Source organism: Fringilla coelebs, assembly GCF_963513975.1.
Source record: "Fringilla coelebs genome assembly, chromosome: 6".
Classification (NCBI taxonomy): Eukaryota; Metazoa; Chordata; class Aves; order Passeriformes; family Fringillidae; genus Fringilla; species Fringilla coelebs.
Genome location: NC_140034.1, coordinates 34,645,495 through 34,702,757, shown reverse-complemented (window position 1 = coordinate 34,702,757; position 57,263 = coordinate 34,645,495). Strand labels below are relative to the sequence as shown.

Below are 57,263 nucleotides of genomic sequence, written 5' to 3'. Positions count from 1 at the left end.
AAGTGTTTCGGTGTGTATACTCCGTATCACTGGGCAAAGAAGTGCCAGACCATGAAATCTGTGTGCTCTGCATCAGGGCAGCAGAAGCCAAGGACCAGTAACTGCCCTGGGACCAGTAACTCAGGGACTTTGATTTTCCTGAAACAGATTTTCCTATGTGCTGCTGAAAAATGGGTCAATGCTCACTGATGCCTAGAACATGTCCTGGTTTGGGGGTGTCAGTGGGGAGTGACTCTCCTGTTGCAGACCAACAGCAGAAAAACTGTGTGGAGCATGAGGCATTGTTTTGTTAGGCCTAACACCATGTCTGCATTGAACATTAGAACAGTTGGATGTATTTAGGTGTATTGTTGTGCCAAGATATTTTGTAGGTCTTACCACATGCTTAAAAACTAGAGGATGGATGAAAAAAAAACACAATGGATTTTTTTTTCTTAATTATATATTGGGATGCATCTTTCCATTACCCATGCAACTCTTACATAGTAAGGCTGCAACTGTAGTGCCATGTGTTCAAGTTTCTCTCTGCAACTATGAGAACATTTTAAAATGGAGACTTGAGTTTCTCTTTGGGATATGTACAGCCTGCTGTGGTGGCATATGGTGTTGCAGTGCTGGGCAAACTGGGATACCTGTGGCATAGCTCCATGTAAAGTTATTAACACAGGTCTGGGACTGGTGCCCGGATAACTCCTTGTTAGCAGGAATTAGTTCCTTGTTATTCCTTGTTAGTCCCTGCTACTAAGTCTCTGGGCCTTGTTGAGGTTGTGGTCACAGTGTGGGACAGACACTCACTTGAATCCAAAAGCCAGAGCCACAAGGAGAAGCAAATAGCATCACGCTGATTGTGATAGGGGGGAAAATGCTTTCACAAGCGAAATTAGAGCTAAGGCATTCAGCAGTGATTACATGATTTCAAGTGCTTTCATTTCCAGGTGCCCTACTAGCTACATCTTCAAGAAATCTTACTTTATGAAAATGGATGCTCAGCATTTTCAGGTACCTCAAGCCAAGAGTGAGATAAATTACTTACAAATCTTGCTCAAAGTACATGTGATCTAAAATCAGGAAATCCTGGGGGGCGGGTGTGGTGGTGGTGGATATTAGTCACAGTAGCTAGAGTGGAATTGATGTGTGGAACCTAAATATTAAGGAAGGAAAATTCCTGTTGGGACATTGTTTTAATCTGTCTGCTAGTCATATTACACAAAGTAAGTTTAAGTAATTTCAGAGGTTTCATTGTACCATTATTGATTGCTGCTTGGGAGAATTCACAAGGACATATATCTCTTGTGCTGGAATGCTGACTTTGCCAGAGGAAAGGAGATTGCCACAGAGGATTAATTGCTGAGATCTGAGCAGCTGCAGAAGCTATCGAAGAAGGAACTGTTTTCTTGGAGGGCGATGAAGCAAAGTGACATTGGGAGTAGTTGCTTCCCTTTTTCAGCATTTGCCTGAGCCCATGGAGTTACATGGCATAGGGGGCACTGAGACATAAGTGACTTTTTCTCCTCTTCCACCCCCTCTGCTTAAGGGATCTTTGCAATTTCTTCCTTTACTGATCAACAGTGGTAGTCTGAAACAAGCTATGAAAAATGTAAGTTTTCTTACAGAAGAGTTTGGCAGTGGCCACTGGCATTATGGGTGCAGATCTGGTCAGAAATGGTCACAAAACAGTGATAAAACTGGGTGGTCCTTGCTTATGAACTATACTGAATATACCAAACTGTGTCTTAGTCCCAAATTCTGCCTAAGCACCCAAATGAGTTTTCCACCTTGTAGTTCTTGCAGAAATGTCGAAACTCTCTTCCTGACATTGCTGGTGCCTATAAGGATGAATGCCACAACCTTGTAAATCCCAAAACAGGCCATAACAGAAATGTCTGAATGGTTGCTGTTTATTGGCCAACTTAGACCCTTTGTTGATAGCAAAGAGTATCCCTCTGCTGAGAGCTGGATCTCTCAGCCAGAGAATTCAAACGTGCCATAAGATGTGCAGGATGACTAGCAAAGGTCAGTTTGGTCCACCAGATCCTTCTTCCTGGAGAGCAGTTAAGTAGTGTTGGCTGTACTAAAATATTTAGGAAACATCAGACCAGACGTAGGGTCACCAAACTGACCACAGTATAAGGGACTATTTTTATTTGTTTGTTTGCTTTTCAAGAGGAATGTGTGCTTGGAGGAAAACATGAGAAGCTGTCACCTTTCCAAGTCAGACAAGATTTTGCTTGAGAGATACCTTACATTTCATTTAACATATGACGTGATGTTCAGGTCTAGATTTCAGCTGTCTCAGGCCCACTAGACTCCCCATACAGTCTTGCCCAGTGGTCAACACCTTTAGTGATATTCAGCTTGAAAACATGACAGGAGCCTGAAAGCATGAGAAAGAATAAGCTTATATATTATATTGATGCACTGAACTGTGAAATAAAGCATACATACTTTCAGATAAAATTAAGCTGGTTTGCAGTCATTATCTGTGTGCTATGAGATGAGGTCATGGTATTGGTCAGTGTTAGCTATTGTGCCAGTCTTTATCCCAATGGTGAGAGATTTTCTGACCATAGAAGCAGAACATGCTTATCTCTCCCATTCTGTAATAGATGGGGTGTACCTGTCTATCTGGATACCCCCAGGTGCTATGAGTATCCCAAACTGCCTGAGTGTGCCTGTCTCTCCTCCTCCACACTGAGCTTTCCTTAGCATGTTCCAAAAGCATACACTTGCATTGCTTAATTATTATTAATAGTAGTATTATGCAGAGGTCACATGCTTCATAGGATATTTTAGGATCTGTGACTCACTAAACCATAATTTCCTGTTCACAGGTTACCTGAAGAAAATTGTCATTTTGGAGTCCTATTCCTGGCTGGAGGATGTGGGGGAAACGGTAAATATTGTGAAAAATACTGGATCTTATATATCTGTGAGCTGTCCCAGCCTTCCTTCAGGTACAATTGTTTCTGCCTGCACATAAGACAATTAATTTATAGGCATATGGAACAGATTCTCTGCATTTCAGGATACTGCTGTAAGGAAATTGGAAAGGTTCCTGAGACAGCTGAGGAGGCTGGGCAGTTGGGCTCTGGTGGGGCACTGAAGGGCTGGAGAATCTTTCCTATGAAGACAGGCTGAGGGAGTTGGGGTTGTTCAGCCTGGAGAAAAGAAGGCTTGCAGAGGGGGACCTTATTGTAGCCTTTGAGTACCAAAAGGGGGCTGGAAGAGAGTTGGAGAGGGAGTTTTAACAAGGGCAGGGAGTGTTATGACATGGGGGGATGGCTTCAAACTGAAAGAGCGTAGATTTGGATATTGGATATTATTGGATATAAAGAAGACATTTCTCTTTGATGAGGGGGTGAGGCACAAGATCAGGTTGCCCAGAGAAGCTTCTAGAGAGAACACATTCCTGGGAGTGTTCAAGGCCAAGCTGCATGGAGCTTTGAGCAGCTTGGGCTAGTGGAAGTTTTCCATGCACATGGCAGGTAGATTGGAACACGGTCATCTTTAAGGTTCCTTCTAACCCAAACCATTCTATGATTCTTCTAGATGGATGGGAATCCACTGTAGCATTTATGCTATTAGGTGAGCTTTTTATAAATTGGAAGTATAAAGGTTGCAAGTTTATATATATTGAAAACCGGGTATTAATTTGGAAAGTAGTATAGCATGTAAGGCCTCAGTCCAATTCTTGTGCATTCATTCATGTTGATGGGACTGCTGACTCTGTGAGAGTTGTTTCATCAAATCCTTCCTGCGGGAGCACAAGCCTCACCTGTTTCCTATTGTGATGGAAATGGTGTCAATCCCTTGTGAACAGAAGAGATCCCTCATTGCCTTAATTCAACTGCAGAATTCCCAAACTGCAGCAAGCTTCCAGGATATGCAGCAGCTGCTGCTGCTGCTACAGTCTGTCACCAGCTTAGTCAATCATCCATTATTTATTTCCAAACTGTATGTAAAGCTCTGCAGCGCAGCCTTTTATGTCCACATACAGGGAAAAGAAGAGAAAGAACTTCTGAAAGGCCAGGAGAACAAAAACAGAGAAGCCTCTGAAATCCTTTGTTGGGGAAATTGTCTTATGGAGTTATAGCCAAGGAAAAGGGGAAAGGGAAATAAAATCACATTTAACAGAAGGTAACACCTTGGTACAAATTTGTTTGATCTCTCTATATCATTTGTTGCAGTCAAAAATTCCTTTTTAAAGATGAGATCCTTTATAGTATAAGTATCCATCAAATGCAACACACTTAGAGAATATTGTGCATATCTCCTTCTACAGTCTGCATTCTGTGTTGGGTCAGTTCATTCTGCAGGCTGTTTGATGCCTGCTGACCACCTGGTTGAGAATGGTTAATCAGCACTGCAATGAATCTCCCAGGAGTAGTATACAATCAAGGAAGAATAGCCCACAGAAATGTTTGCAAGCAAATAAGAGAGTCTCTGTGACAAGCCATTGCACGTGTGTGTATATGAACACCATCTTTGTCGCAAAAAATGCTTGCTGACAATACTAAGAAGTGGATGGTTAAACAGAACAGCTGTTCAGAATTAAAACTACTGTTCCAAATTCTGGTTTTAGCATTCTGGATTATTTTCTTCTTTTTCATAAATACAGTAACAAGTTGCTTACTAAGAGGTTTACCCATGAACCCAGGACAGGTCAAATCACAAAAATTTAACATCATTCTCAGTGTTTCTTTTTGTACTTTAATTAAAAGTGAGTACTCTGATTTGTAGAACAGTCATACTGGAAGGAAATGCTGCAACAAAGAAAAAGTTTGAAAAACACTTTTAGCCTCTTAAAATCAGCTGTTGACATCCCATCTACAGGCTACAGTTATAATCTCTCAAGTGAACTCCAGTGTTCTGGGTAGCTCTTGCACTTTACACAGGCTGGACAAAAAAAACAGCAGCAAGGTTGGTTCCTCTGTTGTATGTGAAAAAGAGTAGATCTGGAAAAAATCACATCCAGATCTTGCTTATCAGACAGATATTGAGAACCACAAAACAGGCACTCCTATATCTTTCAGCCCTCATTCTTCCTCTATCTTATCTTCCAGCATCCAAAGCTGTTCTGATTCTGGAGGCACATCTACACTGGGCAAAGGGGTGTGCTGTGAGGTTTTTGAGTTAGAAGTGACCTAGATCTGACTTGAGAACTATGCTTTTTCTGAGACCCTAAGGAAGCAGACCCTTGCTCCACTGTCAGTTGCTACTGCCCCAGAAAGACCTACAGAACTGCCTAATGCTACACCAGAGCATTATGGGCTCAAGTTACTGCACATCAGCTGTTCCACCAGCCTGGCAGGGTGCCTGTTCAAACCCTCCATGGAGGTGAAGGCACTCATTCCCGTAATGCTGAAAGACTGCATATTGAGCAGCATTAGTGGGGAGTAAGAGACTTCATAGAAGAAGTTACTGCAGGTCTGTTCATGTCTGGCATCCTCCTACTGCCCAGGTAAATGGCACATAGTTCAATGTTAGTAAAGATCACTTAACTCCAAGAGTGACCAGGTGACATTTGGTGTACAGATCTGTACAAAATAAGTCACTTGGGTTTCAGTCTAATGAGACAGTATGTGAGTGTAACTGGAAACTGAATTACTGATCAACACAAAAAAGAATCCTAAAATGTACTCACTGCCCATGAACTTTGAATTGCTGGTACTCTGAAGAGAAACACCGTCCAATGGTCACAAGTAGTAAAGCATGCTCAGTTTGTGTTTCCACATTAGGACTGTTGCCTAATCTTTACACCATGCTTACATCTTCAGGATCAAGGAGTGATTGCAACTGCATTCCAAGATAAGTGCATATTTATCATTACTTGGCCATTACCTGAAGAGCTCGCACCAGCACCCTTGGGTTTAACTTGCACATACAGCTGAATTCTTCCATGGTATCATAAAGGCACACATCAAAAGTGCATCTAACTACCTCTAAGCTGGAAAAACCATCTCTCTCTTAGTTTTGTGGCTTAGTCTTTTGTTACGAGATTAAAAATGACACAAGGGTGCAAATGGAAATGCCTGTGCTTCTAATTGCTTACTTGTGTGAGACGCAGCTATTCCCAACTTCAGCTGAACTGCAAGAGGAAAATTATGGGCAGTAATTTTACAGAGCAAGCAGACCTACTAGAGAAATGTCTGCTTTTTTAATATCTGGTCTGGCAGTGTGCAAAGGAGTTAAGATCTCACAACAATCAGAGTTGTCTGGAAAGTTCCTAGTTTGGCAATGTCTTTGAAAACCAGGGCTTACAAGAATCGTCTTGCATATCCCATCCATTTTCATTGTCTTATGTCATGACACAATCATCAGTAAGGTAATGGTTCAATGCCTACTAACTTTGTCATTCCTCAGGAGTACCAAACCCTGGCCTCTTGGAAGGCTCTTGCTGTGCTAGGCATACGTGATTGGGCTGATGTCAAAGAGAGAGTTTGTGCTGTTTTCCTGTCTGGTCTCAAAAGTTCCTGCAAGTTGTTGATGCTGATTATAGTGGCCTCTGAGGAGAAACAGGCTATTTCAGAAAGTGTGGCTGACGATACAGTAAATGGTACTGTCCCCTAAGAGAGCACTTAGCCACTCTATCGGCAGACTGGCAGGCCCTGCAGCTCAGATAGCTGTGCTATCCTTGGAAGAGAGGTGAGACAAAGGCGTTTTATGGTCCTGACCTTTAACATGCCTGTGCTGTTATTGAGTTTGAAGGGTAAACTGCAGGACCTGGGTCAAATTTCAGTGTAAATGCATTTGTACTTGTTTTCCAGTTGGATGTAGTTATTCTGCTTGCTTTTCTCTCTCTGTCTCCTAATATGCTGAGGGTTCTGCAATGCACAGCTCACTTCATCCTAGAGACACATCCATTTCTGAGCACAAGGATACTTCTATCTAAAGTGCTCAAATAAACCATTTGAGTTAAAGCTGTGCGGAGATGGTTAAGCTCATTTACCACATATATGGGCGATTTGCTTATGAGAAAAAGGAAGAGAAACTACGAAAGAGGAATGCTTCTTGCTGTATCTCCAACATTTTTCTGCAGCATATGGGGTTTTCCTGAGGATGTGCATTCCCAGATTTCCTACAAACAAATTTGTGAGGTCTGGTGAGCACAAAGCCTCAGGCAGTGTGGTCACAGACTTACCATCTGTGTGCGATCCCAGTAGCATCAGCCCTGCAGTTTACGTGAGGTTCTCATCTTTCAAATTTTGTTACAAAAATGGTTCTGTTCCCCATCCAGACAGCTTTCCAGGCCAGGCCTCATCCTCCAGGACACTGCAGTGATAGAAGGTGGCCAGCATTGTGTGGCATCAGTATAACTTTGTGTACACTGAGAGCTTAAATGAACGTTGAGTGAGGAAACATCATTGCTTCATCCTACAAAGAGAAGAGAAATTCTAATGGATCTTGATGTGTGAAAGATTTTCAAACTCATTTAGTTGGTCCACGTAATATTGCCAATGTAAGGTCTCAAGTGTGGACATGTAGAGATTAGTACTATCCCTATTTAATCGAAGCTCACTGAGGAGTTCATTGCAGAAAATTTATTTAGTGGTTCCTGCAACACACTGTCATTGCATTGGTAGGCTGTTTGAAAGGTATTTCTTTCCCCATAAGCTGTCATGCACAGCTTACATTAATGATATTGCCCTGAGGAGAGTGAGATGAGCAGTCCTTATGGACCCACTTGTCTATGCACACCTGTCACAATAATTTTTTAGCCCTGAGCAGGAGTGTCATGGCAGCTCAGGAAATAAAGATTTCCTTATGTTGAGGAGACTGAATAGGATCAAAATGGACTATTTTCCTCCAAAATGAAAATATCTGTATTAATATAAATTTTTTAGAATTACTCATTGAATGTGCCTCTACTTGATTTTCTGATTGCATGTCCTGTCAACTAACTACCCAATGATTGCAGTATCCACACTTCATTTAATTCTTAACCCATTGGTTTTTAAGTAAGTATGGATTGCTTATGAGGATCAGCCTAGGTTAATCTCTCATTGGGCTGTTGCTTTCCTTCATAAAGTTGTACAGTTATTTGACTGTTTTCATCATAGTTCTAGGCTTAAAAATACCAGTACTAAAAAATGCAGAGTAGTTAGAAGAATAAGCTATGCTTGACCTTATTAGCAAGATTGCTTATTCTGTACTGGGAGGCTTTAGAAATTTTGTAAATTGCGCTGAATAAATTTGATTAAAGAGAACTATGAAAGAGACAAACGTGCATTTAAAAAATAAAATTAATATAGAAAGAGAAATATGGGATTAATGCAGCATTCTATGTCTACTTTTATAAATGTTCAAAGACAGAAGAGACATTTGATCTGCCATAAAAGCCAGTATGGATGAGAAAGTAGAAAACCCAAGAGCAACAGAGAAATTCAGGCTACTGCTTCTGTGTCCTTGATATTCACCCAAGAATCAGTTTGAAGTGATCAATTATTCTGCCCAGAAGAGAGTCCAAGGTTTCATCTGAAAGGCTAGTAAGTCATTAGCCATATAATGTTCCTCTCCACTCAACTTCCCTTTTTAGGAAGGAAAAACAACAGTGAGTTGAATAGATGGATAATTTGGATTGAAAATATACTCCAGTAATCCTGGAGCTAAAATCTGGAAGATATTGATTTCACCACAGGTCTGATAGTAGATTTACAAAGGCAAGAAAACTCATTTAACCTACCCTTCCTGAAATCCAAATCTTGTTATGACTTGGAATAAAAAAAAACTAAATAGAGAGACACTTGGTAAAGTGTCAGACACTAAACAAGGATTATTTTGGGGCTGTACAGCTGTATAAGACTGCATAGTTTGGTAAGGCTTAAGCTGTCCTGTCTCAGTACAGAGCCCCAGCTGATTATGTAAGGACATTTCCTGCTGGGCAGAAATGCAATTTCCCACAGATGCAATTTTTTACAGATGCAGCACTCTATATGTGAACAAAACACTTTGCTGCTGATTTGTCCCATACTGGGGAAGCCCATCCTGGAGAAACAGCCCTATTGATGAAGGGTGATCATTGCCCTGCCTTCTGTTTTTTTCCCTTGGACAATAGTATATGCTTCATGGCACTGAATCAAGCTGTGAAGGGCAGTCATGTGGTGTATGCTGATGGCAAATGTAAATTTTTGACAGATTTGTAGGTCATACAGTTTGTCTGTATTCATCTCCTGATGTTCCTATTACCATTATTTATCACTGCATTATGATAGCTTCTGAGTCTCAGTGCAGCCCCACTGTGCTAAGTACTATAGAAACACATTCCTGGCTTTGCTGGTTTGGCTTCACTCCAGTAGATCAGCTGTATTAATGTATCTCCTGCCTTGCTACTCTAATTTTTTCCTGTTCAACAAAAGGAATGTTTAAAACACTGGAGAAGAGACTGGGAGGAATGAGCAAATAAGATAATTTGATTTTTAATCCATAAGTGTCCTTGGTCTACTCTCTATTGCACTGATAGAAAAATATGACTAGTTCTTTGCTGGATGTGCAAATACCATGTTCTGTAAGTTGCCACATACCTGCTGACTTCAGTATGATCTGCAAAGTAAAGGGGTGCTATGGCTCTTTCCATTATACAGATGACACTCTGGTATCAGTGTGGGTTCATCACTTGTTTGGAGCAGATGCTGAATTTCTGTGATGTGAGCTTAATTAATTTAACTTACTCTTTCCTACCAAAGCCTGGTGTAAAGTATTTACAGCTGGCTCACTCTTGGCTGATGTGGTTGAGAGAATATCCCAGATGGAGGATTCTCACATGTGCAAAAATTTACTGGACAGTGCCCTCCTGCTAAGCTACTTTGTCCCAGCTTTGTACATCCTGAGCTCAGGGTCTCAGATACAGGCTCTGTAAGTTTCTGTGAAGTGGCATAGCAGCTCTGATCTCAGTCTCTGATGATGGACAGTGCAGCACCATCATGATGGGCTGATATTGTTCTGATACCCAAGGGATCTACCTTGCTTCTTTGGGACCTACTGATGCAAAGTATAAGATAACCTATTTGGGTAGGGAAATCTGTAATTTTTAAATGTAGCCTGTGATAGGAATTTTGCTATCCTCCTGCAGAAGGAGGGATAGATCCTCCTGAGAGTGGGATTTCTCTATAAATTGTAGATATCAGAGCCCATGCTGATCACCAATTCACTAGTCATTTCCTACCCCATAGAGGACCATGCACGTTAGAGGCTATAGGGCAACAAAGTGAAGCCTATAATGATGCTCTCTGCAGCCACTTCTGAAGGCAAGGGAAAAGGAACACAGACCTTCTCAGCCACATTTGCAGTGACCAAGGAAATCCCCTCTCTGGAAGCACCTTGATCAAACTAAGCAGTCAAAAGGCCATGTAGCTGTTGAGATGAAACGCCCCCATAAACTCATGCCACCTCTACCAAACTGGGTATGTTGCCTTTCCTCTCTCCAAAACAGTGTCCAATTACCTTTGATATATGCAGTATTATCCAGCAGGGAAGGAATACTTTGTTATAGATCATTTTTCACAGGCCCAGCAAATAGGTCAGGTTGCCCAACCTAGACATTAGTGTAAAATTCCCGCTCACTCTGGACCCAGGGATGAGCAGCCCTGGCTGTGCAGCCATTTCCTGGACTCAGCACTTGGGCCACTTGCCTGTGTTCAACTTTGGATAGTGTGGAAGCACAGGTGAAGTAGAACAATGCAGCCAGGATAGAAATAATATGGTTTTTTCAGTACCTGTTGAGGTGGAAGGAAGAAAAGGTATTAGAGTTAACAGGCAACCAACAGCAGTAAAAAATAATGCAAAATAAGAGCAGGGAAAAAGAGCTCAAATTAAGGACCTGTCCGGCCCATTGGGTACCTGAGACAAGTGATGAAGTGTGCACACTAAGATTTAATGGTAGGTGAGGATATATGTTTTAGATAGATGGAAGGTGCAGAGAAAAAGCATTTGTGACTCATTGGACAGAGCAGAAATGAAAATTCTTCACTCAAGTGAAACAGACCCCTTTTAGCATCACGAGGCCTGCAGTTGTTGAAGCAGAGATATTGCTAGACAGTTTCATTAATGTTCTGCCACCATTGCTGCTTGCTGGATTTTATAGCTCTCTCCAATCTTGAAATATAGAAATTAAATGCTTCTTTTCACTTCCTGATCTGGTCAGCCTGTCCATGCTTTGCATCCTCCCACTGGGAAGCACAGGGCTCACTGCCAAACTGAAGCCCTATGTTTTTCAATAGAAATACAGTAAATCAGGAAAATAAATCTTGATTTCTTCATCAGGCTAGAGAGACTTTGTTTTATTAAGGAACTCATTCAGATCAGCCAAGTGCCTGACTTAAAGGCATAAAAATCAAGGACTTTGCAGTTTGGCCATATTTGGGGTTACAATGCACAGTAAAATGATGGCATTCAAAGCTTACTGAGAGGTATTTACCAAATGCCAAGGCTGTGGTGCAGTCCAGAGATTGGTAATATTAGATTGCTAGACATGTGCAATAAACAGAATGTATGGTGAGAAGATTGTTTTGCCTTTTTTCCCTTCCCTGTCCTGGGCCTTCATTGTCAGCAGACACTGTTTGGCAGTGACTGGACCACAGCTGTACTCCAGGGCCCTGCTCTGCCCTTTGGAAACTGGGGGAAACTAAAACATTGGCGGGTTGCTAATCCAGCTAACATGCACACAAGTAGAGCTGTATGGGATGGAGGCCATGCTCCAGAATTGCCTGACAGCTTCATCTGCCTCTTGCTGGATATTGCCCTGTACGTGACCTGTGAAGCTCTGGGGACATGGGGCAGTTTCTGCTTCTCCCACCGGTCCCCTCTGGGTGATCCAGCACCTGTAGATTGTAGTTGCTGCATCCATCTTTGTCATGGGCTTTTACGTTGGCAAAGTCAATGCAGCAGCAGAGAGGCTAAGGTCAGAGATGTCTGCAGAGACACAAAAGTCAGCATCTGCAGTTGCTGGTTTTAATACATGATCATATGCAAGATGACATAGTTTGTGCTCCTTTGCTTGGAAGCTCATTTCCCCTCCTGCCTGCAGTTGTTAGCAGCCATGTGGCATCCTGACATTTCATCTTTATTAACTTCTTGACAGATAGCCTTTTGGGGCTTACTGGGAGATTAATTGTTTTCAGGAAGCTTTTAGACTGTTAGCAGGGTTTCATCTTTTCTTTCCCCATTCTTTCAAACAGGAGACTCTAAAAAAGCACTATGAGATGTAGTTAAATGCTCTGAGGATGCCAGGAACATGACTCCTAGTCCCAATTCCTCTGCTCTTTGCAGCCCAGAGCTGAGAGCAACAAGGGATCGGGGGGAACACGGTTTTGAGAAGGGCACTGGCTGCAGCCATCATTGCAGCCACTTTAGTTAGATTTTCCCAGTGGCATTTTTCCAGGGAAAAAAAAAAGCCCTTGCAAGCCTGGCTATTTTTTTTATAGTCAATGCATGTGATTAGCCGTATTTATAAAAATGGTGCAGAAAACAGCATCTCAGGAAAAGGAAAAGAACATGCAGATGCACTGAGCGAAAGGAGAAATTAACAGACTCTGAAGTCAGCAAAAGTGCCTGATTAAGGATTTAAAAATCAGAATTTTGCAATTTGGCTGTGCTGTGGGTTTCTAAAGCATAATTCAGAGATGGCTTTTGAGGCCTATGGAAGCTATTTTGTAAATGACTGCATGTGTAATGCCATCTGAAGATACCAGCAACATAAGTGTTTTCAGGGTGGAAAGAGAGAAACTTCACAAGCAAAAATGTTAAAACAGAATATGGGTGATGAACTCATGACAGCCCCCCTCAAACATTTCCTTTCCCTCCTTACACATTTTGTGATTTCAGCATTTTATTTGCATTGCCCATACATTTCTCTCTTTGGTTTGTTTGCATGTCTTTCCCTCAAACCATGAGAAAAGGATTTAAAAGAATATTTTCCCATTCCTATTTATTATAAACCAGTAGCAAATTGCTCATTTCATAAGTAATTCAAGGCCAGCAATTTTTCATTAGCATAAGAATTTAAATTTTCCTTGTGCTTCATTGCAGAACTAAATTTAACAGAACATAGAATGGGACTTGGAGATATTTCCTATTAATCTGTGAGTTCAAATGCAGGTGGGCAGAATCTGAAGTGCTGTGATGATAGCCTTGTTCAGGAGCCTCTACTGTGTTTTGGAAACCACACAGTTTAATGATAAGGCTTCATAAACAATACTTTTCACCTGATGGCGTATAGCTAGCTTATTTGTTCAGTCTCTGCAGACGGTTAGAAATGTGCACAGAGATGGTTTTCCATCCTATTTTAGATGTAGTCCTCAGTTTAGCTGTGCTTATTTGTAACTATAAAGGGACTCCTTGGTAGTCTCCCTGCTGTACCCATCATGTGGTTTGGAGCACTCAGTGCTAACGATCCTGCATCCACTGGAGATAGCAAGCATTGTAAATTAGGGACAGTCTCTTCTGTTATGCATAGGGGAGCATAGTAGCATTAGAGTCCTCATTAGCTCTGACCATACAGAAATACAGAAAAATAATTCCACTGCAGGGAGAGTGGCACTAAATGACACCTGAACACCAGGACTTGAAAAGGTGTCAATTTTTATCCAAATGTTTTATGCATTTTTAAAGCACACAAATGAAATTTATATGTCTAAATATTCATTGCTTAAGGTGCCTTTCTCTGACATCAAAAGCTGTGTACATAAATTCCTCATTTTATGTGATAGCTTTCATTATCTCTCCATCTGTAATCCACACCTCCTGCTAAGAGGGACAGAACTCCAATGCTCATTAGGACTCTCCCTTTAGAGGAAGACAGATGAAAAAGCCCTCATCTTTTATGCTATAGCAGAAGGTGAAAATGTTACCAGATTAACAATTCTTTCCAGCAGTGCTTTGGCTAGTCTCACCATGTAATTGAAAATTGATTGTAAGCAATCAAGCCCCATTATTTCCCACCCATGAATCTTTGCTTTTCAGCCCCTTGCTCATCTGAAGACATACTTGCTAAGGAGAGGTGCAGAGTCAGCAGGAAAGATGGGCAACATGAATAATTAAAATAGAGGTCGAGTTTACATTTGCTACTGAAAAGAAATGGTTTGCACAAAAATAGAATGAAACAGGGCATCAAAGATGCTCCAGAAGGATGGCTGTTATGTCTGGTGGCATTTTTCCCTCCAGGAGGATTGTTCATGACAGGATCATAGAGATATTTGGTTTAGAATGGCGACCTATCATAGTATTATTTTGAAACATTCTGGTGTGGATAATGCTAGAGAAATGTGTTTGGCAAAGGCAGAAACTGCTAACCAGTAGCAGCTAACGAATGAATGGGGATCTGCAGTTTGCACACATGAGAATTACCCCATGGAAAAGCACATATTACACAAAATATTATCTCAGTGACAAAGACAAGGACCCAGGAATCATGAAATTGAAAAATTAAGGTCAGATGTGATTTTTAATCTAGTTGTGCTATTAAATGATACCAAGTACTGTGTTTTCATGGCTTTCTTCTGAATTCAGTACTATGGGTAGACAGCGCACTTCTGTTCAATACTTTTTCTTCCATTGTTCAATCTTTTTTATTTATTTTTACTTATTTTGCCAATTAAGCAAATCTTCTTTTGAAGAAAAGATTAATTTTCTCAGAACACTTACCATCCCAGCCTCATATTTTTGCAGACATTATTAAATTTATTTTCATGAACCACTCAGAGCCAAGGGGCCTGTTATCACCTCCCTTGTAGAGATGTAGCTGTGAGACACTGAGATTACAAAAATCTTATTTTGAATAATAAACTGTGAGAGATTTTGGAGACTGTAACTTCTCAGTGTGCAGAGAATTACAAAATACACAAAGCATGACCAGCATTACTTTATTTGCTTTGAGGGTTCCCGAGTCTGAAAAAACTTCATTAATCTAATGCATGACTATATTACTGGCAACACTAGAGTCCAGTTTTCCAAACCAACATTTTTCTGTCTGATCTTGTCACTTTCTGTAACCTTTGCTTGGTAACTTCAAATCTTTCAACACCTGAAACATGTAAAGCCAGTATTGCAGGCACCCCTTCTTCACAGAAAACAAGCCCAAAATATTCACAAATGATACAGTGACTTTAACATATTGAATGAGATAGGAATCATGGGAAGAAAAAAATAGAAGAGTATGTGGTTTTGCAATTACAGTCTGTCTCCTAGTGCATTAGTATGAGAGGACTGAATAGAGAGCAAATAAGCAGCATGATCTCTCTTTTGCTCTGACTTCTTGATTGCTCTCATACAATAATAATATTCCTTTCCTGTACTTCATACACAGTAAGGTACTGTGTACTTTTACATACACAGTAAAGAACTTCCTATACTTTTTTCACACAGGCCTCTAATGGAAGGGCAAGAGATTCCATCACCCATTACGATCATCTGCCATCAGCAAGGTGAGAACTCCAGGCTCTCTTAGACTCTGCTACTGCCAGCAAGGGGATGCCTGATCTTGGCAGCAAAGGCTCAGGCACGGTGAGTCCCTGGAGGTACAGCTAGCTTGGCATAGGAGTATTGGACACTCTGTACAGCAGATTGTAGTCTGTAGTTGTCAATCTAAATAAGGACCTTATTAATCTTCAGTTTTTTTGTATATTTCTCCACCCCACTGAGTGTTGTTCTTCACTCTATAAATGACCGATGACTGATGATTTCACTTTAGAGACAAAATGCCAATGGCCATACCTCAGGACTGGAACCATAACATCTATTATTCCCACATGGCTAACTAAATTAGGGCTACCCCAGCCAGCTCAAGCTGGATAGATGTGATGCTGAGCAGCAACCTGCGGCGCATGTCTCTTTCACTTTGAAAGTGATCAGCAAATACCGGCGGGCCAAGATCAGGTGAAAACGACTGCAAAACCCTGGTATCTCCCCTTTTGAGCAAACAGCTTCGAACGAGCATGTCAATTTTCGGCACTGGCGCCGTCGTTCTGGTTATGCACCACGCAGGCGAAGCTTTTTACTCTCACTTTTACTTGTGCTGGGACGCTGGGGCACCACAACCCTTCGCTTCAGGAAGGTGTTTCCCTGGCCAGCGACCGAGTGTCGGGACGAGGGGCGTTCTCCGGGCACATGGCAACCGCCCCGCCCCGCCGTCCCGCCTCCCTGCCCCGCCCTGCCCCGCCCCGCCCCGCCTCCCCGCTCCAAGGCCGCTTCCTGCGCCCCGCCCCGCCCCGTTCCGGACGTGCGCGGCGCGGCCATGGCGGCTGTGGACATCCGAGGTAGGCCCGGCGCTCGGGCGGCGCTTGGGGCTCCCTCCCCGCGGCTCGCTCCCCGCGGCTTCGGGGCTCTGCCCGCTGGCCGCGGCTGCAGGGGTGGGGCGGTGTGGTGGTGTGACGGTCCTCGGAAGCTGGAACGGCCGGGCGGAAAAGCTGCCCGAAAAGCAGCTTTCTTGGATGTGCGGCAGGCTGCGAGCGTGTGCTCGGGGCCGCCTGGGGAAAGCAAGCTTCCTTCTGGTAGTCTCTGCCTTTTCAGGGGGAATAAAGAGGGCCTGCAATGAGATGGGGACGTAAGGGAGCAGCTAAAGAAGAGAGTTCCAGCTCTGAAGTGTGGGGGAAAGTGGGAAGCCCTGGCGCGTGTGTGGGACTTGAACAAGACCAGAGCAGCGACTGGGGCCGGTAATCTTAAGAACACTTCAGGTGGATGTGGTGAGGCAGGCCAGGTGTTAGGAAAGCCGGAAAGAAAGCTGAAGTAACAAAAAAGATTTGAGTGTGGAGTCAGGGATATGGGTAAAAAGAAATTACGTTTTGAAGAAGTGATATTTGACTGAAGTTTTAAAGAATATTTATGTTGTAAACAAAGTAGAAGTTAAATTGTCGTGAAGAATTTGAGCTTTGAGAGAAGTGGGGGTTCAGAGGCCATAGGAAAAGAAGTTATTTTTCTCCATAAGTCTGGATGGAATAACATCAGAAGCCTGTGTGGTAGAGTCTCAGAGAATGAACAAGAGCAGGTATTTAGGGAAATCTCATGAAGGGTCAGTTTTGATAATGCCCCAGATATTTTCTCCTTTTTTGTCTTCAAATTCTTAATGGTTATGTGTAGTTCTGTGTGTTTTTCTGACTGCCTTGTTTGAGATTACACGAAGGAACTATGTAGACAATTAATGGAGGAGCGCTGTATTAAGTTATGAGCCAATGTGAGAACATTCTGTCTTACTCCAGCTAACTCAAGCTCCCTCGAAGTCTTTTATCTAATGTAGTTCAATATATGAAGTAGATTTTGAGGCATACTTTTATTTTTAATCTATCTGCAGTGGATTAACCCTGGCTGGGTTAAAGCCACTGTGTCACCCCCTTTCTTGACCAAACAGGGGAGAGAGACTATAATGAAAGGCTTGTGGATTGAGATCTGGGCAGGGAGAGATCGCTCATCAGTTACTGTCCTGGGCAAAACAGTCTCACTTTGGGGAAATTATTTGAATTTATTACCAATTAGATCAGAGGAAGATAATGAGAAATAAACCCAAATCTTGCAAACACCTCCACCACTCCCTTTTTCCTGGGCTTAACTTCACTCTGAAGTTTTCTAACTTCTCTCCCCCAAGCAGCAAAGGTGAACAGGGAATGGGGTTGTGATCAGTTCACGCATGCTGACGCTGCCACTCTGTCCTCCTCACCAGGAGGACTCTTGACAGTCTTCACTGCACCATGGTGGGATCCCTCCCACAGGAGACAGTCCTTCATGAATTTCTTCAATATTGTTGTTCTGAAATGGGCTTCTTCTACCAGGTGAAAAAGCCCATCTACACAACAGAGTTGAGGTATCTGATTTACTGCTCTTAAATCCTGTACCAGCCTATATGTCTGGAACAAGGCTTCTTTACAGGTAAAGTTCATATTGCTGCTCTGAGCAGCAATCAGTACTGCATCCAAGATGTCCTTTTCAGGTTCCTTTGAGGTCTGGTTCATTGGTAAGCAGATTTGAGCTTTCCATGCCTTTTTCTTTGAGTTGGATACCTATACACAATTCTCAGAAAAAGTTACTTGAGCACTCAGCTTGCATGGTAAGTCTTGTCCTGACAATGGAAGGGGACATTCTGGCATATAGAAGCTCATGAGTCAGTTTAGTATGTCCAATTGGGGCGGTCCATGAGCTGTAAGAATGGCCATAAAACCCTTTTTCCCATTGCCCCAGCAATCTATATTGTAACTTTACAAAGCAGGACCTTGCCTCTGTTTATTACTGAATGTGTGGCTCTGCTGTTGATCAGAAGTCTGTTGTTCCATTTTCTGGCTGTAGTGGAACTATGAGGTCTGCCAGGAATGCCTTGATATTTTCCACCAGTCCCCTCCTCTCATAGTCAGAAATAATGTTTACATCTAATTGTCCCTTCCTGCCTGCCAAGAGTACATTGTTTCAGGCCAAAGGGTGGGAGCCCTTTCTGACCCCAGTGCCCCCTGCCTATTGCTCTCCTTTCACCTTCTTTAGTATCATTCTTCTCTTCTTCACTGTAAACAGGTATTGAATGTAGCCTGCATAACTCCCCCAGTTGGGGTTATTAATCAACACGATAGTTTCCAAAAGCTGATACATTCCAGTAAAACAGATTTAAGCCTAGCCACTTTGATTAAGTATTTAAAAAATGAATGGGACTTGGGTAAGGGTGAAGCTGATAATAATATTCCCTGAATTTGGGGAACAGAAAGGTTAGAAATTAAGGTAGAGTGTTGGATCATCAATGGGTCTACCTAGAAAAACCATCCCAGAGTTCTCTGCATGACACATCAAAACTAGTAATGAAAAATCCAAAATTTTGCAGCTCTGAAAAATGGGGTAATTTCACTGTGTATCCCTTTGAGCCTACTATCATGTGGGGCTATAATTTAGATTCAAAATAGATATTAGTGAAACTACAACAACTGCATTTTCACCAATCCAAGAGTATTAGAATATTTTATCTCCACAAATTTTTGAAATCAGGTCATGTGTGGTGTGAAATACAGGTCATCAAGAAATTTTGTTTAATCCATCTTGTTCTCTGAAATTGGCAGAAGTAATAATGCCGATCAATATTCGGCGCTTAAACCAGCCTGCTCACAATTTTTAAGTACCTTCTGTGCAGAATGGTTATCTTGGTTACACGGGCAATCCCTCACTTTTCCAAAATTACCAAGATTTCTGCAGCACCCAGAGCTGAGTCAGGATGGACAAGTGCCCATGGTCACAGTGACCATGGCCTCTGACCTGCCTTACCCTCTGGGCCAGCTTTGAGGCTACTTTGCCCAGGTGAACATGACCTGGCAGCTCTGCAGGGCCTGGCAACTTGTGGGGGCTGCTCAGCGTGGCTGGTATTGCACTCAGCATTGGGAGAAATGTGAACAAAGTGCTCCAGCATGGGTCCCCCAGAGGGTCGCAAGTCCTCTCAGCACACCTGCTCCAGCTTGGTCTCCTCTGTCCAAGGGACCAGAGGTCCTGTCAGGAGCCTGCACCAGCATGGATTCCCATGGGGTCACATCCTCCCTTGGGCATCTACCTGCTCCACAGCTGGATCTCTGCTCCACTGATGGGGACAGCCAGCTTATGGTCTGTGCTTGTCTCTGTAGGACATGAGGGAGCTTGCAGCAGCTTCTCACTGAAGCCATCCCTGTAACTCCCCCTACCAAACCTGGTCAGGCAAACCCAATATCCTGTCAGGCTACTTTACTGTTCCTCTTGCTTTGTCAAAGTGTAGTGCTGGGCTACCTGGCCAATAAGGCCAGGTCCAGCACATTGTGTGAATTACTCTTTTTTTTTGCCATGGATTACTGGCTTGTCTTCCAAATTGTCTTGAAAATCATGACAGATTGGCAGTATTGTCACAAGCATTTTACTTTTGTATCTGTGATGCAAATTCCACAAGAAGTGCTTTGCACAAGATGTCCTATTTTTGAAAGGAACAGGGAAGCAGGAACACCATCCTTTCTTATACTCAAAATAAACAGTACACCCTTCAGTATGACAGCTATGTCAGGTTCATGGTTTGTTTTATTCTTCCCAAGAATAGTTAAGCGAACAATCTTGCTAGTTACAAAGGCAATTATAAATACTGGCACTAAGCAGCTGTGGATAATTGAGTCTTAGAGTCCAACTTTATATTCCGTTTTATGATACATTTATCAGTCTATATACAGCATGATAGCTATATATATATATATCTCTCTCTAAAGCTCACCTGACGATCCTCTGAGGATTGCAGGTATTGTTAATCATACAAACAAAGAAAGTTTGTATTTGAAGTATAATGTGAGAGCTTATTATAAGAAGAATGCAAGTGCTTAAGAATTTTGAAAGGAGAGCTCTTTTGGGTTTGAATGGCATTTGGAATAAACAGCGTTACCATGACTCGGGTGCTTAATAATGGATCTTAGTGCCATGTTTCTGAGATTTCCTTTTCTGTAGTGAGGAGAGAGAATAGTCTTTGTGAAATAACTTGAATGCCTCTAGACTTCTCCATCCCTTTCCCTGCCCAACATGAAACAGTTGGGCTAAAAATTCTGATATTAGCAAAGGAAAATGCTTTGCATGTAGCTATTTCTGTTCCATTTTCCCTGGTTTGCTAAGCCGGTAGTGTTGCTTTATAACTCTTCCTCAGAAAAGCTGCTAGTAGTGTATGTGCTGACAATTTTGGAAGTGATCTGATGATCCGTGAGCATGCTGAATTGTCACAGAAGTAAATTATTCTCACTGGAATGATAACTGGGAGTTCAGGGTAGGTATATAATGTGTGAACTTTAGGGAGTGGCTCCCTTGAGGAGGAATTTGAGAACTTCAATCAGTCTTCAGTGACTTCTCATCACTTAGGTTTTTTTAAATCTAAACAATGCATGTCTCTTCCTGCTTTCTTGTGTCTAGGAAATTTTGTTTGCTGCTGCTGTGATTTAAAATCAGTGAATTTCAGGGCTTTTTTCCAAGGTTCCTCCTGGATCTCCAGTGTTAGCGAGTTTGTTGCCTGTGAACTGGTTGTTGACACTGGTTTCTTTGATGTGCCTGAAGAACATTTTGCTGCAGCTTGATAACAAAATGCAGGGACTTTAATTCATATTTCCCTAAATCTGTAAGAATTTAACTGGCCTATTATGACTTGTAGCTTACAAAGTATGTTCATTTAAAGAGCTTGCTTTTTTATGTAATTGTTTGTGTTCAGTAGTTTGATACCTGTAATATCCACTGAGTTATGGAACAAGTAATTTGCTGCAGGCAATTTGGCAGATTAATTTTATAGTCAGGAGTAGAATCTCTTGTTCAAGATTACTGTGAAGCATCTTCCCAAAGATAGCATCTTTGTGTTTACTGTTGTTTTTTGGGTTGGGTTGGGGTTCTTTTTGTTTTGTTTGCTTGTTTTTTGTGTACTGCTAAGAAACCTGAAGAAGGTTAAAGGTTATCAATTATTATTTGAACTCTATGAAATACTTCCTTGTTAACTGGTGTGTTTGTGTTCCATCTCCTTTCTCTGCTGTAATTGTTAACTGCTGTCAGTTTACTCGTGGATGTATTTGTAGTGGTTTTGACTGCTTTGATATTCAATGTAGATTTATTTTCCCAGATAATCTGTTGGGGATTTCCTGGGTTGACAGCTCCTGGATTCCAATATTAAACAATGGGAGTGTGTTGGACTATTTCTCAGAGCGAAGTAACCCTTTCTATGACCGAACATGTAACAATGAAGTCGTCAAAATGCAGCGGATGACCCTGGACCATTTGAAGTAAGTTGTAATTTGCATCTGGTTGGTGTGCAGCATCCCTTGTCCCTCCATTCAGAGGCTTTGCTGACTGAATGGAACTATGCTGGAAAGCTCATTCTGTTCTGTGCTTTTTAGTCCCACCACTTTCCAGCAAGGCCAGCTTTTTCTGTATTTGGATGCTTTCTACTTCTTCTTATGCCATCTCAAGGAGGTGTTAAGCTTTAAGGATTCTGTGTATCTTTTGAGAGTCCAGTAAATCACCCTTTAGATATTTCTCTGACATAGAAAAGCTGTCTTCTCTCATCCTCCCTGCTCAACATCACCTGAGTACTGTAATGTAGTTGAATGTTTTTTCTATGGTGAATAGAGTTTATGGTAGGGGATACTTTGAGTTCATAAATAGTTTGTGTTTCCATATACTGCTGGCTGTGTGCCATAATTAGTACATAATTCCTCCAAAGAGCTGGCTTTTTAGTATGGATAATAAGAGTAGTGAGTGTTGTAAATAAACTGATCGCATATGGTTGTGTATTGAGATTGCATGTGCAAGTTAACTTTCTTTTCAGTTCCCCATCTGCTATGCTGATCACAAGCGAGTTGTTCAAGAACTATTTAAAGACTCCACAATATGATAGGGATTTTGCAAGCAGAGCTAGAAGTCCATTGGTTCAGTCACTTGTGCTCAGTGTGGTTGCAGAGAGGCCTTTACATCAGACACACAGATGGTCACATCATACACCAGTTCTTTGTTGCTGTATTTAAATGACATCTCCATGACAGATTATCTTTCTTGCTATTTATCTGTTGCTAATATATTGTACCTGTTTTGTGTCAGATTGTTATAACTCCCTTTGTCTATGCACCTAGGGTGTGATAGCTCAGGAAAATGCTTTGCCTTTATTTACTGCACATTACAAAGAGCTATCAAAGCATCAGAACTTTGTTGCTTTATTGTGGGGCCCTTTGGTCGCTCTTCACATCCTACAGATTTTACTTGGAGGAAGATACTTACTCTGGTTGTTTCTTTCTCAGCCAGATGGTTGGAGTGGAGTACATTCTTCTCCATGCTCAAGAGCCCATTCTCTTCATTATCCGAAAGCAGCAAAGGCAATCTCCAACACAAGGTACTGTCACTCACTTCTTGCCCCTGTTGAGAAGCCCAATCAGTCAGTTGTTTTTAGCAGTTCCGAAATTGTGTTTAAGCATTTCTGCTTCCCCTTTTCTGTCTTATCTCCAGTCTAACTGGGAGGGTATGAGGCTTTGTGGTGGGGGGATCCTTTCTGCAGCAGTTCCCTGCAGTGTGCCAGCAGCAGGGAGTGCCATCTTGTGGGGAAATGGGAACAACGAATGAGAGAGTGCTGCCCTGTGTTACATTTTTCTACAGGAAATTGCTGATAGCATTCATTCTATTTATCTGTTAGGCCATGCAAGAGTGGCCATAAATTATTGTGATGGAGTCTTGTGGTAACAGCCCCATTCCTTCCTACAGTGTCATTTTCCAGTTTTTAAATCAAACACCTTAGCTTTTTTTTCCCATCTGCATGCAACTCGCTTTGTTATTCCTTTTTAACCTTGAATTTGTTTGTGTATGTGTGATTAATCAAACATGTAGCCACATTTCAATAGTTATTGGATTGTCTTTTCTGTTTACTACATGTTCATATAACATAATTTAGGTTATTTCAGAGTAAGCTTTGTAGGAAAGAAAGGCAGAGTTAGTGCTAATTATTTCTTCTTTTTGTTAGGGGTTTAGGTTCTGTATATGAATTTTGGCCTTTACAGGGCTTTGCCTTGTCTTGTAATGTTTCTTATTTGCTTATATCAGATAATAGTCTGTTTACATTGCAGTTCCAAATTGAGAAAACATGTATGATTGATTCTTCAGTATGTTGTTTTATTTCTTTATTAGAGATTTTCAACATAGCTTCTAAAAGTGAGTATAGAATTATCATACAGCCCTTAATTTCTGGCTTTGACACCTTTCGGATTGAGACTGGAGCTGGAGCTACCACAGTATGTGTGTTTAGACTTATGCTAGATGTATGTTTGGTGGAACTTAACTGTGACTTTTTACCCGACTGTGACTGTAAAGTTTGTGCTGGGTACCTTAACTGAGTTGCATAGTCCCCTAGCTGAGATGTTACCATGTGTTTTATTTCATCAGGGTACAAAAACTAGTGTATTTGAGACATGGGAATGGGGATGTAAAACTGAGATTTAATGAGTTCATAGCTAGTGTAGAATACTCAAATACAACTGATGCAGGCCTGTCTTATGACTTCTGTGTGTTTTTAAAACAGATGTATTTATATTTTAAATTCTTAAAGACTGTTTGAAATGATATTAGAAAAATCTTTAGATCAATGATTAGGGAGAGTTGTCTGTCTAGGAGAGTAGGCCCTGGCATAGAGCTGTGAGACAATAAAACTGCAGTTCTGTGTCTTGCTCCATTTGTAAAGAAGTGCTAAGCACCCCTCTTCTTTCGAGGAGAGGTGGGTACTGGCTGTAATATGCATTCAACTGTCTGGGACTTCTAATTTAAGTTGGTGTCCATGCTTCACAAAATGCAAGTACTGGATGAATTGTTAGCAGAGATGGAGGAACTGGAACACACGTGTGCACAGGTAATGTCTTTAGGAATGTGAAGCCGGGAGCATTGCCATGGTTTCTCAATAGAACAACGTATGGCAGAGTTACAGAGGCAACTGTAATGTTCCTCTGCACTGCAGCTCTAATGAACAAGAATTTTTGATTGGTCAGTAGAGGTTCCAAATCTGATTTAGCAAACGCCTTTGGAAGGTAGTCTTTTATTGGCAGAATGTCACTAATTTAGAAAAGAATGCTCTGTGTGTGCTTCACTCCATTGGGAAATCTCGCTGAGAGGACTGTAGAAATTAGAGAAAACTGATTCCAGAACAATGATATCTTACATTGTAGTGGGCTTCTATTGGTAGCCAAGGCTAGTGGAATTACTTCCAGAGCAGTTCACTTGACTAGTAGTAGCTCTAGTGTACTCTGAAAATCCCAGTTCTGTGAAGCAAATCATTTGCTTGCAGTAGGACAGGACTTTACAACGCACGCTTTTCTATCTGTAAAGCAGACATTGGTTTTTCTCTCCTTATCAGTCTGTGCCTAAGGTGCAAATAAAGCACCTTGAAGGAAAAGGTTAACAAGAGAAAATTTTGTGATAAGAGAAATATTACAATTTCTCAGTTGCTGCTATGACTGAAATTCAACAACAAATACACAGTCTTCAGGCAGAGCTTTAAATTGATTCCACATTTTTCTTCTTTCCCTTCCCACAGTTTTGCCATTGGCTGACTACTACATTATTGCTGGAGTGATTTATCAAGCACCTGACTTAGGATCTGTCATTAACTCCAGAGTTGTAAGTGCTCTGTGCATTTGATGCATACTGGTTTATATCAGTTTTTACCTTTGGCTGTCCCACAGGTTGTTTAAATATCTCCTTCACTATTCTGAGGAAAGATCTTGTGTAGTAAGGGTGCAGTAACTTAAAACAAACCCCACTGGTTAACATTGTGTGTATCCCACATGAAAATGCAAGTTCTTGTGAGAGTGCAGTATTGCCCAGAAACTAGGATACATTGTTTAAGGATGAGAGATCTGAATAAGCGAAGCTACGCAATTGGCAGAACAGCACGAAGCTTGAATGATCAAAATTGTAAAATTACTTGACATACGTATGTAATAGTAATTAAATACATAATCAGTGAAGCTTGCTTTGAAAGTTAATGTTAAGCGAATATTATATTTATTTTTAAATGAGGCTTGTGTTTTTAATTGATGTGGTATTTCTTCTTAAATTGGATGGTCAAGTTTATTTTGATTCCTTCTGTTCTTGTAAACTCTTGGTTTTTTGCAAGTTTTTCTCTGTCAGTTTAAAAAAGCACTCCAGAAGAGCCTTGTGAGAACCTGTTAAAGAAATTACATTCTCAGTCCAAAACTGGATATTCCAAGTTCCCTCCCCAGAACAAAAATGAATATAGAATATTAATTTTAAAATACCTGCCTTCAAAAATTTACGTTGTGTTTTCTCCTTGAGTTGTGAACTGAACGCCTTACATTCTTGTTCTGAAAGCTCACTGCAGTGCATGGAATTCAGTCTGCTTTTGAAGAAGCTATGTCCTACTGTCGCTATCACCCATCCAAGGGCTACTGGTGGCATTTCAAAGACGAAGAAGAGCGAGGTATGATTGCTAGCTTCTCCTGCATACTTTGGGAGAGGAAAGGAATGTGGGGAAGAGCTTGAGGCAATGCACAGTGATGGTGGAGAAGTGAGATGAAGTTTCTGTAGGGTAAGTTAGGGCTCTCTACCAGGTGAAAGGAATTTTGCCCTTCTGTGCTGGTGGGAATTAACATTGAGGCATGGATGGGAGATGAAAATAATGAACTGTGTGTCAACAAAGTGGGCAACTCTTCAACCCACTGGAGACCAAAACTCATTTTCAGAAGCCAAACCAGTTTGTCAGGAGGTAAGAATCATCCTAAATCTGTCTTCCACCAAAAAAAAAACAAACCTATGTCACTAAGAACATGGAGGAAAAGTTCAGAGGAGAGACAAATACCAACTTGTCATAAAACAAAGAGCTGCTAAGAGAAAATAAATTTTAATACATCTTTCTCTAATATTTCTGTGACTTGCAGAGAAAACTAAACCAAAAGCCAAGAAGAAGGAAGAACCAAGCTCTATTTTCCAAAGACAACGAGTAGATGCTTTGCTTTTAGACCTAAGACAAAAGTTTCCACCCAGATTTGTCCAGGTATGACACTCAAAAACCACAGTTTTACTGTAACTTAGAACTTAAAAGACAGTCATAGGTATTTAAAGAGGAGAAACTGAATGGGAATTTTGTGTATTTTTGCAATAGTAACATGGATTGGATCACAACTTGACATGGAAGGTTCATAACAGTGTGTAGGATCTTCGTTTGTAATCACTGGAGTCATTAAGACCTTGGCAAACTATGGGAGTGAATTTTATTATACACCTTCCTTATCTGATCACAAAGGTTGTCAGCTATCTGATGTTGCTGATGCTTCCAGTTTCCTCCTTTGTGAACTCAATCAAGCCCCATCACAATATTTTTAGTTACTCCATTGTTCTAGAGAATCATTTGTTAGCAGGGAAATTCGTGGCATTCTGTGAAGTTGTTGTGGTTACCTCTGATTGTCTTCAGTAGCCATTTGTTCCACCAAGTCTTCTGCTTGGGAGCAAAGGAAATTATGTTTACAGCATCTCACAAAAGTGCTCCTCAGCCAGTCCTGGGAAAGACTGGCTAACTGCATATTTTTGTCTTAAATGTTTTTCAGTTGTCAGAGGAAAAACTGGATGTTATAAAATATTAACTGGATTTTGTTTAAAGTGTATTTAGGGACCCATTCTACCCTCACCTTTTAAATATAAGAGTGCATTGCTTGCATTTAATTCCTAAATGAATGGCAGGAAGGGTTGAGGATTACAACTTTGGTTCCACTGATGTGTTGGTTTTTTTTTTTCTTCCCTCACAGCAAAAGCCAGGAGAAAAGCCCGTCCCAGGTAAAACTGTAATATTTTCACCAGACTTAAAAAATAGACTCTGTATGCAGTATCTTTCAGTTGCCATGTAAGCTCTTGCTGCTGCTGCTGTGAGGTGGCTTGGAATTCTGGCATTACCAAATTGTGCAAAGTAATGGATAAGAGTAGAGACTTTGAGTTGATCATATGCAACCTCCAGACAGGAAATGCATGAACTGTATCATTCCAATCTCTTCCACCTTTTAACTGATATAAGTATGAATTTATTCTCTGCTTATTATTCTTACACCTTTGAAATTATTTTTGCCCTTGTGGCATTAACAATATTTTCTAAATACTTTGAGAAGTGTTTTAGGAATGAAAATCAGAGGTTTAACTTTCTTTTGCTGTTACATCTTTAGTGGATCAAATCAAGAAGGAACCAGAACCAGTCCCTGAAGCTGTCAAGACAGAGGAAAAAGAGACTGTAAAGAATGCTCAGAGTGCTGGTGCTAAAGGACCACCTGAAAAACGAATGAGACTCCAGTGAGGGGAGAAGCTATTGCACATCTGGATTAGTCAGAACCTGGAAAACAGAGGATTCTTGCTCTCTTTATATTTAAGCTCTTACACTGAGACTGATAATTCAGGGACTAAGATCCCTGTAACAGCTTTTTCTGTAGAAACCTCTCATGCAAATGTTAATGTCAGGATGTGAGCCGCCTCAAATGAGACGGTCTTCATCTTATTTTGAATGCTGACTTCTGAGAATGGTTTTTACATGGACATGTTCAGCAGCCTCCTGAAGTCTTTACAAACTCCTGCATCCTTTGTGTCTAGGTTTCCTATGTAAAAAGAAGAAAACCTTTTGTATATAAAAAGGAATTGGAATTCTTGGCAAATAAAATTCCTGGCTGGTGGAATGCCTTTCTTAAAGGTATACCTTTTTAGTAGCAAATATGTCATATATGCTGGCAGTGTGGTTTTTTTTTTTGCTTGGACATTGGAAGATATTGTCTTCTGTTTTGAGGAAGAAAAGTTAGGTTACCCACTATAAATTGCTGTGCCTGTAGTGTGCTTGGGATAAAAATAGAAGATTTGTTAACTGGACCCTCAAGTCCATGTAGTTAGATGTCAGAATGCTCTCAGTTTCTAAATATTCTTGGACAAGGGTTTTACTTAATGGTTAAGCTGATAGTTTATTATAGAAGTTAGTGTTTTGGGAGAGAGATTTATGGTGTAAAACAGGCTAAGATTTCTTGATGTTGCACACTCAGTGAAGCTGTTTATATTTCTAATTTTCCACTGTAACTCAAATATATCAATCACATCTCTTCCTCTGTGCTCCTGGCACTACCTTGTTCCTTCATTAGGCACGTGCCTTTCAGACTTGCAGAAATGGGACAGTGGAAGAGAAACATCACTGACACCTATACATTTATTTAAGCACACTGCTTACATAACCTTTTTTTTTCTTCAGAAAAATTAGAAATCATCTGTTGAAAATAAACTACTATTAGTTTGGTTTTGGTTTTTCACTGAAGTAATGGAGTGAACCTTGAAATAGTTTGCTTTCTTTCCACAACTGTTACCCGTTTTCATGCAGCAAACTGTAGTTAGCAAGAAAAAGATTTGTACACAGCAACCAAAATGTAGATAGGCAGAAAGACTAAAGTATGCTTAGATAGCTGTGTCAAATTTATCTTCAGGTTACAAGACACTCTTTTTCAGTAACTTAGCTATCCAGTCAGATCTGTTTATTACTGAATGATAGAAAGACCTGTCAGGGCTATTTGTTACTGAATGATAGAAAGATCTATGCCAGTTTTGTCATATAATCCAAAGCTGAAATATTGAAAGATGCAGATATGTCAATAGCTGTTCTCAGTTAATGCAGATACAGATCTGAAATTCATATATTCATGTACTTGAGTGTGTTTTAGGTTTATTTCATACCAGGATCAGGTTTAAACAGCCATTTCTCAAAATGTTGATAAAAGTAGATAAGAAAACAGTGTGAACTATCAGATCAAGTGAAAATATAGAAAGCAGTTACTCTGGGATGCTCAAAACCAGACAAGGTGATGTGAATATACTTAGAACAAAAGGGGTTTTGTTCTTTTTTGTATTATATAAATTCCTCTGAAAGTAAGTAGTCGGAAGAAGCACAAAAGCCATTCCCTCATCCACCCCCATGAAGGAAATGCAGGATTTCCAGAAATAAGGCATGAATGGTGAGGCACCTCAGCAGTCCTTTCTGTTGATGGCCAGAATAAAGTCCTTGGAGATGGCCATTAAATGAGCTGAGAACCTTTATGTAATTTGGGAAAAGTTACTAAGACAGACAAACTGCACTTAATGAAGATCTTGGGCTTCAGTTTTGTGGGGGGTTTTTTGGTGTTTTGTTTTTGTGGTGTTTTTTTTTTTTGTTTTGTTTTGTTTTGTTTTGTTTTTTTAATGGAGAAAATTATCTGTTCATGCACCAAGGAAATACTTAACACTACTAGCAGAAGAAAGTCTTGCTTATAGCTGAAGGCACACACAGCTGTGGCAAAAAATGCTTGCTGCAATATAGTATGAGCAAAATATTCTATCAGTCGTTGGACTTCAGCGTTGTGCAAGTCAATGTCCGAAAAGGAATTTCCGTAAAGTAGAAGGGTTTGATTAAGGGCAGTAAAGTGAGTAGGACAGAGTTTCTCCTATGATGGCACTGGGAAGACAAATATTAAGTATTTATAAAACTGAGTAGTGAAACAAATAGGAAAGTGGACTCTTCCATCTTGTAGGACAAGAAGAGAGGGACATGTCAGTGAATGTGAATTGGAGTTACATTTAGACTGAACCATTATACTCCATGCTCAGAATTTGAGCTTCCAGAGATAAGGGTGGAACATGAAGAGGCAGTCTGTCCTCATATTTATATCTCTCAGCAGCCTTTCTGTCTTCTGCAGAAATGCCTGGTGTCGGCTGGTGTCAAAGGGCATTAAAAGGGCTGGATTCCTGGTCTGATCCCATCTGAATGGAAGTGCCAGCATCTAAGCTATTGAGAGGACAGCAAATGGCTTCCATTCATGAAAAAAGCATTTGAACGTGATAAACCTTTTCCAGGGGAACGATCTTTCCCTGAGCAAATTACATTTTAAAACAGTAAGGGATGTTATCAGTGTGTTGATTTCCTAGTAGCTGTCCAGTGCTGAAGGTTTGCTGTATGGGGAACTGAAAGATCTTCTGATCCAGTTACTTGCTGACCAGATATTCTACAATAATTTCATCACTTAAGTGAGCTGAGATATTAATTTACTGAAGTGACATTATGTCAGATATTACTGTTGAAATGTTAACATATCTTGTAGTCAGTAATGTTTTTCAGTGCATGAGAATCTAAACCTTTTCTCTCTTGGTATAGAGTCTGACTGTGAAGTCCAAAATCCTTCCAAAGGATGTTCAGTATTTCTAGCTTGTAGATGAAAGGGAAAGCAAGCACTTCTGAAATCGGTTTGTGCATCACTTTCTTCTTACGCATCCTGTCACATCCTGTCTTACCGCAACCCAGATCACTGTCTTATGGTTGTGTCTTGCCAGAGCTGTACCCAAAATGGGGATGGTAGCCAGTGACAAATGTACCTGTAAGTGTTCTCTTTCCAGTGCTATGAAATCACAAGTCTTTAGAGAGGACATGATGTCCTCTGCTGCGTAAGGAAAATGGCTGCCGCATAAGTGCTGTCTGTAATTAAGGTGCATTGTTGTAGGTATATAGCAGCTGTGGTGTAGATAGGGTTGAGGATTTTGTACTTGGTACTATTAGTTTACATCTATATTCTAGAACATAGTGGAAGTGAATTCTCCCCTGGTTCTACCTTTTTTCTTGGAGGGTGTGTATGCTGTAGTAGGGATGTGCTAAGGTCACCACAGGGAGTATTTCTGTAGTTACTCATTTCTGACTCTAAGCCTTGGCCTGTTCCTGATGTCCACTCACAAATTATCCTGTTATAAAAACAGCAAAAAAAAGCAAAAACCAACCTTTTGAGATTTTAAAACAGATTTTCCTGCTTGTGGCCTACCCAAATGATCCCTTTCCTCAACACAAACATCTGTGACAAGGAGTGTGAAGCTGAACTGGGGGTTGTCCTCTCTATGTCTGCTCAGGAGGAGAAATACCCATTAATTTGAAATGAAGATTATTAAAAGCTGGGAACGTGTTTGTGAGAGGCAAATTTACTGATTCCTTCTCACAAGAGTCTCTGTTCTGGCTCAAAGAGCAGGGTCGGCAGCGCTCGGCGATGCCGCAAGTGCCGTTTCCCGGGGAGTGGGCCCGGCCCGGCCGGCACGGCGGCAGTTGGAGCCTCGGGGCGGTTTCGCCCGGGCTGGGCCCTTCCAGGTTCCATCCCCGCTCGGGCGGGGGCGGCCGGTGCCGGCGGCCGCGATGGGGCCGCTGCCGGGGCTCCTGCTGCTGCTGCTGGGCGTGGCGGGGTGCCCCGGGGCCCGGGGGGCCCGGCCCGCGGAGCCGCGCGCCGCCTGGGTGACGGTGCCGCGGCAGCTGAGCCCCCGCAGCGGCGACGACGCCCCGGCCCTTTCCTACTGGCTGAACGTGGCCGGGCGGCCGCGGGTGCTGCGCCTGCAGCCCAGGAGGGGCCTGGTCTCCCGCCCCTTCACCCTAGTCACCTACGGCCGGGACGGGGCCCGCCGGGAGGAGCACCCCGTCGTGCGGGACAACTGCTTCTACCAGGGCGATGTGGTGGGGAGCCCCGGCTCCCTTGTGGCCCTCAGCACCTGCGGCTGGGGCCTCCACGGCGTGCTCTGGGTGGAGGATGATACCTACCAGATCGAGCCCGTCCCCAATGACCCGGCCTTTCGGCACATTCTCTACCGCATGGAGGAAGACACCAGCCCTGAGGGAACCAGCTGCGGACTGACGCCGGAGGTGCTGCAGCAACAAAAGGCTGTGCTGCCGTGGTTCAAGGCTCCCAAGGCAGCGGGGGAGAACGAAAAGCTGAAGGACTGGTGGACGCACATCAGGTATCTGAAGATGGTAGCGGTCGTGGACCGCGTGCGGTTTGTAAAGTCAGGGCGGAGCAAATCTCAAGTCTTGAAGGACATCATGCAAATCATCAATACTGCGGACATTTTGTACAAACAGCTTTCTGTCCGGCTGTTTCTTATAGGACTGGAGATCTGGACTGAAAAGAACTTTATAAATATTACTAACTCTATTGCCAAGGTACTTAGTGAGTTTAACGCCTGGAGAAAGTCAAACCTGTCACCTCGTATGTACCATGATGTTGCTCACTTATTTGCATATCAGTGGTTTGGAAGCAGCCTGGGATTGGCATATATAGGGACCGTGTGTGATACCCACTGGGGAGCAGCTGTTATTTCCTTCACTGAGAAAAAGTTGTCTTCAATTGTTATCACATTTGCCCATGAGCTGGGCCATAATCTTGGGATGGTCCATGATAAACCGACATGTAATTGCAAACGCAAGACGTGCATTATGTATGAAAACAATGCTGAAACGGATTCATTCAGTGACTGTAGTTACAAAGAGTACTTTGAGCTGGTTGTAAATGGTGCTACGTGCCTTCGTCAGCCACCAGCACCTGGCACTTTCTATACCGGGATAAGTGAATACTGTGGGAATAAGATAGTAGAAAAGGGAGAGCAATGTGACTGTGGTTCAGCAGCAAGCTGCCGAAGGGACCCTTGTTGCCGCACAAACTGTACATTATCTGCTGGTTCAAACTGTGCGTCTGGAAAATGCTGCAAGAACTGTAAGTTCCTTCCAGCAGGAACACTCTGCAGAGCAAGTACTGGCAGCTGTGACCTGCCAGAGTATTGCAATGGGATTTCCTCTCAGTGCCCAGTGGATGTATACCTACAAGATGGAACTCCTTGCAATGATGGTGTTTATTGCTATCAAGGAAAATGTTCTTCCCACAATGAAAAGTGCAAGCGTCTCTTTGGCAGACATGCCAAGGTTGCCCCTTTAGATTGCTTCAAAGCAGTGAATACTCGAGGTGACCGGTTTGGGAATTGTGGTATCCGTGACAATATCCATTTTACAAAATGCAGTACTGAGAATGTCTTATGTGGTAGGATTCAGTGTGAAAACATATTCATAATACCTTTCTTGCAGAACCATGTAACGCTAGTCCAAACTCCTGTTCGAGGTAAACATTGTTGGGGATTCGACTATCACATAGGGATGCCAACGGCAGATGTAGGAGCTGTGGAAGATGGCACACCATGTGGTAGTGATATGCTTTGTATCAACAGGACTTGTATGAGTGTATCAGTGCTGAACTACGACTGCAACATGACAAAGTGTCATGGCAGAGGAGTGTGTAACAATCGCAAGAACTGTCACTGTGAGTTTGGCTGGGCTCCTCCATATTGTGAATCTGAAGGATTTGGAGGTAGTGTTGATAGTGGACCCCCTCCACCCAAGAAGACTGAGAGAGCAATAGTAAGACTTGTACTATTTGGTTTGGTTTCTATGCTTGTCACTGGAGTAGCCCTTTCCATCCGTTATAGGCAGAAAGTAGAAGGATGTCTTGCAAAGATAAAAGCCCAATTCCATAGAATATTGCAGTTGTTTCAAAGACGGAAAAAAAAAGAAGTTCCTAAAGAAAACTCACCTGCTGGTGAGTAAAAATCCACCAAAGATAAAAAAGCAGTACCTTTGGATTCCATTGAGGAAATATCCCTTTAGCAGAGCCATCTGATAACTCATCACAATAATTTAGCAGGTTCTGAACAGCTCTAATCTCATGTGATATCATTAAATGCAGAGTAAATCTTATCTCTGTATATTTTCTTTTAAGTTAATAAATGCAGGCAGTAAGGCATGCTGTTCTTTGTACCTTGAGCTCTTAAACTGATGTACTTAAGTAAACTGCAGGTATTGTGTTTACACTTCATATCAACAGTATAAAAATGCAAACTTCTTAAAACAGGAGTAGATAGATGACTTATGTGGTAGGATTCAGTATGAAAACATAGTCAAAATACCTTGCTGGCAGAACCATGTAATGCTAGTCCAAACTCCTGTTCGAGATAAAAATTGTTGGGGTCTCGACTATCACGTAGGGATGCCAAGACCAGATGTCAAACTACTTGCTACTCTACTTGCTACTCTACTTGCTTCAATTTCCTTCTTCACCTAATGTTTTCTTCAATTCAGCGAGAAAGATGTTTATGAACATCTTTTGTCATTGGTTAACAGCCAAAGAGAAAAAATTTCAGTTACAGCCTCCACTGGGTCCTTCCAGGCAAACCTGGAAGGTTCTGTGTCTCTGTGATTTAATTCACATCTGTGACATACAAACAGGTAAGGAACAGGTATTGCAGTGAGATACAGGTGTCTGTTTCCCAAGTGCTTACAGCTGTTTACAGGGATCAGCCCTTCAGGAGGGAGGTAGACCATAGGGAACAGGGTCTTCCTTTTGTGGAAGAGTAGAGAAGGATTATCCAGATCGCAACCAGTAAGCATTGCATTTCTGAACCGTAAAATATATGTCAGCAGTGTAGTGACACCAAATCTGGCATTTCACACGAACAAATTGTTTTTATTTCCTGGAAATTTTCCAGTGTCTTGACTGCTGACTGCTTCTGAGAAGTGCTGTGTATTTTATTGTCTCTAAGAGGAGCTGTCTGTGGGGCTCCCCAAGTTAATTGAATTTCTAAAGTATTTGGAAATATTCTGCAAGTGTCCCCTACCTAGAATACCTGCAGTATTTGATAGATACTTTATCTGACTATCTTGGGGGTTTCTTTTGGCTTATTCTCTGATTCTTTCTTCAGCTATAACAGAATGTGTCCTTGCAGCTCTATGGAGTGCTACACAGAAGCATTGTCATTTTAATTATTTTAACACAACATAAAATATGTCTAACTTCTGAAAAATATTAGGAACATGGAAATACCACTCAGTTAGTTTTATTGATATTATTTTTATTACAGTAGTAACTAGACCATTCTATCAGATCAGCATGGAGAGGAGACTGTAGTCCAGATCACAGTTAAAACTTCTTTTAAAGGTTTCATGATAAAGAGCTATAATGCACTTGTCTGCTAACAAAAGAATTATTTGTATTTAGAAAATAAAGAGCACACTTTTAGCAAACATTCTGTTAAGGCAGGATAAGTACCCCAACACTTGGGAACATTTGGGAAGAAAGATATTGGTGACTCTACAAATTATTATGGTCAACTCTTGCTGCGTCCCTAATATATATGTTTTTAGAATATGCATTTACCTGTAATTTTTTATGTGTATTTTTTTGGTGTCCTGTATCCAAAAAGGGCCAATTACATTATGATGGGATGTGAAATACAAAGCATGTCATTCACAGTTTTTCCCAGTTTTTTGTCTAGAGCAAATGGGTCCTTAAATATTTATCTATGCTGTCTGCAGAAATGTGGTAACACATTGTTTAGGCTGTGCTTATTGTCATGATAGAACATGGATGGTTTTGATTAGATGATGAAAACTTGATCCTGCATTTATGTCAAAAAGCAAGATAACTCCCCTTGACTAACACCACATCTATTCCTCATAACCAGAGACCTCCTTTGGGGGGTTTGGTGACTGGGAGGTGTGTCCTCTGAGAAATAACAATTGTAATTCAGGTGTTGCAAACAAGGGCTAGAAGACGGACAAGAGAGATGTGAATTAATTGAAAGATGGAGATAAAAAGTAACAAAAGCACTACACCCAGCACCTTCCAACTATCTATGCACGTCTAGTACCTACTAAAACTTTTTTTTATTTTGCTTTTTAAATACAAAAAGAGTGGCAGAAGTTTCAGGTTGCCACCTTGATGGCCTGCCATTGTTGATCAATAGTATACTATAAATTGCCAAGTATAGATCTATGTTGAGAGAGAGAAACACCGGAGTCAGGGAGTTCTTGTTTAGAGAGCTGCACACTGAAGAGACAGAGGTGTAAATGAAAGCACAATTTAGCCCAGAAAGCTTACTTGCAAATGCAGTTTTGGAAAAGATAAAGTAATAAAATGCTGTAATAAAGTAGTAAAATGCTGTTTTTCTCTATGCTTGAAGATTGTTCTGCAAAACCAGGACTTAATTGGGAGGAGGCTTTCAGTGAGCTTTGGATAAGAGACTTTCTGTATACTTCTCTCCCATTTCTTCTTGGGCCATATGAGCAAGACAAACATGTATCTCAAGAAACCTAGTTTATGTTTCATAAAATGTGTAAGCTCCCTTTCTGAGATTTTCTCCTTGAAAATATTGTTGTTTCTGATTTCAACACAGCAATGAAAAACTTGATGTTGCTGGTGGTTTGTTAGAAATGTCCCACTACTCTGAAGATGCTATGAAGGTGCAGGTCTAAGTTCAGTCCTAATCTTTCTGGTTTCCCTTTTTTCCCCCTCCTGGTTCTAACTGCATTTTAAAATGCTTTAAATGGATGCGAGAACTTGGTTAATATGTAAGTCACTTGTACATGAAGAGGCAATTTGCAAATGTTGCTGCACTGTCTGCCAAGAAATGTGGGTCACTGTAGTACATGAAATGGTGCTGCAGGAAATAAGAAGACACAACCCGGACTAGTGGAACCCCATTGCAGGGGTTGGAACTAGATGATCTTAAATGTCCCTTCCAAACCAAGGCATTCTCTGATTCTGTGAAATGGTCTGTGCCAGTGCAGTAAGGGTAGTAAGGCTTAGGTAGCTGTTAATATGTGGCAGGCCAGTGATAGGTGATGCCTGGAGCTGCTTAGGACTAAGTTACAATATACCCATGTTTCCTGTTTGAAATTTCTTCCTGTCTAAAGAAAACTTTTAAAAACACAACATCGCAGTTATCTCAGATCAAGATAAAATTGTTTTTGTTCTAAGCCAAGGCTGTCATCTCTAAAATACATTAAATTGCTGCTAAGGAACACTGTGTATCTTGGAGGAGTTTGCAAAGTATCTTGCAGCTGCTTGCTCATTCTCCTCCCACCCCTCCCAGTGGGAAGGAGATTCAGAAAGAAAAGGTAAACCTTGTGGGTTGAGATAAAAGCAGTTAAATAACTGAAATAATAATAATAATAATAATAATAATAATAATAATAATAATAATAACAACAACAACAACAACAACAATAATAATAGTAGTAGTAGTAGTTGAGAGTAACAGAACTCAAGAGAAACAAGTGAAGCACAGTACAGTTGCTCACCACATGCTGCCTGATACCCAGCCTGTCCCAGAATGTGTTGGGCCCCCTTACAAATAACTTCCCTAGCTTATATATGGGACATTCTGTGGTATGAAATATCCCTTTGTCCGTTTGTCCTGGCTGTGTTCCCTCACACCTTTTCTGCACCTCCTCACTGGCAGAGTATGAGACACTGGGAAGTTCTCAACTTAGGGTGAATGCTACTTAGCAACAACAAAGTCTATCACACGAGTCATGGTTTTGCTCATCATTGCAAGTGTAATTGGACCTTGAATGCCTGTCTCTCACCTCTGAGGTGGGTGTTCTAACACTCAGTTTAGCACTAAGCTTGTAGCAGTCAGAGATCCAGTGCCCAGGCTGTTTCTCCCTATTAAATTCAGGAATCCAGAAGTGCAGATAATCTTGGAACAAATGCATGCAAAAACATCTGTTATTTTTACTGCAATACCAAATAAATAAAATGGTAGTGTAGCATTGAGGGCCAGATAAGCTGGTCCTCATTTTCATCAGAGAGGTTCCTTCAGCATGTAGATGTGGCTGTCCTCATAGTGCCTAGCAGTCAAGTGGTTCAACTGACATTGTTCCTGGTTGTCATTGTCTCTATTGACACACTTGTAGCATGTGCTGAAATAGATAAGGATAAATTTTTCCTTGCTATTTCCCGATAATCTATTGGTTCAATAAACCCTGAGGTGCAGAGTCCCAGGCTCAAGTGGCTCCTCTGTTACACAGCAAGTTAAACTACTTTGCCCTTTATTGCTGGGTAATTATCTAGAGTTCTGTAGAGTTCTGAGGAAATTTCTCAAATCCTCAAATCAAACACTTTCTACAGGATCTAGTTAAGTATTTCTTGCCCCAGTGGCAGCACGCTGTTTCTATGCACCGTTTGTGTTTCTGAATCTAGATCACGTTATTGCACCGCAGGGTAACTCGGCGTTGGCATGGATGCTCTCTGTGCTGCTTGCCTGTATTGGGCTTTTGTTCCTGCCCAGGACGGTCTGATCTGCTTTTCAGTTTGCTGTGAGGACAGTTAAAAGGGCTGGGAACAGGTCATATATCGCTCTTCTTCTCTCCTACGCCTACCCCAGACAACTATGGCCTACTCCTTAACCTTCCTAAGGAAACCAGCTCCAGCCTGGGGAGCAAGGCAGGGCCAGGCACGGATGCCGCGCAGCGGCCTGGGAAGGTGCGGGGGCAGCAGCTGTGGCGCGCTGTGCTGGGCTCCCCTGGGCCCGCTGCTCTTCCGCCTCTGCGGTGAGCACCGGTGGCGGTCCCGGGCGCCGGTGGGAGCAGCCCCGTCCCGCGGGGACTACAACTCCCAGCGCTCCGCGGCGCGGCCCGGCGGCAGCCCAGGACGTGAGAGCGGCTGCCCCGGGAGTCGAGTTCTCCTTCAGGCCGCAGCATGAACGGCAGCGTGGCGGGCGGCGGCTACGCCGAGGAGATCATCAGCCTCACCCGCAGACCCTCAGGTAAGGTAGGGGCGGCCTCTCCGCGCTGGGTCCGCGGCCCCTCCCGGGCCGGGGCAGCCGCGCCGAGGCCTGCGCAGCCCCCGCCGAGGCCGGAGCGGAAGCCCGGGGTGGCGGCGGCCGGCGGGACGGCCGTGGCGGGCACCGGAGCGGCGGAGGAAGGGTCCCGGCGGCCAGGATAGAAGCGCAGCGCTCAGAGGTGCGGGGCTCAGGGGTCTTCCCTGGAAATAGCCGTGGCGGATACGCTGCTGCGGGAAAAACTCGTGCCGTGCGTGAGGGAGAGCTGGCTGGGTCAGAGTCCGTCCTCTGCGGCAGCTCCGGTGGAGGCTGGTGTCCCTGCGGGCAACTCGCCTCCGGTTTTCCCTGGAAGTTGCCATCTCCGGTGGAGATGTTGCTTCCAAGCGAGGCGGCAGCCGCTGAGCGCTCAGCCGCGTCGGATGCCCTGAGTCAGGGGCCATTTGAAAATCATGTGCCCAAGTGGCCGAAGTGGCCGTCCCCTGTGTAGTCAGCTTGGCGTTCATTGTGCAGCGTACCTTGAGATGCTTTGGGGTGTCTAGAGAGAGGAGCATAGGCTGGAAGAAATAGGGAATAGGGCAGTTCGTGGGGCGTTTTTTGGCTTTGCTTTTCATGTCTCAGCAGCAGGTGCGCTCATGGAAACCGTACATTTTTATAGGATTTATGGTGCCATTCAAATGACCTCACTTTCAGAAGTGAGGCAAGTAAGCATGAAATATACTGCTCTGGAGCAAAATCCTGGCTATAGAGAATGGCAGGCTCCAGGAAGGCTTTTGGAGCTAGAGTTGTACTTCGGCATTTGAGGCCTTCTCTTTAATTTAAACGAGTAGGAATGAAAACGTGGCAACCCTTCTGTTTCGCACAGCTGCTGGGTGCGGCTGCTGGCCAGCCTTGGCTCCAGGGGCTCCCCAGAGACCCCAGCACCCACGTTGTTGGTGTGTGTGTTTCCTTTCTCTGGGATGGAGGTAGGTCCTGTGCAGGGCTGGGGTTGGTCCTGCCCTCGCCCTCATGCTGGTGATCAGAACCCAGAGGGTGTGAGTGTAGCCTTTTGCCTCCCCTGCTTGCCAGATTGGCCTCTGGTCTGAAAGATGTGTAGCCCTACCTGCATAGCCATGAGCTTCAGCTAATGAAGCTGTGCTTGTCAGGGAAAACTATCCTAAATGAAGCTGGTTCCGATGGGAATGCTGTTTCCATACATCTGGGGAGCTAAAATTTTTAGGAAGGTGTAAGGGACTGTTAAAGGGCAGAGTTGAGAATGGTCTTGAATATGACCACTGTGATTGCAGTCTCGATTACCATGAGCAGCATTTGTCCAGTCATTGAGATGGGCTGTGCATCTTTAGATTTAGGTTTCTAACTATGTTATTTGATTTGAAGGTCCTACATCTCCTTCTGGCCTTGGTGCACTTGCCATGTGAATTATTACTCATTTCTGTGGAAGGAACAAAACACCTGTGAAGTACAATTGGGTACTGTAATATCTTGAATTGGAGTTTTGACTGCAACTTTTAAAATAGGTCTGATGCTAAACATGTCTGGCAAAAGTTTGCATTGGTTGTGAATGTATTGGACAGTGTATATTTGTCTTTTTCAAATTTTCTTGTATTCAGTCTCTCATTTCCTAATCCTTCAGTCCTTGTTTTTTTTTAAGTGACTTAATTTTCGAGGGACTTTTTTAGTTCAGAGAGGGTAAGTGAGGCATAGGGAGGTCTGCAGCCTCAGGGAGGGTCAGTAGTTTAGCCCAGAGCCTGCTTTTAAAGCTCTGTCATTCTGCTTCTGATCCCTTATAGACAAGAAATTTAGTGCTATGTGCTCTCTCCCCTTGCTCCTTTTCTTCCATCTGTGCTGTGTCTCTTTCTGTGGCTGCATGAACTGGAAGGAAGAGAATAGCAAAGAGCTTGAGGATTGATAGAGAAGGTATTTTTAGGCAGAGTGCAAGTCTGAGTGCTGGAAAGGAAAGAGCCCTGTGAATACTTAACTTGGTCTAGCACAAACTGCTGCCTCTTTGTCATGAAGATCTGCCTCTGCTGATGAAAGCTGTGATCTTGATTATTTTTCCAGTTGTGGGTAAAATTTTGCAAAATGTATACTTTTTTCATACATATATATTATATATACACACACACACCTATTTTAGAGGTTTTATATATGAGAGAAAATCAGTGTGTTCTGAGATGTTGATTCCTTTTTTCTGGCTTTTTAATAAATGTTGATTAAACCTTATACTTTCTGTAGTATTGATTTTCCCCTTTCCTAAGTTATTGGCTTTATGGCAAATAATTTTTAGGAGTGTGGATTTAAAAAATTTTTTCTTTTCATTTTCTGTTGAATGGTGTATTACTGTGCACAACTGGCCCTTCTTGGAATAGATATTGTTCTAGTTGAAATGTCAGTATTTCTTCAGTTTTCTCTCACTTTCATTTTTCCCCTCACTTGTCTGAACCTGCCAGGAAAGGTGTAGCAAAATTGCTGCTAATATTTCTTTACTTCCCAGCTGTAGATGCACACTTAATATACCATGACTCATTTTGTAAATGCTTTGATCTTCTGTGACTAATTTAAAATGCTGCTTCCCAGCAGGCATAAGGTGGTTTTACTTTCATTTGAAACTCTGCTTCCCAAGGTTTCCAGTTCCAAGTTCGAGAGAAAATAAGAAAGAAAACGAAAACAAATAAATCAGTCTGGCTGAACGTGGGCAGAACTTGCCCTTAGCTGTTCTTGACAATAGCTTTTGGATGACTGGTTCATGTCAGGAAAAAAAGTTGGGTTTTTTTTCATTTACTTTGAATGCATGTTTGATTTTTATTTTTTTTCCTTGGCTTTTCTCTTTTTTCATTGCATGCCTCTTAGGGAGTCTTTCCTAACCCTTTTTAGAGAGAAACTTAGCTGCATGTACAGTGGGGAATCTTGTAATCTTTGGGTTTCCAGATTTTCAATTCAATTTGTCCTTCTGGGTTTCAATGAAACAAGAAGTCTTAACTTTAATCCAGAAGGTGGATCCAGCTAGATATCTGTAACTGAGGCTTTCTTTCAAGAATAATACAAAATGGCAAAAATGTATATGGGCATCAGTTTTAATAAACGTATGTGTATTCCTTTTTTGTTTGCATTAAATCTGCAGTTTTGTCTTTATTTCCTATGATGTTTGAATTCATGAAACAGAACAAAGTCATTGTGTACAACTTGAAGTAGCTTCATGGAGCCTAATCTTCTTGGAGGCAAAGCACACCATTTCCAGCTCCTGGGATGTGGAAGGGGAGTCTTCTGAGCTCTAGGCGCCCTCAAGCTGGTAGCACAGTTCTCCTTGCCTGTTTCCTCATCTGTAGACAGGGTCTAATGCTCCTTGCCTTTCCTTACCCTGTTTTCCAGCTCACAAAACGCTTGTCAGAGATGACTTCTTGTAGCTCAGAGGTAGTGATTTACTATAATCTCATGTGAAATGCAGAATACTTTCATTTTCTTTCATTTTGGGCTGAAGAAGTTTATTCCTGCTGAGGGCTGAATCAGCATCTCAGAAATTATGGCAGGCCCCTCGCTATTCCCCAGCACCCACCTGAAACAGCTCACAGGTGTTTTGTGTAATGAAGTATTACACAAATGGGGTCCTCAGGCATTTAATGTCTCTCCTCTGCTTTCAAGAGCAGTTTTATGAGAATAACTTTTCTAGACAATGGAAAGATAGTTGGAAAGGATAATGGAGATTTGTGTGCTATGTGTTTTTGTATGGTGGAAAAAGCAAGACAATGTGGGAGGGTGCAGTCCCCAACAAGCAAAACATCAAGAACATTTGAAGCTTTGAGCTTTTTCTCATCAGCTTTCTTTTTGGCTTGCCTTAGGGTTGGGCTTCAACATTGTTGGTGGGACAGATCAGCAGTACATTGCCAATGACAGCAGCATCTATGTCAGCTGGATCAAAAAGGATGGGGCAGCTTACCTTGATGGCCGATTACAAGAAGGAGATAAAATTTTAGCGGTAAGCCCTTTCTTCTGTTGTCCCCTGTGTTCTTGATCAGTGATGTGATGTGAGAGGCAGGTTTTCCTTCACAGTGCATAGAGAGGAGGAATGTGGTGAATGAATTAGATGATCCCAAGCAAACTCCATGGAGGAGTCACCTTGGGGGTCTTGGGAGAGCTCTGAGCGCAGGGGAGGTGAGTGCCTCTACACATGGGCTTATCTCCTCTGCCTTCTTGATTTGCCACAGAACTGCTCTGTGGTGCTGTGCTTGTGTTTCCTCTGTGACTTGCCTAAGATTTTAGAATCCATCAAATGCTCTCTTGCACACAATGGAGTATCGTTTACACACATGTAAATAAAGGTTTTCCACCTCTTAAATTTCCATTTTTTGACTGGTAATCCATGATTTCTAATCCTTTTGCACAGGGGGTTTTTAGACGATAAAATTTCTAGGCCATAATATTCTTCTCTTCATTTAAGCTCCTCAAGAATAATACATAGGCTGCTTCTCCTTTTAGATTGTTTTCAAGTGTCTGATGTTCACACCCGCTGGTTCTTCAGATAGCTGGCAATCATGCAAGAAAGCTTTACAAAGTGATGGGTGAAGAACTAGCCTATCCTAGTATGATACACAACCTTTTTGTACTCCCTAATTTTATTTTACACTTGCATGTTTTGTTCCACATGTCATCTTTTTAGACTTTTTATCCTCTATAGACTACCTTGCACTAATTGGAGCCTATTATTGATCCAGAAAGTGGTATTAAGTTAAACAGAGAATATTCTATTTTTCCCGACAGTTTAATATTTATGTACTTCTGTTTTGGATGTCTGCATATGAAGAGAAGGGTGGCACTGGATATGATCAGTGGGGATACAGTTAGGGATAATGGGGGTGAAAATGAAAAGGTAGGATGAATTCAACTCACTGAATGAAATCAGGTGGGTTATAAAACTCTGTGCCATGATACATTACTTTAAATTAAGGAAAATCTTAACACACAAGTGCATCAAGTGGATGCCAAGAAGTATGTATGTAATTTTTTTTTTGTTTTGGTTGGTTTTGCTACATCAGTGTGCTTTTAAAAGTGTGTTTACAACACTCTCTCAAACAGAGGGATTTCAAAGGTATAGCAGTAGATGAAACAAGGGAAGAGACTTAAAATAATAATTTTGCTGTAGCTGCTCTTTTATGTTCATTAGCTGTCAGAATCACACCTTTGATTTGTTTCCAGTAAAGCAACAGCATCAGAAGCTGCTATTGACAAAACTGTGGTCTTTTATTCTTATTTTGCTTCTAGGTAGTTTTTTTCAGTACCTCTATGTTTTCACTTGGAGTTTCTCATGTTCTGTCTCAACGTATAAAAATACATCATAATATTAATTAATTAATTAGGATCTTTATGAGTGTAGTATTATGCCTCAAATGCAGAATTTTGTGAAACATGAAGATTTTTTATGTCTTATCCTTCATATGTTAGCTTGCATCATTAAAATTTTGCTTCTTTACCTTCAGCATCTGGCTCTCCTTTTCCCTTTTTGCTAGATCAATGGCAAAGACTTGAAGGATTTGCGGCACAAGGATGCTGTGGAACTGTTCAGGAATGCAGGCTATTACGTGTCTCTGAAAATTCAGCGCAGGGTATGTTTTACCTCTTCCTTAGGGTTATTTCTGGCTCAGTTTAGACTGGTTTCTATGATTGGTGGCTGTTTCATGAGGAAGAAGAGTACGGTGTCGAGGTGCTCAGTATGATATGTGCATATAAAAATTTTGTTTGATCTATGACCTTCTCTCATTGCCTCAGCTGTAATTGTCTCTGTAAAACTTTGTAACCTTTGTATCAGTGAAAAGGTGAGTTTGGAGATGTCCCCAGGTCTTGTTTTGCTGGAATGTGTTAGGTTTGCTCACTGTTCTCCTTTCGCAGAGGTAAAGCTTTGTGCATGAAGACAGAACCTCAAGTTGCCCAGTTTTGTTTCAGTGGCCACAATCTTACTGGAGACAGAACTCCTTTTGTTTCAGAGGCCACCAGTCAAGTTGGTGTTGAACTGTGTGTACAGCCCAACACTACAAGACAGACATTTAGGTTCTGGAGCATGTCCAGAGAAGGGTGATAAAGCAGGTGAAGGATCTGGAGCACAGGTCTGATGAGGAGCAGCTGGGGGTGTTTAGCCTGGTGTTTAGCTCAGGAAGACCCTATTGCTCTCCACAACTGCCTGGAAGGAAGCTGTATGCAGGTGGGGGATTGGTCTCTTCTCTCAGACAGCAAGTGACATGACAAATGGAGACATCCTCAAGTTGCATCAGCCCAAGTTTAGATTGGGTATTAGGAATTTCTTCACTGAAAAAAGGTTGTCAAGCAGTGGAACAGGCTGCCGAAGGAAATGGTTGAGTCACCATCCCTGAAGGCATTTAAAAAACATGCAGATGTGGTGCTTAGTTTAATGGTAAACTTGGCAATGCTGGGTTAATGGTTGGACTTAGAGGTCTTTCCAACATAAATGATTTTAAAATAATAGGAGATATGGACTGCTATGCTTTAATAGCATACTGGCACCATTTTAGATGTAAAAAGAGATAAACCCTTAATCCTCAGATATTATGGAAGTTGACAAAAGAAATACTGATCTACCCAAAGCATGCTGGGGAGAGGTGGCTTGAGATCCCTTTTCTACTCCCTTAACAAAGGAATAAGTCTGCTGGATAAGGCAGGTAAGAAAACCAGAGATGTCTCTTTCCTGGTAAAGAGAGCAGGAAATGGTGTGGTGGCAAGTGCATCAAGGGGTGACTGGGTATGTATGTGTCATTTTTCTGCTGTATGAGGTGTGTCCTGCTCCACTTGAGTCCTAGTTTAGAAAGTGGCAGAGAAACATGAAGGTGCCTGGTAGTGACTGGGTACCCTGCATTTAAGTTCAGTCCATCCTAAGCTGTTTTAATCCTCCATGTGTGGAGTCTGCAGGTACCTGGGGAAACTATTTTGACCATTCTTACAGAACCACCTGGTCCAGACACAGAACTGGGGGCTCTCTTGTTATGAGTTCTGACATAAATAATTTTTTTTTCCTTGTAGTTGCAGCCACAGAATGGCCCTGTGGGTCATGGAGGAGATGGAGAATCAGGTGGGCTTCCTCTGGCAGCCATTCTTGTGCCAGGCCTGGCGCTTGCTGCGACAGCGGTCTGGATCTTGCTGAGGTATCGACAGCGGATGTGAAGAGTTCACGGCTGGGATATCACTGCGTATTTTACACAGCTATGATGCAATTTAAAGATAGAGAATCAACAATCTTGTCACAGACTGATGCCAAAAAGGATCATTGCCTATCATCAAAGTTGCTGCTGATGTTTGTATACATTGATTTTGTTGCAGGGTGGATAGAAGCAGAGAGAAAAAAGGGAAGGGAGAGGACTGTGTTTATGTAAAGAGTGGGATAGCTGTATTTTTTGACAAATCGAGGAGGCTTTGCCATCCTCCTCTATTTTGCACCATGAACTTTCAAACACACTCATCTATTCCACATTTTAAGGTTTATCTTTTGGTTAAAGGGAGTGGGAGTGGTTTTAAATCAAAAACATTTTCTAGAGGCTTTGCCTTGTTTCCACAGAATTTTTTCTTGAATCTAATGAATTCTGTCCAAACCGTGAATAAAGAGAAGCAATGCAAAGGGTATATTATTTTTCCCATTGAAATTTTGTTGGTTGTTGCTAAATAAATGCCTTAAATGTGTAAAATCTGATCTGTGGTTTCACAGGTAAAATCTTCAGTGTAGCTGCTGATTTAACAGCAATATGCACTATTGGTGAGACATTTTGCCAGTTGTGGAAAGATAGAAGATAGCTTGCTGCTAGGAGAAGATTTTAATTGTCAAAATGATTGCTCATTTTTGGGTCAGAGTTACAAGAGAAAGTTTTCCACAAAATGCTAGCATACTGGAGAGAGACAGACAACTGAATCACAAGGATAGGTGGTGGCAAGAGATTCAGGCATGCTGAAGCTGCAGAAGAGTCTTTAATTAGTAGTGAAGCAATAGTTCTTCCATTCATCAGGTGGGTTGAAGTCTGCATCTCTCAGGTTAGAGGTCTGTTTTGGGTGTTATTTTTTGCACAGGGAATATTTCAGATAAAGTTTTCTGTAGCAGCTAACTTGCTCTCTGCAGTCAGGAGACTCTTATGATGATTGAAAGGGAGAAGCTGAGAGCAGGCTGGGATTGTCCTGGCATTTGCTTGTTTGTGAAGAGTTATGTGATGTTCAGGAGATGGGCAGTCAGCTTTAAGCCAGGGTAAAGCCTAGCAGGTAAAACCAGAAGGAAGAGACCCTCCTGTGGAAAGTATATGGCTGAATTTACCTCCAGGGTCTCATCTCCTCACTGTGATTTGAATAGATTTAAATGCCCCAGCTTGATAGGAGCTCTGTGGGTAAGACCTGTTTCTCTTGTCTCCAAGAAATCAATGTGTTTTGTTGTTTTTGTAAAAGAAAAGTAAAATGCATGGTCTGGTCTGCATGATGCCAAAGAAAAGATCACATATGCAATATATGTTTTCAAAGAAAAACTGGTGTCTTGGTGCTTTACTTATCTCTATTCTCTGTGTATTTGAAATTGTTGTGTTTGCTCAGGGCTGTGTTCCTGCTGTCTGCTGGAGATAGAAGTGGTTATGCTGTTGTTGAACATGGCATTCCTAAATCACCTTGGAGTTTCAGAGCGCTTGGATCACATGAAATGTTGCTTTGGCCGATAGACTGCTCTAGTGTAAGGGGAAGAGGAACCAGGAGGAATTTTGCTCCGTGTTCTTAGGGGACTTTAGGAACAATATTGATGTTGACTGGCCTGGGCTAAGGCATGCAGTGACTTGCCTTGGCCTGCAAACCAGTTGTGCCTGATAGCAGAAGGGCTGTTGTGTAGACAGATCTTTGCAGCTACAGCATGAACCGGCTTGTTTGTGACCTGCTCTGAATATTTGGCTGTGGTGTCCGTGTGCACCACATGTGTGTATTAAGATAGGTGATTAGAAATTGATGCTGTTTTATCACAGCCTTCAGAATAAAGAGGCAGACATTAAGAAAATGGCCTGTCTTGTTAGCTTTTGCTTGAGTTGAGTTTATATGATGAGAAGTAGTATGTGGAGCAGGCTAGGAGGATGAGAATTTTTGGAAGGTAATGGTTAGTTTTAGTCATTTCCCATTGCAGTAAGAGAAAGCAAAACCTTTGGGATTTTTTGTTTAACCTTTCAGCTTTGTGACATTGATACTGTTCAGACTTGATTGCCATCTATATTGCTGGCAGTTTATTAGGGAGGGGAAGGGTTGTAGTGAATGCTCAAATAATTGATGTGGCTTATTAAAAAAGAAAAGGCCCTTCTGGTGCATAGTGTTCACCATTATTGAACTGCCACCCACAAAATAGCTTTTTCAGAAGTCTGGGTAGTAGTTTTAAACTCAGGATTTAAGCCACCCAGTCTAAAAGTGAGTAACACCTTTGTGTACCTGCCTGGTACAAAACAATCCTTTTTCCAATCCCCATCCACCTCTTGTTTCCTTTATTGACAAAACCCAAGTGGAATATACCTCAGCCCCAAACTCTCCTGTGAACTGTGGCTCATACTACTTTCTTTCAGCAGCTGGACTGTCTCACCCAAGCTTTCCATGATTTTTCCAAAGTATTTTCCACCATGTGGTTTCTGAAGCCCTGAGTTTCATCTTTGCGCTAGATACTGTATATACATTTTCTATTATTGTAGAAGAAGCAAGTTTTAAAAAATCTAGTGAGGACAGCTTGTAAACACAAGTGATCAGAGAGAGCTTTACCTTTTGTTACAATTTAAATCTCTGGGTTTTTTTCAAAAGATAAATTGAAATCCTGAAGACAAACAGAAAGCATTCTAACTGTAGTTTGTGTTTGTTTTGTTTAAGAACTCATTTGTCATTAATACCGAGGGCAGCTGAAACTCTTAAATACCCATGTTTCTCTCCCATTCTCATCTGTTCCCTCAAATGTATTGTGAATGTGCTGGTCTGCTGAAAAATGGATTTTCAGGTCCATAATTTAAAGACAAATCTATCTGGTTTGACTTTATGTATATTCTAAGCATTTGTGTCTCAGTCTTCAGAATTGTATGTGCTAATAATATATATTTTACTAGAGCATAACAGTGAGAGAGAGCAGCTAAACTTGATCTGAAGATTGGTAGATGCACTACTTCTGGCAGTTTTTAATTAACACAAACTAGAAAGCAGTGTGTGGGAGGGAGAAGTGTCTTGCTTTCATTTTGCCTTTAGGTTCCAACAACTGGTTTGTTAGGTTATTCATGCTAGATTAAAGAGGCCTCTAATAACTGATAGTCCCTCCCTTTGAGGGAATTTGTGTGTTGTAATTGCCTTACCTCTCACATTATTTTTAAGAGATGAAGCCAACGGAGCCCTTTCAGATTCTCTGTGTAGGGTACTTTCTCTCTTTTGGTAGTTTCTGTGGTTCTGTGTACCCTTTCCAGTTTCTGTGTTGCTTTATAAAATCCAGACACCCCAGCCACATGGGACCATGCCAGTGCCCCATACCCCATCTTTGTCTGCAAACTTTTTTTTTTTTTTGTTAAGGTATGGATAAATACAAAGCACATTGAAGCCAACTTTCAAGAGCATGCTTTTTCTTCACTCGATTTTACAAGTCTCTTAGGAGTGGCATACAGCTTTGCCCTTCTTCATGTGCTGTCTCAAGTGCCCTTAGGAGTCTGTGAAAAAACACCCTTGCCCCATGAGAAGTAACTTCTCTTAGTTTGTAGGTCGAAAGAGTGATTCCATTTGGTTATAGTGGGACACTAGAAACATGTGTTAAGTGCCTGTATATTCCACCTTCTAAATCCTTGTCCATGCCCAGTGTGACCTGCCTGGTGTGAGGGAAGGTGTCTCACTTTGCATTTTGTTGAATTGACAGGACCTCCTGTTTGCATTCACTGTGCACTGACCAGCCAAGATTACTGTCTGGTTTTACCTTCTGCTAGATCATCAAAAAAATAGTGAATAGAATTTGGTACAGGGGCAACTTCCCCCCATGGTTATGAGTTTTCAGTAGCTGTGGGTATCTCCTGATTTTGGGATTATTTGTCTGTTTAATGGATGTATTTTGATAGCATATGGCATTGATTTTTTAAAAATACGTGTATTAATTTTTTCAGCATGTTGGATAGTAGTAAGGAGGTTATTTCTGAGTGATAAGTAAACTTAATTTGTTCTCTTGCTGGCAGAAACTGATACAGGGGTAAGGATTAGGTCAGGTGAGCTTTATGAGCCAGTATTTTTCCCCATCCTCTTTCCTAACTTACTGATATGGGCTTTACTTATGGAAGTTATTTTTCTCTGCTCATGTTGAAGGAAAGAACAGATAACTTACTAATGGGACAGTGTCCCCCAGGCTGGGGGCCCAAAGGAAGGCTTACACAAAGAACTCTGAAGGAGAGCCTTGACTATACTGTTCTTCTCAAGGTTTTCCTTGTGACACTGAGGCAGACTCATGCTACATCCATGCTGCCATGAGTGGTACCTGGCATCTCTGCACCTCTGCTCTCTGTCTGTGCAGCTGAGGGGGACTCCAGGCCTTCCAAAGCTTCATTCAAGACAGGGCCATGTGTGATGAGAACATACACAGGTGTTAATGAAGAGCAGTGTTGAGCAGATACAAAATAGCTTTCCTTGTCATATTTGACAGCTTTTGTCTTGATCATGGGCAAACTTCACTGCAGAGTGAGTGTGTATTTCCTACCTGGCTCCCCAAACCAACTTTCCTAGGCTGAAACTCTTAGGAAGAGTAACTGTGATGTTTATGCAGGGTAATTATTCAAAGCAGTGTGTGAATGATAGGAGATTGTTCACCAAGCTGGTATGCTCGTGTTTGTGTCCAAGTCTTCCAGCCATGTTTCCATTTGGGAGAGTTCTCTTTCCTCTCGTATCTCTTTACCACCTCTCAGCAGCCTAGCATTTGTGTCTTGCTTGCATTATTTTGCCATGACACAAAAGCACTCATCAGCTGAATATGTGGTTCTGAAGCTGTGGAACGAAGATGGAAAATAAACCAAACACAATCCTGCACGTGGACTTCTGTGGCAGTGGGTATAAAACAAGAAAACTTGGTCAAAATCCCACTTCAGAGAAAGCACTTTGCTACTGCTGTCTCTAAATGCTGTTTCAGATGCTGGTGCCAGAACATGTATGCTGCTGTTCAAGGTGAACAGTGCAGTATGGAGATGTGGGCTGCTGTGAAAGGCCCTAATTATGGAAGATGGGCTGGAGAACAGCTGCTGTTAAAGGCCTAGGTTTGTGCTTTTGTCGATGACTTGGAAGTATCTGTGCTGATTCTTTGCAAAGCAGGTCCTACTTGCCCAAAAGGCAGGCATATTTTTTGCATAAGGTCTTGATTTTGAAGCAGTTAAATTTAAAGGGATTTCTTCTCAAAGGCTACAATTGACTGAAATAGATTCCAACAGTCATGACATTTAGCATTTTAGAGATGAGATTGTAGGCTGCCCTTTAACAGGGGCAAGCATTTCTGATGCGGAGCTAAACAGCAGAAGATACAGAGGTTCAGCATCTAGCATTGAGGAAAACCCCCAGTGTTAAGTTGGTGTTCCCACCATGATTCCCCTGGCAGTGGGGAGAGGTTGGAGGAGAAGGAGGATGGCAGATAGTTGTCAAATGACTGTTACTTGTCAAGTGCTGATCTATTTTAAAGGCACGAAAATGAAAGCTGTGGGACAGGGATGAGTAACAGGAGGGCAGTCCAAGTGTGCCACATACCTGTCCTCCTTTGATTTCGATTCAGAGAGAAACTCAGCTTGCTTGACATGCCTTTTAAAGGTATTCCATACATCTCCCATATGGATTAACTCCTAAGGTGCTGAAAGCAGAATGCTTGCTTTGTGAAACCAGCAGTGATGCCATATTCCTGTCATTTAACAATTGTCCATGTAAATACTTTGCAATGCATAGTTGCTTTAGCACCCATACTGTTCATGAGGGCACTTGATACACTTAATCTATCTGAACATAGCTTGAAGTGTGTATCAAAGTATGGATGAAAAGAATGCCATAATACTGTGTAAATACAGAAATGACCCATCTGAACAATCAGTGCCTGTTGAAGATACAATCACTGAGCATTAGTGATTCATTAGCAGTCCTTGACCCATCGATTTCTAAGGTGGCAATATCAAATTAGTGCAGTGTTCTTGTTATCTAAATACACATTGGTGGTGGTTGTTTTATAGGAAAGGGTCATACAAATGTTCCTGTGAGTTGGGAAGCATGACTGCTAAGAAGAATGTAGAGCAAAGAAAATGAGAGATTTAGTGCAAATGACACATTGTGCAGATGGTGAAAGGGATGAGTCAGACTCGGATGTGCTAATAGCTGTTATTGATGAAGGAACTCTTTCTCAAATTGTTGTTAGTATGGTTTAAGTTTATCATTTGGGGGCTTGTGTGTTTATCCCCAGGCTTTAACAACACAGACTGTTCAAGAGCTGACACTCATAGCTGCTTGCTCACAGCTGCTTGCACACATGGCTGCATGGAGATCTTCTCCAGCAAGATGATCTATGCCATAATCAGGTGCTGGCTGTACTGTTTTCCTTTGGCTAAGTGGATACATGTCAGTTATTGAAATAACCTTAAAAAGGCAGGAAGAGGGCAGAGAATAGAGAGCTTTAATATTTCACCCAGCACACCTTTAGCTTTACAAACCATAATGAGTTGCACACTAGAAGTATCTAGCTACATACAGCAGGAGGAAAATCTGCCCACCAGTGGAATTATCTGTGTCAAAGAGATGGGATCTTCTTTTTGCCTTTCACTTCTTTCACTGCCTAAACAGTTCTCACTTTTAGAAGAGGCTGCATTGATTGTGCTTCTTTCAGGAGGATATTAATGAACATTTGCATGGTAGGGACAACTCCAAACAAGGGAACTTGTCATACAACAAATGTCATACAAATTCAAGTATGCTTTGCTGGACCAAGTGTTTGTTTGGAGTGGTGACAATGCCTTAGCTCTCTGAGCAATAGTTTACAGGCACCAACTATTTTCTAGGAATCTGGTCTTTTTCCAAATCCCTACTGGTTTTGGCTTTGCAGAGTTTTTGTTGAAGTTCTGTCCTCTCTCTGAATGGAAGAAACCTTCATACAGATAACTTTGCTTCTGGTCAGCTATTGCAAAAGGTGCCTCAGATGGTTACAGGAACTTGGGGAAAGGCACAACTGCCCCGTAACAATGAAGATCTGCTCTCAAGTGGAAAGAGATTTGACTATGACCGATAGCAACTATGTCTGGCCACAAATCCTGCTACAATAGTAGCCTTAGAATATTGAAGTCATGTAGGAGTCATCAATATGAAATATATGTTTAGGTGCTCTTTCACTCATTAGTAGCACAACCTATAAAAACACACTATGAAGAGTAGGCACACAGTTTGTGGTAATTGGGGCTGCAACAGAGCCTCAACCCCCATGGGCTACAGCTGTGTGGGTCAGGTTAGCAGTATTGAAGGTAATGAGACACAGAGTGCCCAGGTGCACTGACCAATCACAAAAGAGCACACAGGTGCAATGCATGTACCATAAGGGCACAAAAGGCTGGCCTAAAGAACAAGAAAGAGTAGATACTTGCAGCTTTCTGAAATGACGTGATGTTGCTCTGTATGGGCAGATACCTGAAGCCTTTTGGCGAGGTAGGCCTTACTCTGGGTAAATGCTTCAAGCTTTCTGATATTGTATGGTGATACTCTGTGTATTGTGGCTGTCTTAACTGTGACATATGCTGCTATGTGAAGATTTGGAGCTTTTGATGTTTTCTGGGCATGAATGTCTTGCCTTGTCTTCATAAGACAGGACAAACTCTATCTTAGTACCCCTTTCATGAAATTCTGCTTTTCTGACTGTGGAGGAATAAATTTCTCTCTGAAATGAAAATGAAATTTGGCCACTAGCTTTTTTACCAGGGAAATGCTGCAGGAAGAAGTATACTCGGCTTCCCAAATGGTTCCTAATTACAGCCCTTGCTCTTAACAGTATTAAACTGCTTTGTATTCTCTGGAAATTAATGAGAAAGCTTTATCAAACGTCTTGGGTATTTGAAAAAGTTTTTGGTGGGGAGAGCTAGTGGTTGAACTAGATAGGTGTTATTCTTTACTAGACTAGAGGCTTAGCAGAAGGGAAAATTAAATCACTAACTAGAAAACCTGCTAAGACAGTTTTATATTCTAAGCTAGTCAGGTAAAGGTATCACCTCCCTGTATAAAGCCTACATAATGGTATCACTTAAAATACTGCTATTCTATTGCTAGTCTTCTCCAGTTCTCAGATTTTAACAAAATATGTCCAGGTGTTAAAAGTCAATAGATCCTACTGTTGACCTTCTGTCATTGATGGAAAGTTGTTTATTTATTCCCCTTTTTCTGCCCTCAGTCATGGGTCAGAATAATCAAATTTTACTTCTTGCAACTCAAATAAAAATGATTAATTACTGCACCATGAGGAATTTCCCTAGATGCCTCCAAAAAATAGGAGTTGTTCCATTGTTCTTTCCTGCTAAATGTTTTATTGATAAAATTAAAGGTTTACAATAGAGGATGCCGTAATTTTTTATGCCGTAATTCTGGAGGGTGTCTTTGGGATTCTGCTTTCTAGGAGCCCTTCAACTGATTTATTAAGGAAGTGAACAAGACCTAACTTGCCCGTATTATTACTGGAACCTTTTGAAATTAGGTAAAGCAATCATGTTATCCAGCTCTCTGGAAGAGTTGCTGCTCTTAACAAGGCTGCATGTTTTTACTGTGTATCTAGTCACTTAGAAGTTCAAAATCTAGGCCTCACCCTTTGCTGCATACAGGCCAAATCCCTTTGGGTTGTTAATACTAAATAACATGATAATAGAATTTAGGAAGGATAGGAATCTTTGATGTTACCTTTCAATTAAAAAAAAACCAAACAACTATTTAAGTCCTTTTCTCATCTAGTACAGCAGGTACTGTTTGTGCTTCCTCCTTGTCTCTTTCAGGGAGTTACCCAGATCTCACCCCAACACTCTCCCATGAGTTGTTCTTCAAGACTTATTTGCTTGTTCTGTTCAGGTTTGTTCAGGTTTTTTGCTTTCTTCTCCTACTCTCCTGGTTCCTGTGGTGTTTCTCCTGACTTGTTTCTCACTCTCCTGCACCTCTGTATGTGCAGCCCTCTGCCAAAAGCAATGTAATCCTTAGCCCTTTTTCTAGAATGCATGAGTGACCCCAGAAATGCCTTTGTTCTGGACAGTGATGTATGTTCATGTTTGGAGTGCAGACTGCTAAAGTCCTTCAGAGAGCATATGAAATAATTCCTAGCTTTTCTACTAGTTTCAATATGTACTATACTGATTATGATAGGTTCTTACCTTTGTTATCGAACTTCAAGTCAGCTCAACTTCCACACATGGAGATAGGCGTCAGGGTGCTGAGGTGGCTGGTGGTGTGTCATTGACTGCAAAGATTGTTCCAAAGAGAGAGTTCCAGTCTCCTTCTGCATGTGAGCTCTGGGTGGAGATTCTTGTTGCTTCACTCCTCCATGAACTTCAGGTTTTCCTATTCCTTCACCACTCAAATTTATCAGAAATGAAAGTAAGATTCTTTCTGCTTATACTTCTCCAGATTGCTTCCTGTGCCTTTTTGTAACAATACAGTGTTTTCTATGCTCCTGTCCTCCAGAGAAGAAGCTGATCTTAAGAGACGGTTTGATTTTTGGTTGAGATGCCAGTGGAAAGCTGTGCTAACTCTCTAGTCTTTTTGCTGATACTTTGCAGGTCAGAAGAGTGCCAACCCAAAAGACTGCCTCTGGAAGGAGCTTCTCTTTAAGGGACTCTTCTGGGAAGCTGTCAGTTCTCAGCTCATTGAAGAGTCACAGACTGAGTTGTGCCTCCCACAAACCCTGAAGCTGTACAGTGGTCAGAGCCAGTCCTCTACAGATGATGGCATTGAGAAAGACTCAGGAAGGGGTGTTCTATTAATATTGCAGTGAAACAAGTGGAAGATCTCCCAGCAGGTAGTGAGTTGTTTTCTGGGACAATTTAATAAAGCTATAGTGACCCTGTTAGTGTTGAGGGAGTAATTCAAGTAAACCATTAGAGGTAGTTATCTTATTTCTATGGAGAACCGTGTAATTGGTGGTGTTTTAACAGCTGCTTTCCCTTTACAGGTTGTTACACTCTTGTATCTTGTTCAGAACTGAAGATCACTTAAGAATATTGGTAGATAAGGTTCTTTTATCTACAAAATGCCCTTTCCTTTCCTTGGCTTTACCTTTCCCTCTTTCAAGCATCAACTGTTATGGCAACAGGAAGGTGGGAGGCAAATAAGCAGCTGGCAGCCTTCCTAATGGGTAAAAACATAGGCTGGAATCCCTCCTGAATTCAACAGCACAGTGGTAGAACTGCACTAACATTGCTAACAGTGACATAGAGTGCATTTTGGGCTTGCAGGGTAGCTGGATTTTTTAATGAGGTGAGATACTGCTCATGCCCAACCTTCTACCAAACAAGAGGATGCATGCAAATGCAGAAAACATAGTTTAAGGTTTTTAAATGGCTTTTCTTATTTATTTGTTTTTCAGAACAAAATGATAAAATATGGTTTGGGCTGCAAAACTCTGTCTGACCTAGTTGCTTACTAGTTGATTCTGGACCACTTCAAGAAGGAAAAAAGAGGGACATTTTAGTTGCCTCTCTTAATCTGGCTTTAGTGCAATGCCCTTCTTTTGGCCTTGCAGGTTTTCCACAAATGAGAGGAAGTGTGTGTGTGGGGAAGTAGGTTTGACAACTATGGAATTAATAGTGGTGTTCCAGGGTTTGATTTCCAATATACTTGTATTTAATCCCCTCTGCTGCTGGTGTCTTTTGTTGGACCCTTACTCTGCAGACTGTTTTTCTGACATATTTCTATTATGTTTGAATCTATTCTTTTTTTTGTCTGCTGAGAGTTTCCTTAGCTCAGACTGTTCCCAGTTATAGGATAAAAAAAGGTCATTTTACAGTCAATTTGCCAATAAAATGACAATGTTTGGTAACTTACCTTTATTTGACCATACATCTGTATTATGCAGATTTACCAGGTTTAATGTGACAGATTAATTCTTGATGTGATTGAAAGGCTGAATGTCCATAGTTGTCTGTGAATGGAGGCGAATGCATATTTCTGATCTCAGTCTTACTCTCTTGAACTTTGATTGAAGTGTCAATCCAAACTCCATTGCTTGCCATCATCTGCTTATTAAATTGAAATGAATCCAGAGTTTAAACACTCTCCATGCTTCATGGTAGTTAAAATTTGAATTTCAAGGCGGAGGAGGATCTGAAGGTAGACCAGAGGGAAAGCCAGTGGGGTTCCCTAATTACTAGAAGCGTTTTAATTAAGTGGAGTTGTGTCCTGGTCCCTCTGAGTGCCAC

The 57,263-nt window shown here is 41.7% G+C and overlaps 3 protein-coding genes across 4 annotated transcripts; all 3 read left to right on the top strand.

Moving 5' to 3' along the window:
• Nucleotides 1-16,196: 16,196 nt before the first annotated feature.
• MED6 (mediator complex subunit 6) lies at nucleotides 16,197-28,471 on the top strand (the record flags this gene model as incomplete). 2 transcript variants are annotated; one of them, XM_084207562.1, is made up of 8 exons in its annotated part: nucleotides 16,197-16,247; nucleotides 21,548-21,707; nucleotides 22,719-22,810; nucleotides 24,992-25,074; nucleotides 25,789-25,897; nucleotides 26,355-26,470; nucleotides 27,219-27,246; nucleotides 27,627-28,470. In XM_084207562.1, the coding sequence occupies 8 exons, from the start codon at nucleotides 16,226-16,228 to the stop codon at nucleotides 27,752-27,754; spliced, it is 738 nt and encodes a 245-aa protein (XP_084063688.1). In that variant the 3' UTR covers nucleotides 27,755-28,470. The 2 variants fall into 2 exon arrangements, with proteins under 2 accessions (XP_084063688.1, XP_084063687.1); XM_084207561.1 differs by lacking the exon at nucleotides 16,197-16,247 and having other exon boundaries at nucleotides 21,406-21,707; nucleotides 27,627-28,471.
• Nucleotides 28,472-31,627: 3,156 nt separating this feature from the next.
• On the top strand, nucleotides 31,628-33,853 carry LOC311155475 (disintegrin and metalloproteinase domain-containing protein 20-like; the record flags this gene model as incomplete). The annotated part of the gene is made up of 1 exon (XM_084208698.1): nucleotides 31,628-33,853. The coding sequence occupies one exon, from the start codon at nucleotides 31,628-31,630 to the stop codon at nucleotides 33,851-33,853; it is 2,226 nt and encodes a 741-aa protein (XP_084064824.1).
• Nucleotides 33,854-38,684: 4,831 nt separating this feature from the next.
• On the top strand, nucleotides 38,685-46,485 carry LOC311155124 (synaptojanin-2-binding protein-like). Its single transcript, XM_084208043.1, has 4 exons — nucleotides 38,685-38,853; nucleotides 42,702-42,838; nucleotides 44,367-44,462; nucleotides 45,889-46,485. The coding sequence occupies exons 1-4, from the start codon at nucleotides 38,787-38,789 to the stop codon at nucleotides 46,027-46,029; spliced, it is 441 nt and encodes a 146-aa protein (XP_084064169.1). The 5' UTR covers nucleotides 38,685-38,786; the 3' UTR covers nucleotides 46,030-46,485.
• The last annotated feature ends 10,778 nt before the right edge of the window (nucleotides 46,486-57,263 follow it).

Bases quoted from the DNA above. Each gene is read 5' to 3' on its own strand.
- LOC311155124 (XM_084208043.1), top strand. From the start codon at position 38,787: ATGAACGGCAGCGTGGCGGGCGGCGGCTACGCCGAGGAGATCATCAGC. The intron at 38,854-42,701 runs GTAAGGTAGGGG...GGCTTGCCTTAG, and splicing joins CCTCACCCGCAGACCCTCAG to GGTTGGGCTTCAACATTGTT. The intron at 44,463-45,888 runs GTATGTTTTACC...TTTTCCTTGTAG, and splicing joins CTCTGAAAATTCAGCGCAGG to TTGCAGCCACAGAATGGCCC.